The sequence below is a fragment of the Poecilia reticulata genome, chromosome 22 (genome assembly GCF_904066995.2).
Source record: "Poecilia reticulata chromosome 22, P_reticulata-male-v2, whole genome shotgun sequence".
NCBI lineage: Eukaryota > Metazoa > Chordata > Actinopteri > Cyprinodontiformes > Poeciliidae > Poecilia > Poecilia reticulata.
In genome coordinates, this window is record NC_088851.1 from 11,609,625 (window position 1) to 11,681,713 (window position 72,089).

Genomic DNA, 72,089 nt, shown 5'->3' on the forward strand with positions numbered 1-72,089 from the left:
TGTGCAACACAGGTTGATTGTAAAATCATCTATTAAAAAAAGAAAAAAAATTACAAGAAGCTACATCTGATCAACATACAAATGTTCGGATGTAAAAGGTGAAAATATGCCTTCAAAACATCAAAAGAACAAGGCTGACTTTCCGTGTTTTTTTTTTTGGCTGAATTTGTTTTGGACTTTTCCAACATGTTTTGGTGGTCTAAAGAAAGACCAGACTGACATTCCTCAAAATCCAACAAAAGGTGGTCAATAGACATTCAGTAGTTGAGAGGTGGTTTACTCCAGAAGGTAAAAATAATGTGCCGGTTTATCAATTAATATGAGAGAAGTAAATGCATTTTCCTTTATAGTGCATGCTTTTTTGTTGTTCTTAATTTGAATGCTTCCTCACAATCCATTCATTCTGGGTCAGTGGCAATAAATGATGTGCGTGAGTCCACATTATGATGGCCATAATGTGTTTTTGCCATAAATTCAGTGGCCAGCTGGTCATTCAGACAATTTGACTAACTATTACATAATATGACCATTACAGATCTGTGACTCCTTCACTTAGTGGCGCAGGTTAACATAGCAGCAGGTTAACTTTAATCTTTTTCAATTAAAGAATTATGACTTTAAATGCTTGAAGGTGATTTTGTAAAGTGATTTTTGAGGTGCTATTCAGAACTGTTGGTATCAAACTGGGGTTTTCAAAATTAAAAGATTGTTTCTCTTAAACTAGGAGCTGAGGCAAAATCAACTGTACTAAGAACTTTCCCAGCTCCTTTTTGCTAATGTTTACCCTTATGAATAAGTTTTTCAGATCTTCTACATGTCACATAAGGCCCGGTAAGGAACTTGGGTACAGCCGTGGGGTTGTGCCCAGTGCAGGGGATTCAAAGAGTAGGTATCTATCTCCTCACAGGGGACTTGGGAGATACTGAGCCCCGCTACCTTCCTTTTGAAACCTTTTCCTTCTGGTGACTGGCAGACCATACAACGCACAGAGCTTTGTAAGTGACTCCATTGTTGGGGGCAGATTGAGAGGAAAAAAGGGGACTAGCCCAAGGGATAGAAAAGCATGGTGAAACAAAAAGGTCTGGCTCTCTGGTCTGAAGAGGGCAGAAATGGATCAAAGGATTGGGTGCTGACCTGCGGCCTTTGTCCGTCAGACAGCCCTGGCTTCATTTAACCTCTCTCTGGAGGTCGGCAAAGCCCACTGGGATATCGAGCTACATAGAAGCCATGCCCTACAGGGACATCTCAGTCCTACCCCTGCAAGCCCTCCACCTGAGACAATACTGCAGGTGAAAGTGGATGGGAGGAGTTGGTCTGTGCATTGCCTCAACTTGTCAGGGATGGACGACAAAGGGAGCTGAGCCTTCTCTGCAGATGCCCAGCGGGCAAGTCTTACTTTACTATATGGCATTCACATGGCCCTCCTGCCTCCCTAACCCGGCTCCACTGGGAGTAACAGGATGGAGGAAATCAGAACAGAGAGGCGCTCTCAGTCGCTCACCTGGGGATGGTAAACCTCAGCTATGCGGCAAACAAAGGTGAACTTAGTGATTCTCCGCTGCATTGTTAAGATGTGGAAACCTAAATCTTCTTGCCTTAATAAACTTTTGAATAGGGTGGATTTTCTCCCGTTAAAAGGGCCATATCTGACTTTTGAGAACCTGTCCATCATGCTCTCTAGACACAAATCTAGCAAAAAATAACTCTCAAATTCTAACAATATACATGTCTACATGACGTCTGCACTCATGGGTTACTGATATGAGGTCTAAATGTCTTAAATATTTGTTGTTAGAATGATTGATGAGCCTTACTAAGCTGATCCAAAGCAGGACTAGGGTTAGGGCTCACAGAATTACCCAACCCGATGATGGAACCAGAGTTCAAGGTGTGGAGTGGTTGAAAAGGAGGAATGAAAATGAAGATGGGAGGCACATGGAAGTGGGAGTACCTGCACTGAAATGGGAATGGAGAGGTCTAACTATGTTGGGAACGAAAGCAGCCAAATTGTTCTGCTTTCATTAGTGCGCTGAGTGAAGCCTCTGCTCGGGCCTCGATTCCCAAGACTCTCAGATAACAAGTGGATTCCCACACTGAGGCTTTCTGTTTTGTTTCCTTCCCAATAAAACCAGCCACCGAGAGGGAACTATGTGGAGCAAGAGTGATAGAGAATCGAGGAAAGGGGAGAGGGGACCCCCTTGGTCTGCTGTTATCTGTCTCACTCAGTCATTTCGAAGGGAGGAGGTTTGGTTTATTTCCCCAAGCCCAATGAATGACTGCCGACAAGCCATTTCTGATGCCCATGATAAGATATCCCACCCCCGGTGTTCTACCTTACAGCCTTGACCAGACCTCCAGCTCCACTCTTTCAACTAACAAGGTTAAATGTGTCTCTAAGAGCTGGTAATGAAAGACAAAGTAAGGTGGCCTTGTGCTAAAACGCACAAATCCAGCAGGCTGGGTGAAAGCAGAAGGCAATGAGTGGAGTTCACGTCTGTGACCTCCCACACACAGTAATGTACATAGCAACACAAAAGCATTCCATAGGCAGCACCAGCCATCCTGTTGGTGATAGGCTCTAGATAGACCCAACAGAGCACTCTGCTCCATGGAGCTGGCAGCTGTATGTTTTTTTGTTTTAGACCACCAAGACAAGGATACAGGCATTTTGAATGCAGAACTCACGACTGTTGATTGATAAACCACTTGCCAATGAAGCGTAGACAGTTTAAAAGGAAATACAATATTTTGGGTGCTGTGATAGGCGATGGATCGTAGCTGATAGGCTCATAACTCAAATCCTGCTAACGAACCCATGCACTGGTCACTACTTCCAGAGCTCAAAAAATAACTTAGAAATTATGTTTCCCTCCATTCACACAGATTTCTAAACAAATGCTCATTCATTTATTCATTCATTCATTTGAAAGAGTTAGAGATTTGAGGGAGAGACGTGATGGTGTTTTATTGTACAATCACTTATATCAGCAGGGATAAGAAACTAAACAAAAATATCTAAATATTCACTAGTTTCCATGCGAGACTGGTTCTGTTAAATTAGGTTGGTATTTGCCAAGCAGAGATGATGTTATCCCCCTTTTCTTAAAATGGTGCTGTTAGCAGGATGCACATGGCGACAGAGATAAAACTCCCAGTGAGTTAGTCTTAGTACTTCCTGTAATATAATTAATTCTCTCCTAAATGCCCCGACCAGTTTGGAGCTTATATAGTTAACTTATTCACGAGTGTTTTGACAACATTCAAAACTGAGAAATCGTGACATAAGAGCCCATGTGCACAAAAGCCAAAAAATATGCAAACAAAAACACAGCTACGGCAAACGAAATCAATCTGACTCTAATTTAGAAGGTTCCTCTAACAGCACTAACACGTGCACTCCACCAACCAGATCAAATCAAACATCCCTGCTCCTCCTCTGTCTTCTTCACTCTAAAAAGAAAATAGTTGAACCAGCTTAATTGAATTGCTTCTGTAGGTAACAAGCAATTAAATTAATTTATCCAACTGAATTAAGTTTATCCAACTTAATTTATTAAGTTTAACCAATTCAATATATTATAATCACCCATTTCAATTTGTTAATTTGTTTTTAACAAATTTATTAAGTATGTGTAAGATAACAGATTTAAGTCAATCTTACTCAAATCATTTAGCTTACTTCAAAAATGGTAAATAAACTTAAATAGCGCTTTTCCAGTCATTTTGACCACTGAAAGCACTTTACACTAGAGTCACATTCACACATTTATTTAATGCGCAGATCAGTAGGCAACTTGGGGTTAAGTGCCTTTCCCACGGGGCACATTGACATGTGGCAGGAGGGAGCTGGAATGGACCTTACCAAGCTCCACCCAGAAACGCCCCTCGAAAGTCTCCGTGACTGCATGTCTCACAAACAAAGCCTTGAGGTGCTTAGTTTCTATGTGTAATTTCATTTCGACTGACTCTGCAGAGTATTTCTGAGTCGATTAGTGTAGCATTTCTGCTGGATTTTTAAAAAATATAAGCCACGACAATGGACAGGGGAACCAACAAGTTCATGCCATCTTTTTTGGACAACATCAAGGTGTTTGAGCCACACGATGCCTCCAAGATTGTGCGCGTCACAGCTAAATGCTACTGGTCGATGAGGAACACAGCAGATCCTCAGACCCTCAGCATAAATATAGCTGTGGACAAGATCACTGACGCCTATTGTTCTTGCAAGGCTGGGTAAGTCGGGCATTCATGGTTTTGAGGGTGATTTCTGTTGGCAAATGTTCGTATGTGCCTAGGCCTGATACACGGTACTCGGAGGCTAACACAATTAGCGTGGCTAACACAATTACAGTTTAGTAAAGCCTTTTTAGGTAAAATAAAATCTTTTATGCATGTCAGATGCGGTATACATTGCATATTGATCTGTTCAGCTAACGTAAGACTGTAACAGACAGGCTTCAAGGTGTAGAAGTTGTATCGGTACTGCCATTATGCTGTACTTGGCTAAAAGGTTTTTATAATGGATGTGTTTATTAATGACTTTCTTTTCTTCATTCACTAAACACAAAGAAAGCAAAGCAATAATACTTACACCAGCAGACACTCCTTTGTTCTTATTGATCCTACGACAGTTGAGATGCAAATGCGGTCGTGCACAAGCTTTGATCCAAGCAAGGCTTTCCGTTTCAGATTTTGGAAAATTGTGAATTTTAATTCCACAAATACGATCAGGATGCCTAACATCGCCTGTACAGATACCCCACTGACAGTGGAGAACCATTCTTTTTCGAGTCCTGACGCAAAAACTTTCTGCCGGTCTGCTAGTCCACAATGTACATTAGCATGTGTTTACTATTGTAGCTTGTGTTTGTGAGACGGTCACGCACGTGGTAGCTGCGCTTGACGTAAAATGGGCATTAGCCAATGAGACTTGGCCCCTGTGGTAAGGTCCATTGAACCTACAGCCTTCCGATCACAAGACGACTACTCTACCCACAGAGCCACGGTGGCTTACCGGGGAATCTGTCCCTGGTAAGCTTGAGTCATGGTGTCAGACGAGGGATACAAATATGGCATTGAACTTAATTATTTCAAGTAAAGTCAAAGTAAAAAGGTCATTTAAAGAAAAGATTTGTTTATTTAGAGGACACTATAAAAAGAGTATTAAAATTTAGTTTGGAACTACTTCAAAGTTTGAGTTGACTTTCTGTAGAATTAAGTCAAAAAGATTTTAAATGTTTATTAGAAGAAAATAAATGATTTGAGTAAGAGTGACTTAAATTTGTCATGTTAAACCCCCTTATGAATTAAGTTATACAAACTTAGCAAATTGAGTTGGAAGGACTTAATGAATTGAGTTGGATGATCATAATAAATTGAGTTGGTCAGACTAAGGATACGAAACTGGCATTGAACTCAATTGTTTTACGTAAAGTCAAAGTGAAAAGTTCCTTTAGGTTAAAGATTTGTAAGTTTTGAGTTAAATGAACACAAAAAAGTAAGTCGTCTTAGCAAAAGCAAAAAAAATTAAGTGAAATTAATGTAAATAAGTCCATAAGATGAACTGCAGCCCAAATACACTTTTTAGAGTGTTGTTCTTCTCAGACACGAACAAGAGGATGCTCAGCCAGCAAGCGGAATCATCAAGGAGAGGTAGAGGGAGGGATGGAGAGGAAAGCAAGAGGGGTGTCTTTGCTGCAGAGGAAGGGTGGCAGGAGTGATAAACTGTGACCTTCTCTTCATTCTGCAGCATGCCTAATGGCTGCTCTGAGTGCTCCAGCTCAAGGTGTCTGAGCCTCTAAATGGAGGGGTATTTTTATCCTCCTCCCACAGACCCACATCCACACATATATTAACAAACACAGTGAATAGGGGGTATAGTCACGGCTGATGTCCGGGTGCGCCACAGGGAGAGCGAGAACTGGCGAGTTGGCACGCAGCGCTGGCAGTACTCAAGTTCCTGATAGCTTTCAGGGGCCTTTGATGTTCCTTGCATCCCCCGGCCCCCTAACAGCTCCGTTCCCCTGGCCTCCCCCTCACAGGAAATTGCATTCTGTCCTCTGCCACAGCAGATAAATGAGGCAAGCGAGGGGCTGCACACTGTCACCAGCCGACCTGGTCTGTCTCACACAGCAACCTGTAGTGTGTTAGCCTGCATGTGCTTCTTTATCCAGCAGACACAGCTGGCTTTGGAGAAGGGGTCCATTAGCGCGCGCACACAAACATGAACTGACATGCACACACAAAAATCATACAAATTGTTGGCAGACATGTCATTGCACTGCACTCACATGCAGACTTTTTACCTTAGAAGATAACTTTTTGTGCCCCGCTTGATACTTTGTGAATAAACCTTTTCCCTTTTTCTGTCTGAAGATTAGCTTTATCATCAGAGGTTGAAAACGGCACTCTTTGCACGTGCTGTTAGCGTGTCACCATTGATTACATCATTGTCAGTTTCAAGTAATTTCTCCATAACAGCGTCTCGGTATGTCAAGAAACACCACAGCCAAGTAAAGTGTTCACGCAATGGGGATTCCAATGGAACTTATGGGCAAGGAGGCAAAGTCAATTTCATAGGACGTTGCTTGTAGGACGTTCATGTTTGTGTTCATGGTCTTTGTTCACTACACAGCGGTGCCTTAATTGCACGCGTGAACACAGATAAACCTCTGAGATCATTGGTCCATGTGTAAGCTAGCCTCAGCCAGCAAGAATGTCAGGAGAGTGTTTGACTCTACGCAAGAACCTCTGCTGTAATGAAAGTTACAGCTACAAAGTGATGTCAGTCCTACTGGAACCCTTTTCTAAAAGTCCCACCCTTGCATTAAAAGGATTTGGAACGTTTACAACAACCGACCAATTTGTCACAAAAGTTAAAAGTTAAACTTATGTCCCCCAATGTTTGCACATGAAACAATGTTCTGTACTTGCACAGACTCAAGCTGCCCCAGGCTGTATATACAGTAGGACAATGACAAAGACTTGGTATGTGTACAGTAATTGACCTTGGATTGATTTTTAAAAACACGTCTCAAATATGTTGTGCACATACCTTTGCTGGATAAGCTCATCTTGTTTTACAAGTCTGTCTTTACAAGTTTAAAAACTGAGGTCACCACTTACTGTAGCTGTGAAAGTGAAGGCCTCCCCTTTTCTTTTTTGATGAGTAATAGCTGTTGAACAGTTTGGGATCCTCTTTATCATATTTGTCATGTTATAGTGCACCAAATGTACTTATTGGTGACAGGTTTTCACTTTATATTTCCAGTATTGTGGCCTTCCAAAATACCCTGGTATTGTGGATGGCCAAAAATGTAAACACCTGTGTACCCAAATCACTAAAACCATTTTGATTGTTAATCCAAGGCTGTAGCTCACTAATTAGCAACAATTCTTATGAATACCACCAAGCACTTGCCCTAGCACTACAAAAAAAATAAAAAGTTTTACCCACCATTTGATATCCTGGACAAAATAATCGCCTTTTTCATTGACTTGTGGTCTGGCTATGAAAGACTAGGTCAACTCAGTGAATTCTAGAATGATGCCTTGACAGTATGCCACCTATGCAAAAACTGATGAAATTCCCTCCCTGATAAATATTCAACAGCAAACTGTTAGTAGAGTTATTTTGAAGTGGAAGTGATTGGGAATGACACAAGCCATGTAAACACAGAGCACAGTCAGCCAGTTGGTTCCAGTCAGAGGAACTCTTAATACATAAGCATGCCAAAAAGGTTTGAGACAATTTCATGGTCACAGCCTTGTGGGGACAGTTTGGAGACTTACCCTGTAACAAATTTTAGCAGAAATGCACAATTTTTTTATTTTCACATTAAACATCTCAAATGCAGTCTACTAAAAATAACTACTTAGATATGTTTGCCTATTTAAATGATTTGGAGTTTTAGATTGCAGCTCATTTTGTGTAGTTTATATAAACACTCAAATTGATAGCTTTTCAATGACCTTGTTAAAACTGGATTCATTTCAATTCTTTCCTAACTTTTTTTTTTACATTGTGTAAAAAGCGTACCCCTAGCACAGGTTTCTGCTCAAGTTAAATTTTGTTATTTTTTTTTGCAAAAAAAATGTATTCCGGGCACTGACGTTTTTATTTTATCTTATCAGGTTTTATCACAAATGTTTCCACCTGAGGTATTTTGAGACCTTTCAGATGTGGTGCCACATTCCAAAAGTAAGATATTTTTCCTTGCAACTATGGATTTTGTGTTAGATAGACTCATAATATTTCGTGTTATTTATTGTTCCTATCAAAACACATCCTCTTGTGTAATGCAGACTAGTTTTTTTGTCTTTCATCTAACAGCTTTTCTTGATACAAAGGTTTTTAATCATCAAAAGAAGCTTGTATTACTACATAGTCCCAGTCATATTAATTGAAACTGAGAGTAAAAAATGAGGCTTTAGTGAAAATGCTAAAACTACACTAGTGAATATCAACTTCTATCATCAAGTACATCTATGTGGGGCATAATATTTGTTTTTAATTCACAGAATTGAGAAAATATTATGCATTTTCAATACCAAAGGCAGCATATGTTTCTCAAGCATAATTTTCTCTTTCTTCACACAACCTGCGACATTCCTCTTTAAAGAAACGAGCCTGAATGTGGTGAGTGAGCAGAGCAAGGATCCCATGTGGTTCTCCACTGAGTAAGAAACACACCATGCACGTGCACATACACACATTTATGTTCACGCCAAAGCCCATTACCCACCTCCGCCACCTTCACAACTGCCCTTTATGACCCTTCATCTTCTCCTGAGCTGTTGCAGAGCCTCCTGCCCCATACACATCAGCAGCCCTCTGATTGACAGTCCGTGAAGATACACCAACATGGTCTCCATTTAGCTCAAGTACCACACTGCCATCACTTTGGACCACCCTTCCTCCTCCCCCTCCTTCCTGCAACCTGCCCAGCCGCCCACCCGTGCACCCTTAAAGCCCCTAGAGAAAACACACTTGAGCCAAAGTGTTGCAGAGCAGGATGTTTCCCTTGGAGAAAAGGTTTCGCTTTGGGTCAGTGTGCACTTCAGCCATGGAGGGTGCTTTTTCATGAGGGCGTGTGTGCGCGTGCATGTGTTTGCATGCGTGTGTGTGTGTGTGTGTTTGCGTGTGTGTGCGTGTGTGCGTGTGTGTGTGTGTGAATATTTGTGTGTGGTGCGGGATGTGTGGGGAGTCTGTAATAATAATGGTAAGAAGAAAAAGTGAAGATGATATTCTCTGTAAACCAATCATGCAAATGTGAGCAGTGACTCATGAAACCGGTCAGAAATGCAAGCTACGTGATGAGGCTGCAGAGTGTCTGTGTTTTGGAGAGCTTGGAGAGATTAGGAGATGGTGGGGGGGGGGGGAGGGGGGGTGGTGAGGGACTTTAGTCCTGAGAGGAAACATTAGCAAAGTGAGGAGGAAAAGCTGCCAAATTAACTTCTCGCCCTTTCAATCACACCCCTGAGAGTTTCTGCCCCAATTTACCTATGCTTATAAATGATTTTAAAAAATCTTTTCTTTTAATATTTACAGACATTTTTACTAATTGAATCATATAGAAAAACACACCTTCACACTAATCTCTACAGTGCTTACGATCTGCCTTCTAACAAGACTCACGTGGGTCTACAAAGGGATTTCAATAGTAGTCAAAATTAACAACTTTTTGTCCCTTTACAACCACAAACATTGGTGTCTTTTTCTAGGATTTTATGTGGTATAGCAGAACAAAATGAATAAATTTTTTGATGGGGGGGGGGGGGGAGGAGAAAATGATATGGAGTTGTAAAAATATAATTTTACAAAAAAAATAAAAAATCGGAAAATTATGATTTCTATTTAGTCACCTTTCACAGCAAACATGGAAGAAGGTGCTCTGTTCAGATGAGACCAACATTTTTTGTGCGTTTTGCTCACACACAATTGCACCTCACCTTGTGCACTGTTTCCCCGCAGTGAAACATAGTAGCGGCAGCATCATGTTTTCTTCAGCAGGAACCTAAAAGCCATACGCTCCAGGGCTTTCCTGGAGGAAGAGCCAATCAGAGGCTGCAAACGACCAAAAATCACCTGTGATATCCAGCCACGACTACGACCACAGTTATTGTAGACACAACGCTTTGCAACTTTACGTTTGTCACATAAATGCCAAATAAAATGCATGGAACTTAGTGGTTGTAATGTGAATAAAGAGCATGGGAAAAAGGTCAGAGTGTATGGATGCTTTTTAGAGCAAAGATGCTCGCTCTATATATAAATTATCTAAATTGAACTGAATCTAATTGTTTTTCAGCTTCACTTTTGCCTGTGTAACATGATGTTCAATAATAATACAGGTCAGATCTTTATCCCACTCTCATCCACTCAGACTCGCACACACACACACAAACCTTCTAATTCTAATTTCCATGTAATTGTGCTTTTTTTGGTAACCTTTCTGGTTTACCCTATTTTTTTCTCACTACCTTGATAACGTGCAGCTGACTGAATATTGCTTTCTTCTCCTTTGGTCCTTTCAATCTGAAATAGATGATTAGAGTCACTCTGCAAGACAAATGTAACTTTTCTGAATGCTCTAAATCTGTTTAGGCACATTTAATAGTGTCAATTATTGCAGGGCCAGACAGGGGACTTAGGCCTTTCTGTAGTCGTGGCCCTTAATAACATTGCTTACAATGAGAAGCAGATGCTGACCCGCTTGGTCCCTTTGAAAAAAGACATTTGAGCAGCCCTGCTTCTAATTTATGAGCCCCCTACACATCTGGAATTCTTTATAATTAAAACATAAACCCCAAAGTTCTACTTCCACCTGTCAAATGCTGAGAAGATGAACATTGTAATGGGCTTCTCCTGCATTGGTAGGAAGGATGGAAAGGCTGCTTTTGCTTGCTCTTTTTTTTTTTAAGACGGAAACTATAAAGGGGTGGAAAGAGAACCCTTCTTCTGTTATTGTTTTTGCTTTATGGAGGGGACCAGTGTGTGGCAGAGAGTTCCCACCAAGGCAAATTTTCACACAGGTTGCAACAAGTACATCAATAATGAACATTTTAATGAAAACAGCACGTCGGTTGTAGAAATGTATTGAGTCATATAAGCAGTTCTTTCATTACCATGATTGATTTTAGTCTCATTTCTCACATAGAGTATTGTTATATTTCTGAAAACTAAAATTTACTACATTTTCCCAGATGGAGATTTCTTAGATTATAAACTGTATTTCAAAGAACCTATGAATAGTGTAGAATAATCTGGTCATAGTTAACCTTCCCAACACTTGATTCAATCTAAAACTGTCCTAATGCTGAAAAAAATAATAGAAAACACATTTAATAATAATTGTATTACTCTATATGGTGTATCAACACTGTGAGATCACTGTAGATCCTTATAGAGCATTGAAATGTAATTCCTAAATAGTCTGTTGATTCTTAAACATAAAAAATAAAGAAAAAAAAAGACATCACAGCAAAACCTAATCTATCCAGTGCAGGTGCAGCAGAATACTGTGAATTTCACACCTATGATCCCTTTTCACAAGCTCCACTGGAAACAGGTACAGCACAAAAAAGCACACACATACTTTAAAGGCAGGATCTATACCTGGTTTACCAATGCAGGGTTGTCAGGTGGACTGGCACATAAATCGAGGGGCCATGGGGCAAGAGGCTGCACACACCCTCGAGAGATGTCCCGTAAATCACGGACCAACTGAAGTGGAAGCTGCTGTACCTAGGTAAAGGAGCACATGCAAACTGCACGGAGAAAGACCCCAAACTGGATTTTCACCCAGGACCTTCTTGTTGCAGCCCTAAGAACTTTGCACCTTAAGCAAGAGAAAATGGAAAGCAATCCAGATTTGTGGACGTAGATATCTACTATGTCCACAAATCCATGACTTTAGCCTCATTAGCTAATCATAGTGCATGGTAAAATCTTTGAGTGGTGCTTATGTAAACTGTGGGCAACCAAGGGAAAGCCAATCAACCATGAAATTAAATGTGTCCCACTCAACCAAGTTTTTCTGCTCTGGACACATAAATACTACTACATGACAATGCAAATTACTCAAATAACAAACAGGAAGAACAAAAGAATAAATTGCGGGATATGTTTTATGTTGTTTTTTTTGTGTGTTTTTTTTTTTTGTTTAAGCATTTGGTTCAAAGAAACTTGAGACAATAGCATTATGGCAAGACGGAAGCAAAGATTTCCGATCTCACACCAAAAATGAGCAGGAAGCATCACGTTCAAGCTTAATACATTTCCCTTTCAAGTATTAGCAAGAAAATAAAGCAAATAAATGGATTTGCCATGGCTGCTGAATAACATAATTGCCTTTAATAGGGTTTGTTCCAACAGATCAATAGGACCTACATGAGAGAGTGCCGACCGTGTGTGAATGTGTACGTGTCCACTGAAGGTGTGGGAGCTTAAGGCCTCTCGGGCTTCTGGCTCCCTTCATTAAATCGAATTAAGATCCTGCACTGGGCAGATTAATTTTCTTTGTCTTTTTTTTCCCCTTCTTCTTCTCTTTTCTTCCTTCCCTCCCTCCTCCTTATGCCCTTCTTCCTCCGGAGAGCAAAACAAAAGCAGCTGCAAAAGGGGGGAGCCATCCAGGCTCTGGAAGTTGAAGAGTGCAGCCCGTGCAGCTAATCCTGCTGCGAGGACGGCCATGAGGACAGCATTCCTTCCATTTTCTTCACCGCTGCCAGATCACCATAATTAAGTCCTCAGCGTTACAGAGGCAGCCAGGCCCAAGCAGAGCTCTGATCCATGCTTTTGCTTATATTAGAAAGGGGCAGATGAACAAGGTCATCTGAAACAGCAGAGGGGTGCACATCTTTTTATTCCTGAGGGGAAGGTCATCATCCTATGTTCGTCCACAAATCTTCTCCAGCACTCTCCTGAAGACAACTCACCTCTGTTGCTGCACTATTAATTCATACTGTCAGCTGTGATGGAGAGAGTCAACAATGTCTGCAGGTGTGAGGCAGTTAAAACCAGACCAAAGCACTTCCAATAACAGCATAAAACACGCAGCCTCAAAAGGAGGGGGAGGCGGGTGTTTTTGAAAGGAAGGAGGTTCCTCTGCTGTCCTGAGGAAATGAAATGAGCTCAGTGGGTGACAGGTTTGGGAAAAGAGCGGGCCAGCGGGGAGGAGAAAATGAGCTAAACAGGGTAAAATGAGAAAGACTGCAAGCTGTGCAGGAGGAGAAGAAAAAAAAGTGGGAGAGATGACAGGGGGATAGGTGGCAGAGAAATAGGGTGAGAGCAGGAGAGGAGAGCGAGCGAGAGGAGGGCCTCTTTGTGGATCATTGGCAGATAATGGGCTCATTAGGCCAAACGTAGCTTTAAAAGGCTCTGGCTCTCTAAACAAACAGAACAGGCGCTGAGGAGATGGACTTAAGGGCCCAACATGGAGAGAGATCTAATGAGGCTCTCCGCCCCTATCCCGCTGAGCAAAAGAAAGGCTACCAACTGGCTGCCCACTCAAATTCCCCAATGATCAGTCAACCTGCCTCAACCTCAGTTGCCCTCACCTCCCCAACAACAGTGCCGCTTTTGAACCCCTTTTCCACAGTTCTTTACGTTTCTTTGTTTTGCTTTGTTTTGTTTTTTTTCATTGTTTTGACATTTTTGGCACTATTTCGCTTTCTGTCAGAGGTGAGACATTCGCTGCTATTAGGAGCTGATGTAACAATTACAGAGTTTGGGTGGCATGTGCAGAAATAAAATTGTAGAAGCAATTTATTTTCTCTAATTCGTGCTCAGAAGCAAAAACTAGAATAAGAGGTTGAGTCCCATAAATTAAACTTTGCCCTGTTTATGGAACATATCCAAATATCTATCAGGAATATGCAGAACAGGCAGGTAATGTGCCAGAAGGAGGAAAAGATTAAGACTGTGAGAAAGTGATTCAGTCACACACAGTTTGACAGTAACACATGCGGTGCTTTGTAAAAGTATTAATACCTGTTTTGCTTTGAGCGTTTTAATGCTTTAACTCCACAACCTTCAATGCATTTTATGGATTTTATATTAGAGACTAACACAAACTAGCGCATAATTGTTCAGTGGTATTTCTAGTGACTCTGTACAGATACAAAGTGCAGTCGCTGTGATGAAATTATTAAGTTTTTCTTTTACTGAAAGTCATGCCATTCACTTCCACAATGGGGGCCTTTTTCTCTTGATTTCAGCCGCTGAGCAAGACCCTGAATAATGCTTTGGCAGAGGGAGGTGTTGGTGTTTAGTGTCTGTCGACGTAGCGACCGTGTTTTGGTCTCCGGGTCACCACAATGGAAATGCTCAAAAAAAATAAAAAATAAAAAATCAGCTGCTCTTGGGGTCCAAATAGCTTTTGAAATTTCAAGTTTTCCAAAGAAGTACATTCCTGAAAAAAAAGGAAAAACACAAAGGCATAAAAGTTATTGTTACATGTTGCATGGGACAACATTCTTCTCCCAAGTTGCCACATAATAAAATTTCAGCAGAAACTGTTTGCAACACATGTTTTACCAGAGAGATACTCCTTTAGTCCTATTTTTAGTAGACTGCAATTTCAAATTTTATCTTCAGATGTAGGGATAAAAAAAAAAGAGCTTACTGACTTTCACTCAACAAACTGAAGTATCAATTGTGACTTTCTATAGAGACGTCACCCATATTTATGTCATTATTCATAGGAGGTTGTGAAAATCAAACATATTGCCACAAAGTATGAAAAAACAACACCATTAAAAATATCAGTGTCTGTGACTCGTGCACAAACATAAGCTTAATACATTATCATTTGCATGTTTTGATATTTTGCAGAAAAATTGAAGCAACTTCATAGACAATAAACATTTCTCTGCACGAAAGGGTAAGAAAATTGAAGCAACACTGCTTCGGGTATAATGATGTAAATATTTGTTTGGAATGCTATTTGCAAATTTGTCACACTATTGAATCTGACATCTATGTTTAAAGATCTGTCCTAGGCAAAAAGAGTCTTGCTTTCTTACTGTTTCAATCACTGCTGCATTTTCAACAATGGCATTTACTGAAACAGAAATGTGGTTTCCAAAATGTAAAATCCCCCCCCCCAAAAAATGTAACAAAAACTGTCATGAATGACCATTACTCATTTACGATGTCACATTCAATAGTTTCTACGCATATTAAAACAAATGAACTAATAAAATGAGTGCAAGGAGATGGTTTTTTTTACTGTTTTCTGCAAAATAACAATTTTGATTGAATTTTAAAACACAATATTTTCTATAAGCCCACTAAATATTGTAAAAAGCTGCCAAATTTTAACAACCAGGCAAGAGGTGGGTTTTTTCCAGCCCAATGTTCAGAAGAACCTCAATTTAGTGGAAACTTGGCCAATCTGGCAACACTGACCAGTGAGATTCTTTATTTATTTTTTTCTCTTTACTGTAGCTTTATGAAGTTTATTAGCGGCTCAGGATGATTTTGAAGTAGTGGGGAAAATAGAAGGCTAAGACGTCAAGGCAAAGAGACATTAGAGGGGCTCTGGTGACTGGTTGCATATAACAAACCTGGAGGTGATTCTCAAATCAAATTCTGCCCAGGGTCCTGCGCCATCTTGGTTCAGAAAATTTCACAAGTTTTCAGCTGATGGGTTTCATAACCTAACAATCTCGCGGGGATAATTTGCGAAAAACTCATTTATTCACTCCACTTTTTCCACATGAAGCTCTTTTTCGAGTGCAAACATGTAAAGAGGAAATATTATATTACATTTTACCATTGTGCCTCATTGGGCAATTTTACGGTGCCTAAGCTGATTAAAGTGCACAAAAAAAGGAACATTTCCCAAACCCCTTGCTGAACCGGTTTCCACGCCATCACATCTTTGTCTGCTGAACTCAATACACTCAAACTCCTGCTTTACATTGGTTTCCCCTTTACAAAAACACCTGGCTTGAGTCACCGTATGAAATGCAACCAACACCATACTGTGTGTAGTCATGCTGTATTATTCACTCATTAGGCTTGGCAGTTCAGCACTGTCCCTCGTCCAACGTCTCCCCAAGGAGCAATAGTGCAAACTAAAACCCTCAAGTGCTTCAAATTTAATGTTACTGAGCGCTCTGTGGAAATGGGAGCCAAAGTGTTTAATGGTTGTGGTAAAAGAGTGTCGTTCCAACAAAGAAGTTTGTGGGGAAACTCAAATTCCTATTAAGCAATTTGGGATGCCTGTTGCCAGGAAGGGGCGGGGGGGGGGGGGACAAGCTTTGAGTTTTGCTTAATCTGATGTTGGTTATTGGAAAGAATCACCTCCGTTTAGCAGTTGCTTCAGAACAAATTCTTTTCAACTCTTAATTGATGCTGAGTTTTAAAAGATTTACTGATTGCAAAAACAATACAGCTGCTTGAAAATTCTCTGTAATCAACTTTGGGAAAACATTAACACAGGGCCTGGCTCTCAAGCCACTGAAACAGCCAAGAGATTTATTGTGAGAAGAAGCTAGAAGGCTGCTGCCTGGTTCTCAGGGAACCCAACATATCTTCCTCCACCATTAAAGAATGTTTGCCTTTGTTTGCCTTTATTAATACCAATATATTACGCTGAGAAAAACAGCGGAGCCAGGACGGAACCGGGGGATGAAAAATAGAGTTATTGTAAGGAGGCTCAGGCCGTTTCTGGTCATCCCCAGCTGCTACACTGCTCATCATGCTGAGAACTAACATGAAACACACTCACGCTAAGGCCTCCTCTCACATACATCTGACATCCATTAAGGATACCAGTGGAAGACCAAGCCTCGGAGGGGACTTTCAGTCCCATCTCTCGGCTCTTTACTAAAAGACAGGGGGGGGGGGGAAGGAAAATAAAAGATGAAAGAGATTAAAAGGAGGAGGTAATACTTATTACATAAAAAAGGGTTCAGATTTGGACTGTAGTGCATGTTTTTATCTCTTCAAGAGATAACATAAACATATGCACTCAATTTTTAAGCCAACACGCCACACCAATATGTGTACAACATGAACAGTACATGCAAACCTCATTAAGTAAAAATTCAATGCAAAAGCCAGTTTAAATTTTCCAAGTCTTTCTTAAAACAGCAAATTCCAAAATGCACAAATAGATCTCAGCCTAGTTGCCACATTCTGCACATTCTGGAGAATAACCGTATTTTAAGGGTTTCCCCAAAGCCAGACTGTAAAAACATTCCAGTGCTGTCTGTGGGATAAGTCTATTCCCTGGACACTGTTTCCCACTCAGATAAGTCAACCTTGACAGTGTGAAACATCATCGAAAAGCAGCCAGAACCGGCCAAACATGTGTAGGTCTCCGTGTAGATCTGAAGAGGTTCTGAGAGCAGAACACCTACCCTACAAGTGACTGCAAGAGAAAGCTACCAACGTGTGGAAGGTGTAGGCTTACGTAAGTGTGATAGGATAGACCTGAATAAAATCAGTCATGTATGCAGCAAGCCTTTTTCTGTGATTTCTGTAAATTTGCTAAATATTTCTAGAACGAAGAAGATCCTTTTCGTGTGGCTCTAAGCCCTTTTGATGGGTGGTTTTGATTTTTAAAAAAAATCAACAACTATATACACCATTAATGAAAGGAAACAACTTATCATAGTTGAATATAAAAAAAAAAAAACATACTACTCTATTGATGTTTTTTAAACTGTTAATAGTAAAATAATAAATAGTAAAATAATTCACTAACAACACATGTAATCAGCGAGCTTAAAACCGTTTCTGTTTGTGACTTTATATGTCTTTATGTAAAAAAGATACGATTTAATATTTACACCTGCAGGTCTGTATGTGTTACAGTATCATTGTGATGAAACATTAAGTAAACACCGTGTTTCCACAAATAGAAATAAAGGTTTCATGAATCCCAAACTGTGTTGTAAAGATGGTCCTCATATGTCAGCAAAATTCTTTCCAGTTTGTCTTTGACCAATTCAAGCTGTTTAAATTTTAGGCTGCAGCTGCTTAAATGCTTCTTTTAAAAAGAACCCATGAAACAGCTTAGCATCAAATGGGAATGTATGAATCAGACACCAAGCCAGAAATGTTCATGTCCGTCAGGCTTCCCAAATGCTATTAAAAAATCTTGGTTGCAAACATTTTGAGAGCCCCATTAAACTATTTTTGGTAGAATCTTTTGTAAACTGGGAAAAAAATCTAAAAATTCTTAGGGTCATAAAAATGAGAAATGTTTAAAAATTATACAACAGGTTGACATAAAAAAAACTGTGAAAAGTAAATTGAAATAAATCTTGAAAACTGGTGATGAACAACCATGTTACAACATTCATTCTCTTGGAAGAGGAAAACCCCATGTGCACTCATAAGTCATGTCATTTCTTTTTTACCAATAATTTATTCACTGAACATGTTTTCACTGTGTTTAGCTTTAGACAGATTTTCCAAGATTTTTGTGTGCGTTTTGTAATCCTAAGTGCTCAATATCAAAATGAGTTGAAAACAAATATTTAGTTTCTTCTAACTCAGTGGGTTTTTATGTTTTGTTTTGTTTTTTAACCCAACTCTCTTAAAACTGTAGAGTGACAGAACTTTAACTTTTTCAGTTCAAGTTGTGACATAAGCATAAAAAAAAGTTTTTTTTTTTTTATTGGCACTAAATAGTTGAATGAGAGATATGTGGTAATTATGTGTTAAGCATTTTAACAAAAAGTTTATATCTCCCAAGTTTTGAAGGCGTCAATGTAATCAGAAATGTTTCTGGCAATTGGAAACTGAAGGTTTCTCGCCAAACATTAAAATCCAACATGGCTACCTTACACATAAATACACAGTCACAGTGAAATATATTTGCATCCTGTTCATTTATATCCCATTACCTCTTACACATTACACTCTGACCCCAGGCATTGAATAATGTATGTTCCTAGAGTGTTTAAGAGAAATACATTGTTTTTAGATTTTATTCGAAATAGCACTTAGCCTCACTTCTGAACATGTTTCTTTGGGTTTCCAGATGTACAATAGATGTGACTATTAACCACTTCATGACCCCTAGTGTGTAGATTACTCTACTACAAGAGGGAAATGTTCTAGAAATAAGCTAAATAAGGTGAAGAAATCTCCTTGTTTAATGTGCGTAAATCCAAGTGAGTGGAACAGTAACTTGCTGTCTCTCCTCCATGTTTACTTCAACACGTTACCCCGTACCGCCGACCTAAGTGGATTCCTGCACAGTCTGACCCTCAGCTTGCACAGTCAAACACAGGGATAAAGAGAAGGATAGTGCTAGAGAGAGAAAAGGCACACCTCATTAATCTTCTCTATGGCAGTCTGTTTTACCACCAAGTTTACTTTCACGTGGAGGTGAAAGTGACAGATCCTCAAATAGATGCTTTTAAAATGCAATGAGAAATGTTCAACATCACCCACAAGTGATCACTTGCACACTTTTGTACCTTACCGGGGTTTACTTAACTAGTAAATGCTTACTGCTAGGCCTTTGGTCTCATCTGTAGTATGTTTGGACTGTCTTTATCCTCCAGGCTGGTCTGTTACGACATCCTGATGACAAGGCATCAAAACTTTTTCTGATCAGTTTCACTATTGAAACATTGTCTTGCAAGAAAATGTACTGACTTTAGTTTTTGATGAGAGTAGTTGAGCTATGTGTGTTTTTCTCCGATTTTGTGGTGACAGTAAAAGTGTTTATGTCTCTTGACGTTTTTCCCCATCTTTCCCATAATACAACCATAGTTTTGCTATGGTTGTATTAGTTTTTGGGTATGACGAACAAACAAAAACCGTTGCAAAATTCTGAAGTCCCGCCTAAGGTGACAGGGACAATAAAACTAACACTGCATATCGCCTTCAACACACAATCCTCATTGTGGTGGCAGCGGCATCATCCTGTGAGGATGCTATTCTTCAAAGTGGGTTGTGGATGGATCTAAATAATAATAATCCTAAAAGAGATTGTCTTTTTTTAGTGTGAAATGCTGTAAAAGTTTTGTTACTGGGGTATGGGTTAAACAGGGTAAAAATCCTAAATATATAGCCAGAACTACAAATGAATCCTTTAAATCAGATTCATTTGTTGGACCATAATGCCAGTGACTAGAGGTACAAAGACTACAGCTGTATTTACACCGAATGGTCAACTCTTGAGGTTAAGTTCATTTGCACGTCACACTTTTCAGATTTTTATTTGTATGAAAAGAAAATAGCTTAAAAAAATCCATGTATTATTTTTCTTCCACTTGAGAAAAATAAACTACTTTGTGTTGTTTGTTTACATGAAAACCTAAAAAAAAAAATATATATATATATATATATCGTGATTGTGATGTGGCATAATGTAAAAAATAAAAGTTCACAAGATTGTCAGGCACTCATCATAGTGATTAACACAAGACTTATTCTTCTTGTAATGCAGAACAAAATCCATTCTTTCAATAGTGAAACCATTGTGAAAGCAAATGTGCTAAATCCACTGAGGTTAAATCCACCGAGTGCTGCTATTCCTCAAGTCTTACCTGCTGGTATCCAGAGATTAGATCTGTTTTCTTGTTTTCCATGTCAGATAACAAAAGGAGACACAAGGCCCAACAAAAGCCTTGATTATTAAAAGCTCATTGCTGTTTGAGCACAGTGTAATTAAAATACCACGGCATGTAAAGATTTATTATTCTTGACAAGCTCACACACACTCACACAAACAAACAAACATGTTGATAGCAGTTAGGCAAGTCATTCACAGTCCAGGCACCAGCATGGAAGGATCTCAGACTTGTGAATTGTAGCGGTTGATCTGTATGACAACGGGTTGGCAAGCCCTGGAGGAGATCGTTAGAACAGCAGGGGTAGGTAGTGACTGCCATGTGCCGGGAGTCAATGGCCCCAATCTCCCACCTCAAACCTGCAGTCTAGACAGCCAGGGGGAGAGGTGGAGTCGCTGGTGAGATTTAGGTTCCTTTTCCCAGACGGTCAATCAGACGGTTGTGAGTACCGGTGACTTATACGCCGTTTTCAGTCATACCTACACCAAAAACGTTCCTTGTTCAACTTTTCAAGAGTCCTCCTTTTCCAGGGTCTTGTGGACAACTTCAGGGTCTCTTCCAACTGGCCTCCAGTTGAATCAACTCTGGTGCAATGGAGCGGAATGGAAGGTGGAGGGGAAAACCACACATTACATCATGTATTTACTTATCCAGGATAGCCGGTGAGTGACATGAAGAGTGGGACTGGGGGTGAAAGGTGAAGGATTCAGGAGTAAATGAGTCATGACCAAAACCAAAGGATTGGAATCTGGTGACAAGGTTGCCTAAAGACCAAAACTACACAGCACCTCCGAAAAGAAACTAAACATATTTGTGGTTGGACCAAAGAAATCTCAAAACTATTTTTGATTGCTGCAGACAAATTTCGAAACTAATCCCCAGAGCCTTGCCAGATGTCTTGAACAGAGCACCATAATGTTACCCAGAATACAAAGTAAGTACTTTGAGATTATTTGCTATTAATGACGACAATTAGGGGATCAGGCTTTTGGTAGCCTGCCAACTACTGTTTCAACATTTTCCCTCCTTGGAAGTGGAATTTGAGCTCAGTAAATTGCTTCCTTTTAGTAACAATGCCATAAACACCCTCCAATCCCCTCTCAACTATCTGTGCATGGTCAGCATCACCACAGTAACTGCTGGTGACATGTGCCGCTGATTGGCCTTGTTGTGCCTCCAGCTACCCCACCTTAATGTGGAGGTGCAAGTCACGGAGACCAAACAGACCCTGACAGGAAAATCGACAGATTGTTCCATTTACGGTGAGTGTGGGATTTCTGTATTTCATTCGAGGGTGTGTGTGTGTGTGTGCGCGTGTGTGTGCGTGTGTGTGTGTGTGTGTGTGGCGGGTGGGTGGATGGGTGAGTTTTTGGTTTAGGGTGGGGATTAATCTCTCTAAAATGGTGGCTAAGAGAGGGTGAAATAGAGGTAAGAAGACAGACGGGAAACAACAAATGTACAAAGGCAGGAGGTGCTCTGACACTACAAGTTGTTTCAAATGAACCAAAGTTTGACCATTAAAGCTTATTTTATTTGGGTAGAGTTGAAAGTATCTCTAAGTAGGAATTAGCAAAATCTTTTCAAATATAAACCTTTCTCAGAATGTACTTTTCAATAAGATTTCATATGACTGATGATTAACATTTCAGTTACTCATTCAGTTATGTTTCATATTAGCATAATACTTTTTTGGACAATAGCGTACCTTTAAATCACAATTTAAATTAAAGTTCAATCTACAATTATTATCCTTATGAACTTAAAACATCAATCATAGTTAGCTTAGACAGCTAGTTTTGCAACAGTAAATCATACAATTTACCATGCATTAGAAATGGGGTTCAGAATGTGACATGGATTTTGGTGCCAGATGGGTTGGTCTGAATACTTCAGAATGATGCACTTGGACTTTCTTGCACAACCATCAGTCTGGCTTACAGAGAAAGCTAAGAAGTAGAGAAAATATCCCGTGAGTGAAAGTTATGTAAATAAAAAGGCCTTGTTGATGTCAGAGATCAGACGAGAATGGGTAAAAGTGATGGAGATTATAGAAAGGTACTAGTTTATCAAACTGATGTTGCAAACAAAGTACCCAGAATCCCATCAATGGATTTTGTCCATCCCTCGGTTCAGACTGGTGGTGGTGGTTTAGTGGTACGTTGGAGGTTTACTTGGCCCTTTTTGGATCCTGACGTACCAGTTTAGCAATGTCTAAAATCACAAATCTAACATCACAAATTTTGAATTATGTCTGATTTCTTGATCATGACAATAAATTCATAGTACCTTACACTGTTTGGTAACGGGCACTTATAGGAGCAGTTTTTCATACATCTTGCTGGAGATTTATGTTGTCTTTTACCATGAGAAAAGCAGCTGATTGAAACTCCAACCAAAATATTCAGTTAGGATTGATTACTAATCCTGGAATTCATCTTTTACTGAACATCTAATTTACAAACTAATGCGCCTCATTTAAATATATCTAATTTTAGACGACAAATATTCTGTTTCTGCTCTGGCCGTCTACATTTTCACTCCTTTGTCTGCCATGTTCCAACATACCTTGCCAGCCTGCAAGGAGACATCAAGCACATTCCAAGAGCCAACCCAATTACGGGCAGATGAGGGGCAGTTCTCTTTGTTGAAGAACAAAGCCAGAAGTGACACAACTGCTCTTTAAAGGAAGTTCTTCCAGCCGTGGTTCCACAGAACAAGGGAAAGGGGGGGGGGGTGGGGGCAGTGGGCACGAGGGAGGCGGCCAGCTGGTTATAAATATCTATTTGGTCAGTTACTGGAAGGAAAATTTGCAGTTTGTTTGTCATCCACTCATCCAGGTGGTGGGCCTGGTGGTTGCAAAACATCACAGAGCACAAGAGAGCAATGAGGCCAACCTGTCTGAGTCAACTGCCAGAGAGAAGTTCATATATAAAAGCCACATGTCATCCTTTAGTGTACAAGGGGGCTGGGAGAAAGTTCTTGGCATAATCGGATCCATGTTTAACCTGTTGATGATCTCGGTTTCTTTACATTATGTACCACAGTGGTCCAAAAAGTATGTTGAGTTGGTTGTTGAGTTTAGCGTGTTAACTGTCTGGGAGAAATCTCTTGTGAACCATTGCAACAGTCAAGAGTCTCATTTAGATGCAGCTATGAGTGCCGCTTCTGCATGTTGGCTTTTGAAAAACTTAAACTCCTCCAGAAGCCAAGCATTTTCGTTTTTTCACAGCCACGGGTGGGGAGCGGTGGGGTGGGGGTAATGGTTGTGGGGTGCGAATTTGACACTAAAAAGACAGAGTTTGGGTGGAGTAGCGCTTTAATAACGCACATTGTGCAAGTAGTTGTTGATGGCCAGAAGCGCAGAGCACTGGGCCGCGGAGGGGTGGGACGAGCCCAAAGTTTAATTCCCACTCTGCAGTAAATTAGAGCACAGCGGGGTAATGTCTGTTTATTCCAAATACAGCTGCCTGGGCCTCTCTCTCTTTCTCTCTCTCTTCTTCTATCCTTCTCTCCATCTCTCCCCACAGGTCACACCATGGCCTCAGAATCACCTGGACCAGGATACACAAAAATGCATATTGTTTAAATACAAGCAATGTGTATAGATAAACAACAAGGAACAAATGCACATCCTCAGAGATGCAAACACCATCTCATAGTTATTTACAAAGATATGTACACATTTTTTAGCTCATGGACACTAATGCCTTGCTGACAGAAAACTAAGGAAATAAAAGTAAGTACTTTGACTTTGCTTTTTGTAGTGTTAATCTTAAAATAGATTTTCGTTACACGTTAACTGAATTGTCTTCTTTTTAGACATTTTATGTATTTGTTGCTGAGCATATTATTATTTATTTTGTTAGTTCAAGTGACTAAAATTACTTTTTTTTTGCAAAATAAATGTACTCCTTTGAATCATTAGTCTTCAGTTTAAAATAGACATTTGCTGACCTCTAGTGGTAAATTAAGTCTTTGTCATTCCTAGGTTTAAAAAGATTCAACATTATTGTACCAAGTATATCCAACAAAATTAAAGTATTCAAAAAGTAAGTTTGTATGTTTGTATAAAAACAAATTTTGTAGGGATGCCAAAAATGTTGTCCTTTTACGTCCTTATTTAGTTACATAAAAATCATTGGTATACAATGGTATACGATGCACTGCATTAATACCATTGTATTAACATGTATGTTTTGATTGTCAGAGAGTTTATTAAGTCCCTCCAATATTCATACTGATGGAGAAATCCAAAGTTAGATAGAAAATTGCTAAACTAAATATGATAAAATTACATTAAAATATCCTCTATTAATTCCAGGACGAATTTTATTATGTAACAATTAGCATACATTATCTTCAACAGAATACACTGTATTTTGGGAGATTTAAGATGTTATGTAGAAAATAAATATAAAAGTTACAAATTTAAAGCATTAATCAGTCAAAAAAAATCCTTTATTTTATTTATTTTTTAATCCTAATAGTGCTACAAAAATAAGTATTTGGCGTCCTCTAGTGTGGCGTGCGAACAGTGCCGTTTGGTTCATACGGGAGAACGAAAATACAACCGTTCTCGTCATAGTTGCTCAATTTCGACGTACGCGTTCACATAGTTTGGTGCGTCAGCTGGTACGTTGCGCGCGCGCGCTCGCGCTACAGTTCTGTTTCTATGAGAGATTTGTTTTCAAATGGAGGAGTCTTTGATATTCCGATGGGACCAGGAATACTCAAAGTACGGCGGCTGCAGCGATAAGCTGGGCCGAAGCGATTCGGTGTCATCTGCGAGGTTCGAATCAAGTTTACGCTGCTAGGGGTAAACAGAGACGCTACATTTTTTTGGTGTTTTATCGGCGCAGGGTAGTTTTCTAACCGGCTTCATTAGCTTGACGAGCTAGCATACATGCCAACAGCTGTGGGGCGCTAATGGAGATGCGTTGGAAGGTGTTGCAGAGGTGTTTTATTTAGGTTTGTTTGCACAGCTTAGTAACATGGACTCTAGTGGTAGTTGTAGTCTGGCAGCGTTAGCTTGTCTAAGATGAAGCTCCTGCTCAAATAGTTATGAGCAGTTTCAATCAAAACCTCCGCATAAGCTCGTCTTTCAGCGCAGACAGTAAGGGTCCAGCGGTCAGCGCTGACACCGGGAACAAGGACTGGGTTCTGGGAAGCGATGTGTTTTCCTGCTGTCACGAGATGAGCCTCGTGGACGACTCGATGCAGGCGGGGATGTCGTCGGTCCAACCGGGACTGGACGGTCACCTGCCGCTAATACGTGCCCAGAACCACGGCTCCCAGGATGGCATATTTTTCGAGCTGGGCTCCCCGGAAGACTACCTGGACAGCAGCCCGGTAGAGTACAGAGACAGCGATGGGAACGGCGTTGGCCCGTTATTCGAGAGGAGGAAGAGGTCTCGCTCCAACAGCTCCAGACACAGGTTTAACGAGGTGGTGACGGAGCTAGTCCCGGAGGAGGTTCGGTGGTTCTATAAAGAAGACAAGAAAACATGGAAGCCTTTTATCGGACACGACTCTCTTAAAATTGAGCTAATGTTTCGGAAATACTGCGAGCTGAACCCCGGTGCGATACGCTCCGGGGTCGGCGATGGAGAGGAGGAGACTGGCGGTAAATGTGTGGACAGCCCGGGGCAGAACGGCGCAGTGCCCGTGGACACTGGCACTAGCAGCGTGGACGAAGGCCGCGGCTCTCTTGACACATCCACTGTGTCCTTTGACGGGACCGACCCGGACTGCACTGAAATCGACGTAGAGCCTGTGTGTGTTCGGGGAGGCCTTTATGAGGTCGATATAAAAGAGAGAAAATGCTACCCTGTCTACTGGAAGCGTGAGTACATTTCCTCTCCTCCATCACTCACACAAAATCGATCAAGCTAATGTTTGGGTCCACTCTGAATTATATCGTATCATTCATCACCGATTTGTGTTGTGTACATTCATATCATATATAATTAATAGTCTGCAGTATAATGCCTGACAGGCAGCATACTGATTATTGGACCACAGTCAATGATCAGTTGCCATCAGGGGCGCCGTTTAGGGGACCTGGGGGGGAGTTAGGACAATTGTAATGGCCCCTGACCAATAGGAGGAGGGGGGCTGGGGGCACAAAAAACGAAAAAAATAAAATAAAAAAATATTATATATACTAAAGTATATACTAAGGTTAAATGCAAGCACTCCCAGATCAAAAAAGCTAACATCCATATTTACACCCGCCTGTATCTGCATAAGATGGTCTGTCCCTGCTTTTGCGCACTTGACAGTGACAGTGTTTAGTAGTCGGTGATAATAACTATGCTGCCAAGACTAAAGTCAGGTTTTTGAAAGGAGAAAAAGAAGACAGACAAAAGAGAAAGGCGTCAATTTGTAACCCAGTTTTTCCCCAAGAAAGGTCGGTAGACTACAGTGTGTGTTTTTCAGTCATTAGTTAGCTTAGCTACAGACTATCTAGTCTCCATTTCACCAGCATTTAATCAGGGAAGGGAAATATTTACCAAGATATTTATAAAGTTTAACTTGTCCCTGTACCTTTTACCGCACTTAACGACAGATGGTTCAGAGTCAGCAGCAGCCATAACTTCCCATACCAGCATAACTCCTCCTCCCTGTCCCAGTGAAGAAGGTGAGCAATACTGTTCAACGATATGATAGTTAGCATCAGTGCAGGGAATGTATGGGGATTTCTCTATCTCTCTTGCTCTTTTTACATTTACACAAACAAACTGAAATATTTATTACTGAGAGAATGTTAAGCCAGCGTTATAAAATGATCATAAAAAACAGCTTCCTGTCTGGGCTGGAGGCTAGGCCTCAAGAGAGGCTTTGCAGTATTGCTATGTTGTCAAGACTGGAATGGAATGGAAGCCTTTTATCGGACACAATGTTGTTAGTCATTTTAATCTTGCTTCAAATTCCTCCTTGCATATTGTCATATGTTTAATTTACTACCGGTAAATGTACTATTACCGGTATTGGACCAGTGGAAGCAAGTTCTTAAAGTTGGTTATCTAAAGCTTTTGATTGGTCAGATAGACTCAATAGATGGTGGAAGGAGCTGCTTGAGGGTTGGGAGTGTCACGTTCATATTTCGTCACGGTGCGCAAAATTCCTGGCGGCGCCCCTGGTTGCTATTCATTTTATTGCATTCACTCTGTTACAGTTTATGTTTGAAATTCATCTGTGACCATTGGTTGGTAGAAACAGTTGCTGGGCCATTTTTAAATTCCAAAAACCCACTTAGGTTTTCTGAACTGTAGAGTTACACCAATCAATTAGCCACAAATTGGAATCAGTCAATTGTCCCTTCATCAGCAGGTCAAAAATACAATTAGATATTTATTAGCCTATTCATTACCCTATAAGTACCCTATAAACGTGTCAGCCACTGATGTTCTTTTTTGTGTCATAAAAATTTGGTAAATCTTACACTTTTACGCATAAATTAGGATTATTGTTTAATTTCTTGATTCAAACCTACTACACCTTAAGGGGGAAAAAGTAATATGATTGTTGCCAATGTTGTCACACATAACATGGAACTTGAAGATTTTCGAAGTCTACATTTACAGTAATGTGTTGGATTCAAAACATTTTTCCAATTAATGTAATATAAGAAAGACAAGAGCTGTGGATACCAAAGATATCAAAACCTATAAAAAGTGAAAGAATATGACCTTCACAAGATCCAATTTTAATTAAATTCAGAAAAGTGCATACAAATACAATATGTTTATAGACTAAAAATGGGAATTCCTAGTTTTGATTAATTTTAATAAATGGGGGAAAAAATATGATTCTGTTTGGCATTTGACATGGGAACCAATCGATGGATAATGATCATTTCTGATCCCTGGTCTTTTTAGAATGAAATACAAATCATCTTTATTGTCCCACAGTAATATGTGTATCTCTAACAAGATTAAATCTAGTATTGATTGCTTACTGGAAAAAAATATTCTCTGAACTGGTACTGTGACACCAGGAGTACCTTGATCTGTGTCACAGTGTTTAGTTTGAAGAAAATTGTTTTTATTTAAACAGACAACAACGGGGACATTGTTCTCATACATGTTAGTTTTGTGGGCTATCTGCTGATGCAATGATGTTTAATAAACATCATTGCATCTATATCTTTAAAACAAGTTGCCCTAAGAAAAGATATAGGAGGCTGGTACTGGTTGTTTCCACACAAAGACTCCACCCATTTTTATCTTGTAAGTGAGGGAAAAGTGTAGTTGCCTTATTTCAGTCAGCTGACAGCCAGTAAGCAGCAACAGGAGAAGTAAGGGTGAATGAGCAAGCATTTATTGTATATTGGACTTTAATACACACGATGAACTAGTTGAGACATTAAAGTTTCTCTAAGCTCATCTTCTCTGAACTGTCACAAATGGACTCAACTGATGACCCAATGTTATCTCCTGAGCCTTTATCTCAGTGTGTGTTTGTGTTTGCTTTAGATTTAAGTAAGACATAAAAAAAGAGAAATACTGGTGTATTTCAGTATCATTGTTTTCATTTTGCATAAAAAGGTTCTGTCGTTTTTGGAGTGTCGCTAATACAGGCTCAGGTATTTCGCTCTAATTCTCCTCTTGGGAATCAAGTCAGAATGGTGTTCATAATTTGACTCTAGACTGTAATGAAACCTGGCCCCGCTCTGTTAAACACCGAGGCTTGGTCCTCCTGGATTTGACTGACTTATTTAATTAAATGGAAATTAGTTTGCCGTACGTCATCTAAGGTGCCAGGGGAAAATGAGTCAGTTCCTAGAAAAAGATTTATTGAAATATCATTAATTCACAACAGTCATGTCGAGGTAAGAGAAATGGATAGACAAATGGTTCCACTTCATACATAATTATATAGTATGTTGAATCCAACATAGTACACATTAATTTATTGCCTGTCAAATTAACACCCATTGCACACAGTCCAATTTAATTCAAATTATAATGCAGTATAATCAGTCATTTGAGCATTTAATGCTAATTGGTAAAAACTTTTATGATACAAATAGAAACTGTAAAAAAAAATAAAAAAATTCAAATGTATAACTATACAGATCATTTCTATTAAAGTCTATGTAACTAAATCAGAGGTGTGTTTACTTCAGAACAAGACCATATTCCTGTGATGAGAGGCCAGTGGTTCATTGATGGTAGCTGGCTGCCGCTGGAGGAAGAAGAGAGCGACCTCATTGAGCAGGAGCACCTGAGCCATTTCCGAGGCCAACATTTGCAGGACACCTTTGAGACGGATCTGGTGGTGAAGACCGTTGACAGCAAAGATGGTGAGTGCTGGGAAAGGGGATAACAGTCTACAAGTTTATCCTTCAAAGCATCAGACAGCACTTATTTGTTCATTCCTGTTGCTAATTTCTCTTTGTGAACCCAGTTAATAGCTTTGTAATGACAAAAAGTTGGGCTTTTACATTTTTGCAGTGTTTTGAACCAACGGTCAAGTTACTGATAATTAATGAAATATGTGTGAGAGTTAGAAATGAACTTGGCAGGTGCTCCGCAGGATCTCCATGTACATTTTGGTATGAAAACCTTTGATGAGCTGGCAAAAGCAAAATGTCACAAGCTGTAGCTGTGGATAGCAGTAAGAAAGAGGTTGTTTGATTCAGAGCTCTCCTTAAGGTGGCCAGATTGATGAATGTATGGTTGTGTGAACTGGATACTGAAATACTGCAAAAGAGTGAGATTGAGTATGTAGAAAAAGGAGAAAGTTGTTAGACAAAAGCTGTATTGTCTCCAGATATCCCAACAACACACCCTAACGTTATAAATAAAATATAACCCTGGTAAATCACTTCAAAAAATCTGAATGCCATTGCATAATAATTTATTCAGGGAATTTGGTTAAGAAAGTGAAACACTCAGAAAGTTACACTGAGTTATGATTTACAAGCAATTATTTCTAGTTATTTTGATCATTACATGCTACAGCTGACGAAAATAAATTTGAATATTATTTCCATAAGGCTCACAGCAGAACTTCCTGTTGGATGACTGCTCCCTTTTTTGGCATGTTTTCCTTTCACTTAAACTTCCCATTCATTTTTTAGGAACAGCACTCTGCGTAAAGCTAGATGCTTTAAAAGTCTTTTTTTTAAGTGGGTCAAAAAACGTTTTGCTGAAAACCTGTTAGGTCAGCAGTGTTTAGGCCACAAGGTGACATACCAGTGTTAAAATTCTGTTAGTATTTCTGTATTATTTATTTGCTATTTTCTGAGAAACATAATTTAAACTTTAGTCCATAAAGTTTAGAATATCACAGAAATATATTCCTATATATAATCAATCTTCATTTGAGATTTTTTTTAAAAATTGATTTGTTTAGACTTCAAAAAAACAAATTTTTTTCCTTGTAAACTTATGTCTTACTCTTACTCAGAGTAAACTGTTTGTATTTCACTAAAAATTAAAAGTTTTAAGTTGTGTTACAATTGCTGGTATTTTCAGACACTTTTTGAAAAGAAAAATTAATCAAAATCATTTAGAAAAAAATGTGTTGGGTTAATTTATGCATATATATATATATATGAGTCACTAAATAAATGCTGGACATATTCACGACACCAAGTTACAGAAGGATTACACCATAAGTGTAAACTGTGTGAAATTTAATATACAGACTTTTTATTTTGTTTTCTAACATGTGACAAAGTTTCACTCAAGAACACACACACAACACACAGTTTCAGTGTGTTGAATGGATGAGCTGAACTCCCGCAAAACAGAATAAGCCAAAGCAATACCTGCTCTTACTTTTCATGGTTCTACCTAATGGAAAACAGTATTGGTGACTGCAGACTACATCCCTCCCCACCTCCTCCTTTGTTTGTACCTCGTTTTCCACCTCTATATTTAGCTAAGCCTGAAAGCAAAGTGAACGATAGATCTTGTTAATTCACTATCCTTGAGCTAATGTTGCATTCTGCCTCTTGCGCAGAAGAATACTTTGCCCTGACACTAGTAATCTGTAGCACTCAGAGCCATATGGAGGCTGTTTTAAACTGCATTACATCTAATACAAGGATTTTATAAGCGCACTAATACCTTACAGATTTGCAGTACTGTATTTTGCAGTAGTTGGTTGAAACAGAAGACATGGCAGGCTTTGAACTGCATCCAGATCCAGAGAGTCTCAGTCCCGTTTTAAATGATGAACCTAAGATAAGTAATCCAAAATTTTAAATATCCCCAATAAGTGAGAATAGCACCTGGTCAGATTCTAGTTGCTGGTCTTTTTCAACATTATTTTTCACACTATTTGACTTGAATAAAGCTTAAATAGTGAATTTGTGATGTTTCGTGGTAAAGTTCCTTTGTTGTTTTCCACCCATTACCTTGGCTGTGCAGAGTACTAGGCAGGTTGTAGAGACAATAGGGTGTGGACTCATCTTTCAGGCTTGAAAGATGTCAGGGAAAATTACATCCAGCAGGCCAGCCATGTCCTCAGCTTTGTTTTCTGTATGTTTTTGATGAGGGCAAGACCCAGTAGTTTTTCCCATGTAACCTGCCTTCTTATTTCAGAAGTTTGTAAGCCTATGATTACGCATAATTATTGACAAAAAAAAGATACTTGAAAAAACTTAAAGGAAAGAAAATGCACGGGAGCACTTTGGATGACTTATTGGAAGTCATCCAAAAGATATCTAAATTGTTCTCCAACTGTCTACGTACCTCTTGGGCTTAATAAATATTAAAGCTACAAATCCACTTGCTACTTTGATAATTCTTCAGGAATCAAAAGACCCAAGGCCAGCTGCACATCATGATATGCCGCACAAATACACAACCTAGTAAGTTCATTTTGACCTTTTATAAGCCTTGATAGATATCCCAGGCATTACAGAGCACTTATTTTCAATAGCTCCATCAGTGCTGTACCGATCGCTTTTACAGCAATCACACTTACTGTGCGCCTCAGCACTTCTCCCCTCCTCCTCCTCATCCTCCGCCGTTCACCTCAGCTGAAACAACCACAGCCAATATTTGCAAGTCTGATTGCTTCGTTATCATGGATCGAATGAGCCAGTCAAATCTGAGATTGTGGACTTTGTTAACATTCAAAATATCTTTATGCTCTCTGTTTATGATATAATAAATGTAAATGTTCTGGTCTGTCTGATTTTCTTGTTTTTTCATTTTTTGGTATTTAAATAAAGATAAACATTTAGAATTCTTTTCCCTCTATAAGTGGATATAAACAGACAAAATACTGCAAAGCTAAACTCCTATATTAAAAAAAAAAAAAAAAAAAAAACTTGTTCGGAAGTCACAGAGTACAGCTGAACATTTTTAAGCAGTTTTCATTGGACTAGTAAGTTAACTTTAGTGTATTTTGATAAGTTGCCTTGTTTAGGATTGATGACTAATGAAGTCTTATGTGTCCTGAATCGGGCAATGAACACTACTCACTGTTTGTTGGTTGTTAGTTCTCTCCCACCTGCCCCCTTTCTATCTCCCGTTTCTGTTCAAATGGAGTGGATATCAGACGGGTGCTAAAACGGCAGGTCACAAGCGCAAACGCTGCCAAGGTACTGTGAAATCCTACGTTTTCTGTTGTGTTAGCTCCTTTAGCTTTTTACCCCTCATCCTTTTAGATGCTAGGCCTCTGTTGGACTAGTTTTTCCTTTCTTTTGTGGGTTAAACCTTTTGAAGCCTTCCATTTGGAGCTAGACCTAGGCTCAGTTAGACGTGGTTGTCATAAAACCGAATTTAGTCTGTTATCTTGGTTTACATTGCAGCTTTAACTGAGCCTAGTTGCTAGAACTCACTTTTTAGTGCTGTGGTCTAGAGTTTGGTTCTACTACTATTGCTGCTTTTTGGGGAATCCTGCGTGTTTCCTTGCTGGAATAGTTAGTACACAACATGGATCACTCAACTACAATTGCAAGACTCTTTAAGAACTGCATCAGAAATTAAAAATGACTACCAAAATGTCTCAACACAGTTTGTTTGTTTGTTTGTTTTTTAATTCCCAGCTTCTTTTTCTCAATTCCTACTGACACTGTTTCTATATTTTTGCTTGACCAGCAACACCAGCTCAATAAAGCCTTCTGAACAACGCTTTCTATTGAGAGTTGAGCACAACTCATAAGCTGGAACAAAGAGTCATTGTTGTAGTCTTTCTGTGATACAGCGCTAGCATGCGGTGTACGTTCATTCTGAAGTCTGCTAATGTCCTCTTTCTGGGTTCACAGAGGAGAGACGTCTCTGTGTTTGTTTCCTCGTCTCATAGGAGGATGAAATAGCCGTTGATCTGAAGCCCAGTGGGAAAGTCAGAAGCCCTAAAAGACACACGGTTTCTGAAGATGACGATCTCACTTTTAACATTGCAGTGCTATGAAGCCTTCTGGAAAGACATTAACTTCAATGTCACAATATATAGTGCAGGGCCAAATTTAATGATAGTTTTGGCAGGCTCTCTCTGCCTCTTGCTTTCACCTTTATCACTTCCCAACTTGGAGCTTACTTTATTTTATCTGGTTTTTATGTCACAAAATCTCTTTTCTCTTGTTGACTGCAAAGGTTATGGGGCCCCTTTCATCCTTTCTTACATTCCTGCTCTCCATTTTCTGTTTTATTTACAGGCACATCTCAGTAAATAAGAATATCATTGAAATGTTTTAAGTAGTTAATTTTTTTTTAAAGTAACAATTATAAATATTCATTACATGCACGCTAAGATATTTCAGACGTTTCTGTTCATTTTGATAATTAAATGACTCTTTTGATATTTAAATTTATTGAGATGCATCTCTGAAGTAACCTTCGACTCTCACCTTTGCTCGACCAAAACATAAGTGTCAACAAATTGACTATAAAGAGATCTTTTCGTCCTCCCAAGGCTGTTTACAAAGTAGAACGACCATTGCCACAGCAGATGCACAACAAAAGGCAATCACTAAACTCTTCTCTATGAAATACTAACAGCTACCCCTTACTGTTGCTGTCCCAAGAGTATTTGAGTGCTCCGCCATGTTGTGATAAATAGCGATTATGTTTATTTTGCCGTGGAGTGATTTCATTTGATTATCTACAAAGAGGAAGCTAAATGTGTGACAGAACAAAAATCCTGTTGCAGAAGTTGTAGTTTTGTAGGATTCAGTGTCAAAAAGTGATGGTCACTATATTTGTTTAACTTGTTCTCATCTTCATACAAGAGGAACTGACTGCTAATTTTTAGTTATAGAGTATAAAAATTCATGGTTCAGGACATTTATTGGGCAGACAACAAAGAATCATTAGCTGCATGGGACACGTGAAGGTTTTGCTTGTTTCATTAATTGATATGAAGGGGACAAATAGTGGAATTTCTTGATGGGGAACTTATTTGTCCTACAAATCTGTGCTTGACCAAAAGGAAACAACAGTTTTCCTCTGTGGGAAGGTTTTGTTCGGAATTTCCAGCAATAAAACTAATCCAGCACACCTCATTTTCCCAGGAACTTTACCCGCTTCTTAAGGATTTAAATTCCTTGTTTGTTTCAGAATAGCACAAAGAGTCCATGATTACGTTTTGGACAAATGCCAGCGTGTTCAACAATTTCACCCAAATGAACCTGACTGAACAGGAACATGCGGCGCAACTTTTACTCTCTTTAGTCCACTACTTTCATTTATTGGTCCTTTGCCTTTGTAGGTATCAACTGGTTTTTCTTAAGCCATAATTTTGCTCTTGTTTGCTTTAGTCACTGCATTTACCACTGAATAAAAACCAGAAAGAAAAACAATTGGAGGACAGACATTTATTTAAGTTTAGAAAATATCAATTTGCAATTGGAAGCTGCAAAGCAGGACGACAAGCAAGAGCTGAAGTATGCGATCATGCTGTGTGATTTTTCTTTTTTTCTTTCTTTTTTTTTTTTTTTTTTTAAGCAGATCAAAGCGACAAGACAGCTTTTGATTGAGCTGTTTGAAAAGAGTTTGTGGACTTTTGTGTCCTTGCTACTTAAAATAACAAACTTGGGTGTAAATCTTTGTTTTTTTACTTATATTTCTCAGAAGTATGTATGATTCCTAAACCCTAAAATGAAAACCTTTTTCTTTTTTATATTTAGCTTCGCTTGTTTTCTGTTTCTCTCATTTCTCTGTCAGAAAATGATCTAGACTACGTCTCAGTTCCTTCTGACTCTGCCTGACTTTTCTCTCACTGCTGCAGCCATCCACCATTTGAAGCTGAGCCGGACGCATGTAGATTGGCACAGCGTGGAAGAAGTCTACCTTTACAGCGACGCTACCACGTCAAAAATTGCTCGCACTGTTACCCAGAAACTGGGCTTCTCCAAAGGTCTGTATCACTTACGTCACTCTTTATCATATGAGATGGACATAGCAATGCAATGGTGTTTTATTTACAAACTGGTTAACGTAGAAGGTTGCTGGGGGGGGGAAAAAAGGAGCAAATTAAGTACAATTTTACATCTAACCTTCATCAGTGTATGTGAAGATGATCTGGTGCACAGTTCCATAACTCGGTGTTTCCCAACCCTGGTCCTCAAGGCACACTGTCCTACATATTTCAGAGGTTTCCCTGCTTTAATCTGCCTGATTCAGCTGATTGCAGTTCAACAAACGCCTGTTAATCAGTAATTGGTTGAAATCAGCTGGGCTGAAGGAAGGAAATACCTAAAACATGCAGGGCAGTGTGCCTTGAGGACCAGGTTTGGGAAACACTGCCATAACTCCATGATTCATTTTTCTCTCCACATTATTTTCTGGAGCTGTGACTGGTTACCTCAACGTTCCCTGGTTACCCAACGCTCTGCGAACTGATCTGTCTTTAGTGCGAGTTCACTGGCTCCTATCACGTTTCCGTTTAGCACACAACTTGATCAGATTATAGGTTTTAAGTAAAGACACACACTCTGACCTGCCAGTACTTTACACATGCTCCCACGTGGTCTGTGGCTACAGCAGGAGTCCATGTCTCGCCCACTGACCTCCTTGGAATCAATACAGCATGTTGGACTATTGATAGTCTTCCTTTTTTTGTTTCTGCCAGAGTTGTACACTCAATATCAAACTTAAGTTTCTTAATGGTTTGAGAAGTGACGATGAAAATCTGAATTTCCTGTTGCTGCAGCCTCAAGCAGCGGCACACGGCTCCATCGAGGTTATGTGGAGGAGGCCTCTCCAGAAGACCGGCCCCCTCAGACTACCCACGTTGTCTTTGTGGTGCACGGGATTGGCCAGAAGATGGACCAGGGCCGCATCATCAAAAACACTGGAATGTGAGTTGTCCGTTTTATTAAGGTTACTGTAATTTGAGATGTCCCCCAAAGCCTGCTTTTAGCTGCATTTTCATTTGTAAAATCTCAAGTCAAGCTTCAGTTTTAGATTTCTGTCCACCATACTTTTATGCAAGCACACTGTGAGGAGGAATGAAGCTTTTGTCTTGGCTCAAAGTGTTTTAAATTTTTCCTTTCTGTATCTATTTTAAGATGCCAGCTTTACTCACCTTCTTGCACTGGTCTAATTTTTTTTCTTTTTTTATCACATGCAGAAATGATGACATCATCTTCTGCCAAAGGGTTTTACACTGACTGCTGGCTTTATGTGATAATTGCCCGGCCTTTTGTGCAAACCTGTTAAACATGAGTTTTATGTTCTTCTTTTATTCAGAGATCAACCTGTTGGGCTGCTTTTTGCTCTTCTAGGAAATGTTTTGTTTTGTTTTTTTTGTTTGGTTTTTTTTACCTTTTGTTTATCTAGGAACATGCCATTAAGATAAAGAATCTGTTTTTCAAGAAAGAGAATAAATGTTTGTTATGATGGAATATAATGTTTCATGATCAGTGATCCATGTTTCATAAGGCTGTCTGGAAGATAAGGTAGAAATCCATCCTCTCTGGCTGTGATATCCTAAAGTTGAGTGCTCTTAAGAATTGTATTATATTATATTATATTATATTATATTATATTATATTATATTATATTATATTATATTATATTATATTATATTATATTATATTATATTAATCTGCTCACATAAGGGGATGTCCAGGCAAATAAAACATCCAAACAATCTAAAAATTGTTGGCATGTTCCAGAAATATCAATGTTTTCTATTTTTTCTATTTTTTTTTTATCAAAGGCCATTTGCAGTTTAAACAGTGATAGTGTTGCAGCTGCAGTCTGTGTTTTGTCCTCGTGCTTTCCCCACCCCTTTTTTTTTTTCCCCCCACATTCGTCTTCTGTTCTACACCTGGAAAGCTGACTTCATGCTTTGTTTTGGGAACATGCAAACTATGGTGGCCCAGAAAGTACAATGTACCCAAAATCTCCCAAAAATAACAAGTTATGTAGGACAAGTCAAAGAGTAATGCATTTTTTATGCCATTAGTCATGGATGGGTGTGAGATTGACACGGTGATTATGTAAAGTAAAGATGATGCAATATCCTGGCATTAACAAAATTATTTAAAACAAACATATTAACCTACTGCTACCTACTACTACTGTTGAAATTATTTAACACATTACAAGTATAAAAATTATGTTTATAATATGCAGCTATTCTTATTTGACCTCTGAACTAAAATAGAAATCTCATTTAGAATAAACCACTGATTTATTTAGTAGCATTTTTGTAAGTATTGCTCTAAAATCTGCTTATTGAGCAGAATCATATAACTTTATACCTTAATGTTGTCTTCATAGTTTATTTTCTGGTTAACTAGTTGGACTATCATCTGGTGCTGGTGTTTAAAACAGATTTACCCCAGTGATCCTGGTGGGTGGTGCCACTTCACAGCAATCAAGAAAAAATCTTAGTTTAGCAGTCTGGCTGGCAGTATGCAGAAACAAGCAGAGAAATGAAAGCTTCTATGTATTCATTTTGCTTACAAGAAAGACACATTTTCAAGCTTTTGGGCTTGTGTTTTCAAATCACATACCTCTATACCGGTACTCAACTACTGCCTTCATGTCGTATCTCATATTTAACCTAATCTTACATAAACATGACGCAACATTCCACGGTGTCTCAAAGTTTACACTTACACATTGATCCTGCTCACACCGTCTCAGTAACCGAAGTAGACCAAGTCAAGCTGCAGAGCATGTTGAGCTTGCCTCGTATCTTCCTGTGGATTACGTTACACACACCTTCCACTGCCAAAAGAAGAGATCTGCCAAAGCAGTGTTCTACTTTTGCTTTGACTCTTTATTACATTTTGTATCATTTCAGCACCATGCCTGATGGTTTCTTTGTCGTCAACTAAAGGGGAAACTGTAGAGTTTTTGACACTATTGTTTCTCAAAGTTTAAAAATGTTGCTACATCAACAAAGATTGTGGTATGCACACCACATTTAAATCGGTAATCTAGTTCCCTAAACTCGGATCATGCAAGTTCCCCCTGCAGACAGGCATGTGACATGTGGGTTCCTCACCATTTAAACTTCTTCACTCAGAAATGGGGAGAGATAAAATGGGGGTTCAGTGTCAGTCACCACTGACTTACCTTGGTGATATTTTCATGCACACAAACTGTTTTTCTTACGTCAGACTTCTGTCATTACAGCTGTTCAACGCTGTCGTTATTCACATTTTTTTTCCATTGTGTTCCAGGTTGAGGGAAGGCGTGAGGAAGATGGAGGAGAAGCACTTTTCTGAGCACAACGATGAACACGTAGAGTTTCTCCCTGTCGAATGGCGCTCTAAACTAGCGCTGGATGGAGGTATGTGAGGATTGCATTGTGGTTTCACTATCGATGACCTTGAGCGTGTTCTGGGTGATGCATACATGGCACGTTTCCATAGATACGGTTGACTCCATCACACCAGACAAAGTGCGAGGGCTGCGTGACCTTCTCAACAGCAGTGCCATGGACATCATGTACTACAACAGTCCTCTTTATCGCGACGAAGTGAGAATCATACAGTTACAGATTATAAAAGGCGTCTCTGGTAGCCTTTTTTTTTTTTTATCCTTAAGATAACTTCTTCCCTTCTGTTTTTTTCCCTAGATAACCAAGGGGCTCACAGAAGAGCTGAACAGACTGTACTCGCTCTTCTGCTCGCGGAACCCTGATTTTGAAGAACGGGGCGGAAAAGTGTCCATTGTGTCTCACTCCCTCGGCTGTGTCATCACCTATGACATTATGACAGGATGGGATCCTGTACGGTTCTGTCTGCAGGAGCACTGCGCAGTAGAGGAGGAGCAGGATTTCCGCTGGATGTCTTACGAAGAGAGGCAGCTTTTAGAGGAGCTGAGGCTCACAAAGAATAGGTGGGATATTAATTATACAGAGCAGTGACTCAAAGGGAGAGGATATGTTGCTGACTAAGGATGGGAAAAGGTCAGGGAATTGTATCTCTTTATTTCTGGTGTGGTGTGGTGCAAAATGTGTTTTATTTTTGCCAGGTTAAGAGTGTTGGAAAATCAACTGGTCAAACTGGAGGCCTCCAATCCTTCAGCTCCCCCAGCTCTTAAATTCAAGGTAAGATTTTTTTTTTGGACTACAATACATTGGTGCTACAATACATTTCAGGAAGCAAAACTGACACTCGAGTTAGATTTTATCTAACTGATCTAGGCTCCTTTGACATACAAGCCAAAATATGAACATATATCATAGTACTGATAGGATGATATCATTACACCCATGGAAAAATGAAAACCATAGATATAGATCCAACACATTTCTGATGATGACTGTGTGTAATGTCCGACAACATCGCTTAATTTGGTGAAATACCCCCACCCTCCCTTCCCCCCAAGCGTATGTCTTTTCAGAGCAAACAGGAATGACGTCTGCCCTGTGTAGAGGATGAAGTCTTATTTACCAATAGCCTTGGTAGCATCATTTGAAGTCAAAACATGTTTTTCTGTAGTTTATAACTCCTGAAACTCAAAGGACCGTCTTCCAGGTGCAGCATTTACGGCATGCCTGGTGTGGTTGTCGCATGTGTTCTTGCTAAATCAGCAATCATCCTGTAGAAACTGGTGGTTGAAACCTGGCTCAGGGTTTTGGCACATTGGTAGCCAGAAAGACAACAATGCTGTAAAACAAGAACAGCTTAATGTAAACTGAAACTGGCTGCAATTAAATAAGCAATGAAAAACATGTTAATGCATTAAGGAAAAAATTAACTCACCTCACATTGTTGTTTATAACAACTTCTGTTTATGTAAAATAAACAAATATATATATATATATATATATATATATATATATATATGTAGTATATTTAAAGAATGCCATATGAATAAATGGATCAATTGGGCTGGTTTCTCAGAAGACTAGCACTCGACTCATGAAGGAGACACGGAGTCTGAAGATTTGCAGTGTGCCAGTGTGTTATATTGATGGTGAAAGACAACAATACATATAAATCCAACAAGAAAAACAGACATTTAAAAGGCCATACAAAAACAAAACATGCGCAATACTAGGGAAGAAAACAAACAAACAAAACCAAAGTAAATTAATCCCCACAGTTGACCAAGCCCACACCCTTCAGTCCGTTGACCCCAAGCTGGGGTAATCAAATCCCAAGACAGGCTGACTCTGGGTAAGGTGCTTGCCTTGATGTGGTTTAGGTCCCAGGTGGGAAATCCGAAATCAAGATGAGACAGAAAAAGTTCTCAGGCTACAAGGAGCCTCCTACCATCCTGGCAGGAGAGCGGAAGTCTTCACACACGTAGTGCAATCTTTTTCTTATGGCTCTAGGCCTGGACATTTAGCTCGCCATCTTCTGGCCTGTACAAATAAACAGGACCAATAAACTTTGAAATCCAATTCAATCATTCTGATGTGTACACAAATCTATATTCAATAAATATCAAGTTCATTATCAATCCAATCAATATCCTATTTAGAGACATTAAAACTTCATTATTCAACCCAGTGTGGGTTCACTCAACCCCACACAACCAAGCATATTGCTAACCGCTACGTCAAACACTCACCAGATCCGCCGGTTGCTCTACATACAACTGACATCTCTCCTGGCTGGTCTGGTGGTAATCGGCTCCTATGGCGCCATTATAGTTAGACGATTTTTATATAGAATAAAATAAGGTGAAGAATATAAAGAATAACGCTCAACAAACCTGTAGCTCAGCTCTGCTCTGCTCAGCTCCCCCCAATGCATCCAGTGTTCAAACTTCCTGCTCAAATTAATATAGCCAGCCAATAGGCTGCAATACAACATGTGACCTTAGAAACTGGGCAGTGATTGGTTGCTTCATAGTCTCGTGAGAGCGACACTATTACCAGGATTATCACGTGATTTAATGACGAGTTTGAGAGACCGGTGAAAGCTAGAAATTTACACCCGGGCTACACCCTCCCCCCTTAAATCCATGCAACACCGATGCATGCTATACCACCTGGATATTAGAATATATGGGAGCAGATGCAGGTTCAATAAACATTTCATCATAAGCAGTTGCTATACTATGCAAAAGGGTTTTCACTACAGAAGCTAGTGGTTTGCCTAAAGCAGAATACTGCAGACGCTGGACTGGTTTTGGCTGTCGACTAGATCGACGAATTGGCTGTTCAGCTTCTAATTCTCCAGTAACCTCACGAGTGGCTATAGGTGATTCAGCGGAATGCGATGAGGATGTGGTTGAATTAAGTAACGTCTCTACCGGGCCATGAGACTCCAAATTTTCCTCAGGGGACTCAGCTCAGGTTCAAGTAGATCTTTAGGGTCCATCTGATCATCTCCTGAAGAAACGTTTTCCTGGTCCGATGGTGGGTCCATAGCATCCAACAGTAGAGACGACTCGCCATCAGGTGAAGGAATCCGCATCTCTGTTTCAGTTTCTGTAACCCTGCTCATGGGCTGGGTAGGGATTGTTCCCTCAACACTGACCTTCACAGGTGACAAAACTGAGAACCGAGGCACACTCCACTCATCTTCCTCATCCAGGCTCTCTTCCAGGTCCTCTGTTGGTTCCTGGAGACTGCGGGTATGAGGTCTACAAGTAGGTGTAGAAATTGGCTGATCAACTTCTTCAATCTGGGGAAGAAATCCACAAGGGAGAAGAAGGTCACGGTGCAGAGTTCGGGTCCCTCCAGTGGGATCCGCTTCTGGTCTTACAACATACACAGGAAGATCACCCATACTACCAACCACCACATAAACATTTGTCTCCCATTTATCCTCCAGTTTATGCTTGCCTCTGAACCTCACATTTCTCACTAATACCCGGTCACCTTCTTCAAGATGGGCTGGTTTCACTCTTTGATCAAAACGAATCTTGTTTCTTCTTGCCATCTTTTCTGCATTTTTGGAAACTAACTGGAAACTTTCCTTCAGCCGAGAACGCAGATTCTGCACATACTGAGAATGTGATTGAGCTGAGGGACTTTTGACAGGCAAGTTAAAGGCAATGTCAACAGGAAGTCTTGGGCAGCGACCGAACATCAACTCATATGGAGTAAAGCCTGTGACCTCATTTCGGGTGCAATTGTACGCATGCACAAGTGGTTTGACGTACTCTTTCCACCTAGTTTTCTGCTCTGGCTCCAATGTACCCAACATGCTGAGCAAAGTTCTATTGAACCGTTCAACAGGGTTCCCACGAGGATGGTATGGCGTGGTGTGCGACTTTTTAATGCCAGCAATGTTGCAGAGCTCTTTGATGAGGTGAGACTCAAAATCAGGCCCTTGGTCTGTGTGCAGGCGTTCTGGAAACCCATAATGCACAATAAAATTCTCCCACAGACATTTTGCGATAGTCTTTGCTTTTTGATTGGCTGTTGGAAAGGCCATAGCATACTTGGTGAAATGGTCTGTGAGGACAAGGATGTTTTTAGTGTTGCTTTTATCAGGTTCAACTGATAGAAAATCCATGCACAGGAGCTCAAGTGGCCGGCTGGTCTGGATGGTCACTAATGGTGCAGCTCGTTCTGGCAGGGCTTTCCGGCGAATGCAGCGATTGCAAGTTTTAATCTTGTTTTTAACATTTACAGACATGCGGGGCCAAAAAAATCGCGATCTTACAAGGTCAAGTGTTCTTTCAATCCCCATGTGGCCCATATCATCATGGAGACTTGAAAGGACAACAGGACGACATTCCTCTGGCAACACAAGCTGAAATGATAAAATCTCACCATCCTGTCTTCTTCTGTACAAGATGTCATCTCTTAATTCAAGACGATTCCATTCTCTCATCAGAAGAGGAAGGTCAGGAAGTTCAGCTCTAGCTGTTGGAGGGATCTTTTCTCCCGTTTCAAGCTGATGAATAACTTCTCTCAAAACAGGATCAGCTCTCTGTTTCTCCCTGATGTCATGAAGGGACAATGATGGAAGCACCGACAATCCTTGAAACTCATCAACATACAAATCAGGAAGGACTGTAGGAGTTATACTCATCGTTTCCACCAGAGTAATGTTTCTTTCCAAAGGACCATCAGGACTTTGGCTTCTCAGCAGACAGCTGTGGCAAATGGCTCCAACCACATCAGGGGTGAGTTCTGCAGTATCCTCTGGTTTATCCATATGTGCTGTGATGAACTGTTGCACCATAGCCCATTCTCTCTGTGGATCAGGTGTCTGGGGGTGTGGCCTCCTAGAGAGGGCATCAGCATCACTGTTTTGGCTGCCTGCACGATACTGCAATTTAAAATCATATGTAGACAGCGCAGCAAGCCATCGATGACTAGCAGCATCAAGTTTAGCAGAGGTCAAGACATACGTTAATGGATTGTTATCCGTAATGACAGTGAATCTGGAGCCATAAAGATAGTCATGGAATTTTTCAGTTACGCTCCATTTTAAAGCTAAAAATTCCAATTTATGGGCTGGATATCTGGCTTCACTGGCAGACAACCCACGACTGGCATATGCTATAACTCGTAGCTTTCCCTCTTGTTCTTGATAAAGAGCAGCTCCAAGCCCGATGGTGCTAGCATCTGTATGCAATATGTAAGGTTGACTTGGGTTGGCAAAACCGAGTACTGGGGCTGTCGTCAATCTGTCAATCAATATGTCAAAAGCAGATTGACACTGTGCAGTCCACCTTTCATTAAAAGGTTGCTTTACATCATAGCTTTTATCTAGAATGTTTGCTTTGCGGCCCTGTTTGCGGGTAGAGGGGTACCCTTTTGTCAGGTCATTCAAAGGTTTAGCAATAGCGGCGTAGCCATTAATGAACCTGCGGTAATAACCTGCGAAGCCAAGAAACGATCGTAGTTCTTTTAAAGTTTGCGGAACTGGCCAGGATTTTAAGGCACTAATCTTTTCCGGATCTGTTTCAACTCCATGTTCAGAAACTATATGACCCAAATAACGCACAGATGTTTGGAAAAACTTGCATTTCTGTGGTGATAATTTAAGACCATAATTTCTGAGTCGATGCAACACTTTTATCAACCTACTCTCATGCTCCTCTAGGGTGTCAGAGAAAATGATCAAATCATCCAAGAAGACCAAAACTTCTTTTAAGTGCAAATCACCCATGCACTTCTCCATAAGGCGTTGGAAAGTGCTAGGTGCATTCGTCACACCCTGGGGCATTCTATTGAATTCCCAGAACCCAAGTGGAGTCACAAATGCTGTTTTAGGCTTATCACTTTCCTCCATTTGTATCTGATAATATCCTGACTTCAAGTCAAGAACACTGAACCATCGTGAACCAGTGAGAGCCGAAAATGACTCTTCCAGATTTGGTAATGCATAAGCATCCTTTACCGTTTGGAGGTTCAACTTTCTATAATCTATACAAAGCCGAACATCCCCATTCTTCTTTCGAACGACTACGATCGGTGAAGAGAATGGAGATTCTGATTCTCTTATTACTCCCGTCTCCAGAAGATCTCGCAAATGATTGCGAACAGCCTCAATATCATTTGGATGGATAGGGCGAGCACGATGTTTAAATGGAGTCTCATCATGAAGATGGATGTGATGCTTCACCCGATCAGTACATCCAAAGTCGAGGTCATGATGGGAAAACACTTCTGGAATTTCTCTGAGTTTAGCAATCACTCGTTCTTTCCAATCAGGAGGAATTGGAGAATTTCCAAATTCAAATTGGAGATCAACTTTGTCAGTGTTCTTGAGCTGCGCACTACAGCAGGAAACCTCAGACAGAAGCTGTGGTGATACTGTGATTTCTGCAATAGAAGCAGATGGTGACAATGTTATGCTGTGGTTCGACTCATTTGTGATAACCACTGGAATCTTGGGAGGTGCATGTTTAGGCAATGACACCAAACAACTTTTCACACATAAACCTCCTGGCAAGGGGGTAGAAGGCTGTTCAACTAATGCCCAACTGCTAACTGGCAGCAAGCTGGTACAGGCATAGCCTTCTAGAACGATGGTATGGCCTGCTGGAAAAATAACAGATGACTCACTGCCTAGTCCTACATCACATACACTGGACTCTTGGGTTTGCTGGTGACGTAACTGAAGCAGCTGAAGAACTACTTTGTAGCCATACTTAGCTGGGCTAAAGCTAGCATTTTCATCTTTAAAATGCTCGTCATATAAGGAATCAAGGGTGTTCATTCCAATCAGAACTTGAGTCTGAGTTCCACTTTTAACATCTGGAACCACAAGCGCCAAAGTACAAACGTCCAAATCTGTACCAACAAACTCTTTAGGAAAAATGACTGACATTTCTATGTAACCCAAGTATGGGACAGCTTGGCCTGCGGCTCCTTCTATTTGCAACAACTCATTTAATGGTTTCACTGGTTGATGAGAAAAATACTGATTATAGAAAGAAACTGGTATTGTGGTCACTTGCGATCCAGTATCTAACAGGCATTGAACTAAGTGACCAGCTATTGTTACTTGACCAGTACATTTTGAGCCAATCAGCCCTTGTGGCAACTTTGTAGCCTCTGAGGTTACTTGAAACAGATTGGTGCATCTTATAGGTGTCTGCTTGGTGGGACTTTTCTGGTCCTCTGCAGTTCCCGTTTGTCCCTCAACAAGAACTGGGTTCAGTTTAACGGCAGAGCATTGTGAGGGTTCATTTTCTGCCATTTTTTCTGTTTTTCCACAAATTGCTTCTTCTTGGCAACAACAAGTGAAGGATTAGGAGGATTGTCACATTTTGGTCTTATATGTCCATCTTCTCCACAATTATAGCAGTAACCTGGCTTGGGTGGTAAAACTGCAGTTTTTGAGAAGATTGAGATGAACTTTTGCTAATCTGCGAAGGCTGCTTGAACTTGGAAACATGCACAGATTTCGGCAAAACGGACTGTTTCTGACCAGCCTGTGCTGTTGTAAGAGCAACCAACTGTTTCTGTACATCAGCTAACTGCTTAGCAAGTTGTTGGGTGATGCTAGTCAGGTTATCATAAGCACTCTTTTCTTCAGCTGATGTACAAACATGTGACTGCACGCTAACTCTGGGTTTACTGGAACCTAAATGCTGTTTCATGCGCTGGGCTTTAGCAGCTTCTCTGTCTTCTTCTGTTCGCAGCAACAGTAACAGCTCTGCAAAAGATGGTGGGTTTGCCTTACGCTGCTTAAGTTGGAGCTCAGAGATTAAAGAGTTATTCCAGCAACCACGACAGAATTGATTCAGTAAATGTTTTTCAAAATCAACAGCCAATACTCCACCCCTCCTTACAGCATGGTTCAAAGTCACTTGTAAGCGTTGAAGATAAACTGATGGCTTTTCACCTGCATCTTGAAACAACTCCATAAACTTTGCATACAGTTCGTCTCCATCTTGGACTGTTCCATAGGCAGAATCAAGAATTTTAAGATAACTTACAGGAGGTGCATCTGGTTGAAGGTGTTTAACCATGTCAGCAGCTGGTGGAAATAGACTGTCAAAAATCTTTCTGGAACGCTGCAGGTCTGATACAGCCGGGTCTCTTAACAAAAGGTCTACAACAGATCGCCAAGTTTCATAATCTGTTTCGTGTGAAGGTCTTGGGGTTCGACCAGAAAATGATCTCAATTTTAATGAGGACATATGTATTGCATTGTCTTCGCTTTCATGATGTGTTCAACCACATACCTTTGCACTCCAGGCGGGTTGAGGGCTGAGAAGGACATGGCTGGCAAAGCTCCAGAGGCTTGTGATGTGTTCCCCGTTACGGGTTCAGGATTGTCTTGTGGCAGCTCCCTGTCTGCAGTGACTTCTTCCAATTTGAGAAAATCAGTATCCTTCGTTGTCATCTGCGGTGTTGTACTGGGAGTAGCCATGACTGACTCCTCTTTATCCGGCAAAGACTTCAAAGAAGCTGGACCAAGTTCAGTAATTGACCGGCCCAGTAGAGACATTACACTCTGAAGAACATCTGTGTAATCCTGACCTGTGAGCTTAGCCAAATTTTTCATTTCATTCAAGTAAGCTTGAGTTTTTTCTTTGGTTTCTAACTCAGAACAAACCACTGAAAGTTCTTCAATTTCATAACTAATGTTTCCAGTTTGACACTTATACGAGTATGGCAAGATTTTACGCAACCTCTCTAATGCATTTCCTGACACAAACTCAAAAATATACAATCATGAAAATCTGAGTCAGAATCAGTTACAAATTTGAACTTTTCCATTGGTCCATAACCAGTCAAAAAGTCAGCTACTTCATTATCAGCTTCTGTGTTTGTTGCATATCTAATCAACACTGCATTAGGTATTTTAACCTCATATTTCATCAAAATGTCCATACTGGCAAAAAAACTGCAATTCTTCAGCTCTCTACTGCCTCCTCCTGGCTAGCTCGCCAGAAATAAATGTAGTATATTTAAAGAATGCCATATGAATAAATGGATCAATTGGGCTGGTTTCTCAGAAGACTAGCACTCGACTCATGAAGGAGACACGGAGTCTGAAGATTTGCAGTGTGCCAGTGTGTTATATTGATGGTGAAAGACAACAATACATATAAATCCAACAAGAAAAACAGACATTTAAAAGGCCATACAAAAACAAAACATGCGCAATACTAGGGAAGAAAACAAACAAACAAAACCAAAGTAAATTAATCCCCACAGTTGACCAAGCCCACACCCTTCAGTCCGTTGACCCCAAGCTGGGGTAATCAAATCCCAAGACAGGCTGACTCTGGGTAAGGTGCTTGCCTTGATGTGGTTTAGGTCCCAGGTGGGAAATCCGAAATCAAGATGAGACAGAAAAAGTTCTCAGGCTACAAGGAGCCTCCTACCATCCTGGCAGGAGAGCGGAAGTCTTCACACACGTAGTGCAATCTTTTCTTATGGCTCTAGGCCTGGACATTTAGCTCGCCATCTTCTGGCCTGTACAAATAAACAGGACCAATAAACTTTGAAATCCAATTCAATCATTCTGATGTGTACACAAATCTATATTCAATAAATATCAAGTTCATTATCAATCCAATCAATATCCTATTTAGAGACATTAAAACTTCATTATTCAACCCAGTGTGGGTTCACTCAACCCCACACAACCAAGCATATTGCTAACCGCTACGTCAAACACTCACCAGATCCGCCGGTTGCTCTACATACAACTGACATCTCTCCTGGCTGGTCTGGTGGTAATCGGCTCCTATGGCGCCATTATAGTTAGACGATTTTTATATAGAATAAAATAAGGTGAAGAATATAAAGAATAACGCTCAACAAACCTGTAGCTCAGCTCTGCTCTGCTCAGCTCCCCCAATGCATCCAGTGTTCAAACTTCCTGCTCAAATTAATATAGCCAGCCAATAGGCTGCAATACAACATGTGACCTTAGAAACTGGGCAGTGATTGGTTGCTTCATAGTCTCGTGAGAGCGACACTATTACCAGGATTATCACGTGATTTAATGACGAGTTTGAGAGACCGGTGAAAGCTAGAAATTTACACCCGGGCTACACATATATATATAAATGTGTTCACCTTTTGTCTCACAGGTAGAAAACTTTTTCTGCATGGGGTCTCCTCTGGCAGTTTTCTTGGCCCTGCGAGGGATTCGCCCAGGCACCGGCGGCCATCAGGACCACATCCTGCCCACCTCCATCTGCAGCCGGCTCTTCAATGTCTTCCATCCAACAGACCCTGTGGTCAGATATGCCTGATATATGCCTCTATATATATATATATATATATATATATATGAGAAGTGAAAATGATAAATGTTCATGCTCAGCATCTTTTCTTTTAAGGAGTTAACTGTTTTCTATTGTGTTTAGGCTTACAGACTGGAGCCTCTCATTCTTAAGCATTATAGTAATGTTGCACCTGTCCAGATACATTGGTAAAAGCTTAAGTTTTACACTTTTATTATTCTTTACTAGCACAAAGTGGTAACAAATGTATAAATTGTTTTCATCATCAGGTGTAGTGCCACTAACCCTTCATCCTATGAAGAGGTCCGGCCTACCTTCCTCAATCCAGTTAAAGATCCAGCTTCGGACACGGAGAGCATTCCCAGTCCGAGTACGTCTCCTGTCTTGGCCCGTAAACACTATGGAGAGTCCATCACCAGCCTGGGCAAGGCCAGCATACTAGGTAAATTTAGCATGGTTTTGTTGCTTGATTGATGTGTTCTTTACTTTGTTCCACTTAATATCATCAAATGGAACGGGTTAGTACAAATTTCACACACTGCTTCTAATTACACATACTTTATAATTTTCTAAAAATGTACAGTAATTGTCCTTTGAAAATATCAGACTGTATAAGTCAGCGGTTTCAATTTTCCTTCCCCCAACTTTGAGTCAGTGGTGCCATCATGTGGCCATAAAGGGCAACTACAGTTGCTCTGCTTTTTTATATATATATATATATATATATATATATATAAAATACTGTAAATGGTAAAGAAGTAGTCATATTCATAAACGTTATTTTATTTGACTGCTGAGTGACCAACAGGAAGAAAGATGTCATTTTGACGTATATGGAAAACGATGTGTTGTTTTCAAAAAACTTTCCTTCATGTCAACCTGCAGGTGCAGCAAGCATAGGAAAGGGTTTAGGAGGCATCCTCTTCTCACGGTTTTCCCGATCAAACAGCCAACCTTCAGTGTCCTTAGGAGTTGAGGGAGGAGTGAATGCTGAGGAAGAAGAGGAGAAGCGCACCGAAAGCCAGTCGTCTTATGGTCTTTCCACAATAACTCGACCAACATCTCCCACTGGTGACGCTTTATGTATGTTCTTTCTGGTACAAAGCATTAGCCAAAGTGTGTTTGTGTGTATCAGTGACGTGCGGAGAGGTTCATGGCTGGTGAGGGACTGACTTAATCAAAATCAGATTAACAGACAGAGACCCCCTGCATGTTATTGTATACATACAGAAATTTTGCGCATGCGGACAACGCTGGAGGGCAAAAAAACTGTTCTTTTACATGCCATTCATTGCATTGATATATAGAATTTGAAGACCCAGGGTGAAATAATTACAGGCTGCTGGAGAAACGGTGAAGTCTGTAACACCAGCTCATTAATGCCTATTGAGCTCACAAGTCAGCATCATTATTTTAAGACCAATCATCTTTGGTAGTACCGTATTTTCCGCGCTATAAGGCGCACCTAAAAACCTTCAATTTCCTCAAAAGCCGACACTGCTCCTTATAATCCGGTGCGCCTTATATATGGACCAATATTGAGCCACAACATGTCTAGCAACTACAGTAAGCAGCCGTCAACTTCATTTTCCCCCGTAGAAGAAGAAGTACGCGGTGCATGCTGGGATAGTTGTCAGAACGCTGGTTTGTTAATAAAGTTTGATAATACATTTAAAGCCAGGGGGGGCGGAGGGGCGGGGTAAGAGAGACAGAGACTGTGGCGACAGCGTGTCGGTTGGTCTGTGTTACCCAGAAAGCAGTTGAGCACAATATCACAACACCAACACCGTGAGTGAAACGATGACGGGGGCAGCCTACTATATAAAGTACTTGGGGACCGCTTCTTTACAAATGTAGATGTGTAATAATAGAGTACGGAACAAATTGGCAACCCAAACTGAAGTGTCTATTCTATGCGCCTTATATTGCGGTGCGCCTTATATATGAATAAAGTTTTAAAATAGGCCATTCATTGAAGGTGCGCCTTACAGTGTGGAAAATATGGTAATTGTTATTTTTCCTATGTTTACTTTTATATACAAAGAGTATTGTATTTTGTTTTGAAATCATTCATCAAAATATATTTTAGGAAGCTGAACAGAAAAGAAACAGTGTAATTTATAAGTTCACATAAAAGCTAATGACCTTTTAAGGAGGGCCAGCAGGGCATCTGTTGGCATGTTATGACTGTAATCCTGTGTTTCTCTCTTGCAGCGGAGCTGGAGAGACGCATCGACTTCGAGCTGAGGGAGGGTCTGGTAGAGAGCCGCTATTGGTCAGCTGTGACCTCACATACTGGCTACTGGTGCTCACATGACATTGCGCTCTTCTTGCTAACCTTCATATATAATAAGTCGACACCCTCTGCCTCAGCAGAAGAGACTCCGGAGCCAGACTGAGGCGTTTGTTCCAACACATACGCCCGAGGAGGTGTCCTGTAACTGCTGAAGCTTTTGTCGTTTCCTGACCAAACTCAGAACAGTGACTGTTTGACTGTCCCCTTGCAACCTTTCAAATACATGAACTATCAACCTGTCCTTTGTCTTGATTTATGATCCAGCTACATTTGAGAATCATTGGTTTAAAAAAAAAACAAACAAAAAAGAAAACTTCATTCCGAGATGTAGCCATTGATGGACCAGGAGCCCTTACAGAAGGAAAACTCTGTGCCAGTATGAACTCTAACGGTACCATGTAGGAAGAGGCAATTATCCTAAATCAGGGAGGTTCCTCGAGCATCAAAAAAGCGATTTTGTTTTCATCCCAGCATCGAGTCTGTTCAGCTTATTTGGTTGTCTACAAGTTTAATGTTTTATCAGCCCATCTACTCTGCAGACACTCACTCTGGAGCCTTCTGGTATATTTTTGGATTTATAAAAGGAATGATTGTTACAAAAAGGTTTTTTTCACAAAACGTTTAGCCAAAATGTGAAAAACCCACTGCTTACATGGGAATGAAATGCCTTTTGAAATCAGCCCAAAAATGTTACTAACATACTATTTTCACAAAAAAAAAAAACAACAAAAAAAAAAAACAATAGGGCATAAACCCTTTAATAATATTGGCAATATGAGTTTTATTCAGTTGTTTGCTTTCAACTTTTTAAGATCAGTAATATTTGAAAGGCGTAAACCAAATACAACCTCGGCATATTGTATATTTGTTGTCAAGTAGGACTTCTTGGTTTAGTTACACTAAAATAAAACACTTTTAAGTTTTTGGGGAAAATTTCTTTCAGCAGTTGCAGCTAAATATTTCCCTTTTGAATTCCATGTCACTTTCAGACGTGTACCTCTTGTATCACAACAGGCAGATTGGAAAGCATATAGTTATTTTCTTACGCTTTATGACAGTGGGCGGGTCTTGATGGTGTGATTTACACGAGTTCTCCTGAAAGCAGTCATCGTTGCTCAACTGAAATCAACGCTTCTTTATTATTTGTATTCATTTATGGAGATGCATCTGATCGTCCTTATCTTTGCCTATATGTTTTTATTGATGTCCAGATGAAACGAATGGTTCTATATGTATTTTTATTGGAAAACGGAAATATTTTCATAATGATTTTCAGGCGCTTGCGGATATAAACCTGAATCTCATCATGTGAAAAGTGGGATTCAGACATGTGGCCAAATAACATTTATGTCCAGTGTTGTTAGCTGCTGTAGTGAAGCTACTGCCTGTGGTCCATGGAAAAATGTCATTGACAAGGTGTGAAACTTAAAAGTACGTTCGTTTAGGCGTTTTCGAAGACAATGCATATGTTATCGTTTCTCCGCTTTTTGTTACCAATGTGCACTTTTTTTCCCCTTTGGCCAGATGTTATATTGGTGTTTATTCATGAAAATTTCCAGCTGCAGTCAAATAGTCAAACAAAGTCACTTAAAGTATAACTGCTTGTATGAAACCTAGATTTATTCCAAAAAGATAGAAAAAAAAACAGAGACAGGATATGTCAAGCAATTCTTTTCTAACAAAAAGAAAAAAATTATCTGTGGTTGTAGGTGCAAACGAGATCCCTCTTTCATTTCTAGCCCCAGCAATATTTCTGCAGAAACTAGAATGCTTTTGCACTTTGCATGGTCTCAGATAAATAGCTGATGAATGTCGGAACAATAAAAAACAGTGCTGTGTGCCAACACACATCCAAGAATTTTTAACACTGCAAAATGACTCATTTGAAACACGCAAGCAAAGGATGAAGAAACAAGCGGAGTTGCATTACAAAGTGTCAAATTTGATGTATCCATTTTTGTTGCATTATCATACAGGGTCATCTCATTAAGTTAGAATATCATCAAATAATTGATTTATTTCAGTAACACTTCTATAAGTGAAACTCTTACAATGTGTAGATTAATTGCACAGAGTGATTTATTGGTTATGGTTTATACAATGAAAATCTAAAACTTGGTTTCTATGAAAATTAGACTATCGCATAAGATCGTTTTTTTTTTTTTGTTTTTTTTTTTCACTTTATTTGGCTTCAGAACTCTGTGACCAGCCAGATATTTTAGCAATAACCTTTTTGTGGTCTGTCCTCTTCGGAGAGAGTGTCGATGATTACCGCCTGGAAAACCTTCAAGTCAGCAGAACCTGATCATGTAGATCATATTTACATTAAAAAAAAATAATCTTATACATGACTTAATATGTAAGTGTTCTTTGAAACTGAATTTTGGATTTTCACTAGTTCTAAGCCATAACGATCAAAACAGATATAATGTCTGAGGTATAGCACTCTGTCTGTAGGGATTTAACTTTTTGAATTGCATTACTGAAGCAAATTACTTATTGATTTTGTTATAACTTTGCGATGCATACGTAGTAATAAAGGAGCTCATTTGAATTTGGTGTACGCAGCTGAACTGCGCCACCTTAAGTCTGATTCTTTGTGCTCTGCTGCTGAGTGGAATCAGTTTATTATAAGTGTAAAATGACTGTTACATTTGCAAAGGCCAATTTGCTTAAACCATTCTGCCTTGAAAAGCTGACATGATGGCAAGATTGGCGCTTTACCTGGGGGCAAATAAGGCAGAGTAATCCGAGGTTGTTTATTGATTTGATCCGTTGGAAATCTTATAATCATCGCTAAGAATTGCACAGAATCTTTACTAAAAATTCCCGTTTGTTTGATTTATTTATTTATTTATTTATTTTTGCTTAGCGTGACGTAACATTGCAGAAACGCACGCGGGAAGCTAATTTCAACCCACAGAGATGCAGTTATAACCTGGCCTCGTCTCTCATTAATGCAGTGACAATTTCAATCTGTACTGTAATAGCAACAAAACCTCCACCGGGTGGCGCTGCAACTGTGTAGCTTGACAGTATTTCATTAAAATATGTGCAACTGGCACATTTTACAGTCTTTTAGTTCAACCCCAGACTTCTTCACTCTGCTTGCTTTAGAAGCTTGCGAGCTCACAGGAAAGCATTCGGGAGAGTTTTTGCGAAACCTACATTGTGACTGACTGCGTCCAGTTGATGTACAGCTTTTTTGACTGATGACAGTATATTTTTCGTAGTAAAGGCATTTGAGGAATTGTCCGCTGTTACGTGTTTGTAGAATTTCCACTTTGGGTTGGGTGTCAGATTGAAGCCATCGATTATGATCCAGCTCAAGATGTTTGTGGTTTTGTAAAACATAGCAGCTTCATGCATAAGTTGCGCATGCACTGCAAATCTTAAGTAAGAGGATAAGGGAAATAAACATTTGAATTAGGAGGAGGTGCAAATTAAATGTTATTCTTGTTTGAACTTTGAGCAGATGTCTTTTGGAGAAGGGGGGAAAAAAGTGTTTGTCTGTCCTTAGAGCTGTGCAATAACCCATGCCTGTAATGGATTCTAACTGCCATCCAAAGCACTGTATTTATTTCCTTTTATTAAATCATTTCCTTTTCTCATTTGGTCCTGTTTTGTACATTATTAAAGGGAGGAAAACACGGAACTGGTCCCTCTCCTGTGCAGGAGCATGTAGATGCCCTCCTCTCTCATTTTTAGACTCAATTCAGTAGACAATGGGTGTGTTTGTTCATCGGCGACGCAGACCGGATTCTTTCCTCAACACCCCCTGAACAGACTTTAACTCAGAGTTGATGAATAGGACACATTGTTACGCATTAGCATTGATGGCTTCCACATGAGCTCATGGTGTGTGTGTGTGTGTGTGTTTTTTCTATTTCATGCAACATGGTAACAAATGGGATCAGCTGGGTCATACATAACGAATGACGCCATGGTTTCTCTGACCAGCAGAGGTCAGTGTACCACTGGTAATGTTGAAACAAAGGCACAATGACCATCTGTTCAGTGCACAGGGTCTCATCCTGTGTCTGCTTAATGAGACATTTTAACAGATGTCCTCGTAACTGTAACTATCATTGATCGGTGACGCCTGGACACGTACGACAATAAGGCAACCTAGGAGTTTATGTGAATGATCAAACTTGTGCCTCTTTCAACTTTCTGCTTCTCCTTCGTGCACCTCACCCCCTCCCCTCCGACCTCGTCCACATCAGCAGCAGCTGAGCCAACTTCTTATCTGACTCTTCTGCTTTGCATCGGTCTGAACTGTTTACTCTGCAATTAAAACACAGCCTATAAAAGGCAATGGGGTCTGCCGCCAGATCCTGACGGGGGGGTGGGGGGAGTGGAGAGTGGGGAGTGGGGGGGTGTAGCAGCAGGGAGATGGGTAATAAATCGCTTTGATGCAGACCTGGGGTCTGAAGGCCCAGATTCCTTCGCTGGAGGACTGGAGGAGAGTGAGTTCACCAGGAGACCGCGCCAAGAACGCTCATGATTCATGAGATGTTGCCGCTGATCGTTTGGAGAGCGTGCGGCAGAGTGCGTATTGTGGTCCTGCTTCAGGGAGGCTCATGACGTTTTTGTTTCCCCCCCCCCCCTCCCAGCCCCCCGACGTGTGATTTGTGTAGTCGCTCATTGTTGCGTAAATTGTTATCTTTCATCTACAACAGTGAGACGAGGAGCCGCGCGGCCTGCAGACTGTGTTGTCATCTGCTTCTTGTGATCCAGACTGACTCTGTCATTATTTGAAAGAGCTACTTCAATCAAATGTATACTAAGAAAAGATACATATAAGTTATTCATACTTTTAAACATCTTTTCTCATTACAGGCACAAGCGTCAACGCATTTTATTGAGATGTAATGCATAATTGTGAGAAAGTTTGGAGGGATTCAAAGGTTTTTAAAATGTCGAAATCTGACCTTTATTTAAAAAAGCCACACGAAATCCCATTTGAATTTTGCCTCAAGCCATGTAAAGAACTAAGTAAGTGTGCAGAAGAATAGACCGATGGGACCATAATGGAAATTTTTAGTTATGACTGAAGTAAAACTATAACACACTGTCCTCATTAAAGGTGTAGGTATCATGCTGCAGGGAGGCTTTTTCATCTTTTGCAAGATGCCCAAAGGAGTTAGAAAAATAAAATAAAAAAAACTGCTGGAGTGCAAAAAACCGGGGGTGGAGATTTATTTTCCAGCAGGACAACATCCGTTGACCTAATGCCAGAGCTACACTAGAATGGTTTGTATTAGGATGGTCCAGTCAAAGTTCACATCTTAATCTAATTGAGAATCTCTCACTTAAAAATTTGCTGAGCTAGAGGTATTTTCAGAAAATGTCAACTCGTTGTGCAAAGCTGTTGCAGCTATGATTGTAATAAAAGGTGGTTCTGCACTGTATTGACTCGGTGAGACAGAATACGAAAGCAAGCCACATATTCCAGGCTGTTATTCACGCTTAAGTCTGAAAAACAAGTCCTTTTCTTTCCACTTTGCAATTCCACACTACTTTTGTAATTTAAAATTCCAGAAAATGCAATGTAGTTTGGCAGGTTTATAACAGAAATTTATGTGTAACTTGAATTCATGTGTAACTTGTAAAAGCAGCAAAGTGGCAGGAAGTGGAGGTATGTAGGGTCACATAAAGAAAATTATAAAAAAAAAATGTATATTTTTAAAATGAACAATAATATACTGTACAATAACGGCAAAATTACACTATAAAATAGTGTGCAGTAATCAAAAATGGCAGCCTCTGATCCAAGAAATGTGCAACTGAGTGGGGCAATGGAAAAGAAAATGTTCGAAAATATGTGTGCATATTTGTACATTTAAAATCAAAAGAATACACAGTTTGAACTTAAACTGTGCAAACAACAGGGAGAAGAAATGTTATCTAAAATGAGGAAAGCTGCTCAAATACCACCAGGAGAAATCTTGGGACTCATGTTAGATGTTCTTTCTGAGCTGCAGAGTTTATTCAATGACTCGTGTAGCAGAGGAAGATTTAAGACTTAAAAATCTTTTGATATTCTACAGAAAAAAAAAAAAAAGATTTTAAGATATGAAAGTGTTTTAAAATGAACTCTCCTGTCATTCTGTGTGGTTATTTAAATCAATGAACTCCTGGTCCCTGGCTACTGATGCAAGGCTCAGCTGCACTGTTGCCATATAAGGGCAGCTTGAAATCTTTCCTGTCTCTATTAACCCTGCAAGCTGCTGAATGTCCTGGAGGCTTTCAATTCAATTTAAATCTGATTCAAGATATTCAACATTGTTCTTTACCCATAGATTTACATTTAAGTGAGAGAAATTTTTTTTTTTTTTGTCTTTTGGGACAAAACAGTTTTATGTCAATAAGGATAAATGGATTGAATGACTGGTTATTTTACTATGCATGAAAGTAAATCTCCATCCATCCATCCATTTTCTTGCACCCTTTTTCCCTCAGTGGGGTCGGGAGGGGTGCTGGTATGAAAGTAAATCTTTCCTGTATAGTTAGGATTTACTTTACAGGACATATTTTTTTAAATGTCTGTTCATCCATGCATTTAAAAATGAAAGTTACATTTTAATTTTCTTTGTTCTGAATTCTAAATGCTGGGGACAACTGTGGATATTTTTTAAACAAACCTGGATTTCAATTTCCACCACAGCAACTTTCTTTGATGAAACTCCTAAAACTCTGATCTGGCTTTTTTGTTCTCACTTTTTGCCACCCCCCCCCCCCATCTGGACACTCCTTACAAAATCTTCTAGATGCGCCTTTGTAGATTAAGAAAAGCGGATGAACTGGGGGAAGATGCTCAGAATCCACCCAATAATAGTTAAGAGTCCAGCAGTGGACTCTCCTGGTTAGAAAGGAAAAGTGGGATTGGGGCGGTGACGTTATCCCTGCTGGAAAAGAGGGAGGGAGGAAAGAGGGAGGGAGGGCTGGACTCCATTAATGCGAAGCCTGCTGCCTGGAAAAGTGTTTGGGATACTTCACTTCTTCGGCAAGTTCTTCGTGGGATTTTTCTCTCTTTTTAGCACCCAGTCAAGAATATATACATGATTTAAAGAAGGGGGGCTTGTTCTGTGCCGTGTAGTCGACTCTTTTGGTGTGTTTTCCCCCGTCTTTTTGAAGGTGAGTGTGCACATTTAAATGCTCGACCTCAAAGCTCTCCTCGTTCGCCGCTCGGAAATATGAAAACCTCTTTTCACTTTGCTTACTTTTCACTAAAACCCTACTTTCTTTATTTCCCTGTGAGATTTAAGGGGTTGTTTTGTTTTCTTCTACACTTTAAGTTGAACTTATTTCTTCAGGGACCGACTGAGTGGTTTGTATGTTGCATGCAACAGCAGCCGGGGAGTTGCTGTGCTTACATAATTAACTCCTATTTGTAAGCCAGCCTTTACCGTTAGTTTTAACAGGTGAAACGACACATTGACGTAGATAACAGCTGCCAAAGGTCTGTATTGAAGCTGCTTTCGCGGGAAGATAGCCTTTGTTGTGCCGTGTTTTTATTGACTGGACGGCTGCTTTGAAAAGCCAGGCCACTCCAATAGAGAGCCTCAGATAATGGAGTGACATGTACAGAGACGGTGGCAACGTTTTGGCGGTCACTTTGTTCAACAGGGCATGTTTTATGAACGGGCACCATGAAATTCTAGTCATTCCTTCTATAATAAATTAATGCTTTAGAGTGAGTTATTGAGCACTGAGAGATGTTGAAAACCATGGCTGTGTAGCAGAGCTGGAGAAACTGGGCTACGCTATTGAAGTTGTAGGGAGAGATGCTAAAACATGACTCCTGCCACATTATTTATGGTTTTTATCAATAATAGGACATTTTCTGTATCTTTTTTTTTTCTTCTATAGGTTACATTATTTTCCAACATCATCTGATGTAAGGATAGGATGCTAAAGATGGTTAAAAACCTTTCAAATAAATTAGTCCTTCGCTGGAAACATTTAGAAAAATTCCGCCTTACATTTGAGATTAATTAGTGACAGAAAAAATATGTGTGATGTCTTAGAGAGAACAATTATTTGTACTTCTTAAAAACCTACAGTAAATGTTGAGTATTTCTTTTATTTGATAGTTGGGCTCATAATTTTACCTATATGCTTTTTCTGACTGGAAGTAATATTAACAGAAGGATTTGATTGCTCTAATGCTAATGAAGATTTTTCCAATGCTTGCCAAAAGGCATATAAACATTTTTTTTGGCATGAGATATTTCTCATAAAATGTGAATAAAACCAATACATTTCTTTGATGTTGTATTATGTTTTGAAAGTTTCCAGACCCACCAGAACTCAGTTTATTGATAGAATAAAAAAAATATTTTCAATCTAAATCTGCCTGGCGCATGAATAATTTTGTTCCAAGCTGTAGATTTCTTAAAGTTCATTAACATGTCCAATAACTTTCTAATCTAGCTTTCTAACATGACACAGAGACCAATTTTATGCGTCAGCTTTTCAAAATGAGAAAGATGAAACATTCAAGTCCATTAAGGCAGATATGTGTTGAACTTCACAAGTCAGGAGATTGTTGCTAAAAACTGGCTACCTTGTTAAGCTTGCCTATACCTACAGTAAGAGCAATTTAAGAATGTATTTAACTGGACTGTGACAAACAAGGCTGAACAAAGACCTATTTTAGCTTGCCATCGTATAGTGAGGTAATTATGCAATTTCCAAATCTGTCAATTGCAGCAAAGCTTGGCACCTTGAGGTCAACAAGTCTCTGTACACACATTAGGTGTGGTCAGCTTGTCAGTTAGTTTGGCAGTGATGCCAGCTTGCAAACATTTTTTTCTGTCCCACTATCACAGGCATAAACATAGAGTTTGGTAAACTCTTGGAAATTCAGCAGAAACTTTGTGCTTATAGAGCAAACAGCCCGGGGGCTGGAGGGTTTGGTTGAAAACCCACTATGACATCAGGGTTGTGTTTCCTATGTGCTCCAAAAGATTTCCAGAGCAACAGAAGACATGAGGAGAACAACAAAGCAGCAGCAAAGATTGCTGGTACGGTTGTAGTTGTGTTAATCCTTGATGAAAGATCAGATGCGATAAAAAAAAATGTAACAGACTTTTGGGGGGTGGGAAGGGTCTTTGAATTATCAAATCGGGGATTAAATTTTTTCCCCCCCCAAGACCTTAAATGTGTGTTGTATGTTTTGGCTGTGTTGTTTCACCACCTATTTTTGGTTCTTCTCCAGCAGGATGGCACTGGATGGGATCCGGATGCCCGATGGCTGCTATGCCGACGGGACATGGGAGCTGAAGATGCACGTCACCGACCTCCACAGGGACGTGTCTCTGAGAGTCACTGGGGAAATCCACATCGGTGGAGTTATGCTCAAACTTGTGGAGAAGCTAGGTACATGTACATTTTGTTATGTCTGCAGAAAACTGCACAATGCACACTGATAATTACCTGGCTGATTTTGACATGACTCGTACCACTACATCTTCAAATAGCAGTTTCATTCCATTTGTAATGGAGCAGCTACGAAAAACCTATTCCTTGTTCTGCCTTGCCGTGTGAGAGAGTTATGTGCGTTTCTGAAGCTGGCTTGTGTTATCTATTCACATTTGTTGGGCAGTAAAAGCCTCATTCGAAGTAGGCACCACTCTGAGAAACTAAATTCCATGAAGATTGCAAAAGTACAAAATGTTTCAGAAAACAAGTGTCAGCAGCTGACGTTTTGCATCACCCTGATGACTGGGAGCTTAAAAGAATCTGTTCTGTTGAGATCTGGAGAGGAAATTGTAAAAAGTCGATTGTATGTTTAGGGGTTTTTTGTGACCAAAAAAACCATTCTTTTCTTTTTGATTAAGAAAACTCAAAAACTCTATAGTTTTTCTCAGTCAGGTTTTCTATCAAATCAAAGTTCTGGGACTGTTTTGGTAAAGGTTTTAAATGACAGTAGTGCATATAGCACATCCAAGCTAGTGTCTCTGGAGCTCGGCGCAGCTGAATGTAACATACTGGTTAATGGACTGGAAATGCAGGTGAGCTTGTCTGGTACTATTCTAAACTGGTTCAGATCTTATTTGGCAGACCAGGACTGCTGTATATATAATTTGGGTCTCTCCAAGGCTCCATTTTTGGGGTACTTTTTTTTAATTCAGTATCTGTTGCCATGCATAACGCCCCTTCCCTCTCTTCAGCATGCACAATTCTGTAAGCAGCGATATGTTCTAGAGAAGTTCGGGTGCCCGTGAGCATAAGAGCCCTCTGTTCCACCCACTTGAACACTGGCTCATTTCATGCGGCCTGGAGAAAAGGTCAGCAGCGGTAGCAGCGCGATTTAGGAGTGACAGCTTGTTGTGTGTTGATGGTGCTCAGATGCTCAGAATTCCTCCAGCGCTCCAAGGTTTTTATTCCCTGCCTTTGGGTCCCGTTTTTAGCTCTCCTGTTGGAGCTCCACATAATTGAGGTCTTTGTTCTCTGTGGTCGTCTGTGTTGGGATGCATCTACGCTCAGTGAAGTGCAGTGTTGGATGCGATTCCTGTCATCCCACACACGACAAAGACCCGCCCTTATCCATTATTGTTGTGTTGATGTACTTGGAGCATTTTTTTCGTTGGATAGCCTCCCTCTGGTAAACCATGTGAAGCTCTTTTGTACTTTAGCTAGTCTTGACCTTGCCACATTTAGAAATGCATGATCTATTTGACAGGCGTGATTACAATTTTACTTTAAAAGGTAATGTAGCAGAATAAGTTTATGGATCTTTGCTTAGGCCGCTCATTCATTTCAGAGTTCCTGTATTTCCATTGGCATTGATAACCATTTTGTTGCTCTATAGTCATCTGTCTGAAGTATGATTGAATTCGAGAGACTCCTCTTTACTGAGTAGCAGAACGATGTGCTGCTGTTAAATTTCTCTCCAAGTTTTGGAGAATATTTGTGCAGCTGACACTTGAGTGGAAATATTTCTGCTACTCTGAGTCATAAGGTTGTCATGAATTGTAATCATTAATCCAGCTAAAATATGGATTTAACACAAGGTTGCACATTGCTGGTTAGAGTATACAGATCATGCAGCACATTTTATTCTTAAAACAAGGAGTAGATACGTGTATTTTTGACATTTATTAATCGTTACGAAGTTAGAAGGTTTTCTGTATGAAGACATACAGAAAAGCTGGCCAAATCGTAAGGCTCAGAAGTGGATATCCATAAATTTTGAATTTCTATGTAAAAGCTTGTCACACTAAAATGAAGTATAACCTGGGCTGCTGAGACTGGTATAAAGAGAATGGCAGACTAAATTTGACATTTTAGATTGAAGTTATTGTTTTTCTAGCTAGTGCATTCATGTTGATGTGCTTTTAGTGTTGACGTATTACCAAAAAGACAAGTCTGTTTTTAATATTTAGATCAGTTAATCATATATATTTTTTAGAATTTTCAGAATAAATTGTTTTCTTCCAATCTACTTTGGATGGTGGTTCTGGGTCATTTTGTTGCTCCAATCGCTAACATTTGCCTGTAACGCACCAGTTCCACGTTGTGGAGAAATTGCCTGCGTTCTAAACAACCATCCACAGCCATCGCTAAAACTACAGGCAGACTACAATTCTAAAACGGAGCAGAAAATCAATGTCATCGTTCACAACTTCTCCTGCTGTTCGCTGATTGACCTGGTCAAAAATTGACCAGAAATAAATCTGAGTCAAGGGGATTAAACTCAGACTATGCTGGAAGGGAGAATATTTTTTTCCAAGTGGAATTGCACAGGAAAGCAATAGCCCAGCTAAAATGTAACCTCATTTTAAGCCTAGCTACTTCAAAATTTTCCCATTAATGAGCTTGTACTTTATTAAAAGGCAAGTGTTTCAAGGAGTTATGTTGATGCATGTTTCTAAAAGCGCTCCAATCTAATTTAATTTGACTTTATCGCACATAATAGTCACTGGTAATGCCAGTCAACCTAAAAATGGTCAGTTTTCAGTTGTATCTGTCCTACAAACGGGAACCTTTTTAGCCTCTATTACATCTTTTAACGACTACTGGTTCCATCCAGATGCCAGCTCTGTAAGTTATGTCAGCACAGAGTATGGCATTATATATGTTTATATTTCTCTTTTACTAGAACCACCATTTCTGATTATTCAACTAATTAATGATGTTGGAGTGTAACACTTATGTCAGCTTGGCATAAGATCCTTGCATGACTTTCTGCATATCTCAGACTTATTTTCTGAGATATAGAAAATAACTTTTTATTAAGAACTTTCTTTCTTAAAAGTTTGTTCCTTTAAAAAATAAACTTTCCATTCAGGAATATTTCTGGTCATCAGCCATGTAGTTGGACAACCCCAGTGAGACCTGTTTAACACGAAACTCATCACGTCTTTTCCTGTTACTAGTAACCAGACTGTTCCTCTGAGGTCTCACTGGTCTTATTTATTGCACATCAGTCTCTAAACACTCGTTGGCATGTTAGCTGGGCTTCTATTATGCTATTGTACAGGCATGGGATGCTTTAGAATCCTTTGTTGAACAGTCTAACATAAAAGAACATCCTAGGTTTAATGATTAATGTCTTGTTTCACTCTGTTAAGATTTCTGGTTAATTTGTTTTTGGTGGTTGACATTTTGAGAATATGAACTTGTTTTGGGTACAGGTAAGAGCGGTATTCCCTTTCAGTGTGGTATATTTTTGGGATTATGAGATTTCATCTGTAGGCGTAGGGAACACGCATGTGTTCCCACACGTGAGTGTGGTCGTCTGGCTCGGTGGGCGTGTCTCCTCGACATGCATCCTCCTGCCATCATTCGACCCTTCTTGTGAGCTGCAGGCTCAGATGGCCTTTAATAATGGATTAAATAGACAAATGCCAGGAAGCCACTTAGGTATTGATCACAATGACGGACCCTGCTTCCACTTTCCCCCTGCAAACCTGCAGGAGAGCTGTATTTAAAAGGCAGCCGATTAACCGCCTCTCGGTCCTCGAGTCTGGTAATCCTTTCATCCGTTCGTTGCTTTCCATCATTGGAGCTTTCTTTCAATTTGTTCATGTTATCTAAACGTACAACAATCTGTTTATATGAAAGCTTTTCCATTTAGTAGGGAACATATTGTACAGATTGCTGTGAGCCGCATGAGATTGATTCTGTTTAAAGCAATTAGTTTTTTTGAGTTGGATGGTTTTTAGCTTTGATAATCTGGATAGCAGTGTGTGCTTCTCACATCCAAACTTAGACATGAGTGCTTTTGAAAAAAAAAAAAACTTGAGTCACACTTCCGTTTTTTTGAATCATCAAACAATCTTAATATCAGTGGTTTTATTTATTAAAAGATTATCCAAACCTAACTTGTTTGATGTGAATATAATTATGTCAATTCATGACTTGCATGCAATGAACACTTATTTTGGCTTCAGTTTCACTTACCAAAGAAAGAAAAGATAAAATCACTGCTGACCACAAACAGCTGAATTTATTTGTAGAAAACATCTTGATAACCTTTCACACTCGAAGTAGTTTGTAGATTTAGGAGACAAAAGTGTAACCTTTTTTGGCGGTAGCAAAGCAGTTCAGAAAAATAACATCATTCCAACAGTTAAATATGGTAGTAGTAGTGTGAAGGTTACATTGCTTCATCAAGGGGTTATGCAACAATTTAATTATCAAAGCATATCAGAAAATCCAGCCCTGAATGGCTAAAAAAAATAAAATAAAAAAAGTCAAACTGAACCAAACGTGCTCTCGACTTAAATCCAATTGAGATGCTGTGTCGTAAAACAGGCTGTGAATGCTTGAAAACCTTCCTATGTGGGTGAATTCAAATATCTTTGCAAAGGAGAGGACAAGCATTATTGCTGTGGTAAAACCAGTTACTGGTTATAAGGGACAAATATTTTCTTATAGGCCAAGACTAATTTTTTCCTCCTTCATGAATAAAATCCCCATTTAAGAACTTCAGTTTTCACTTAGGTTATCTTTTTCCCAATACTAGAATTTGTTTACCTTTTTGTCTTCGCTAATTGTAACGGATCAAAGACAGAAAAAAATCTGTAAATAGTCAAATACTTTTTTTCAAAGCACTGTCGCTAAAAAAAGAGAAAATAAAAAAAAGAGAGATGAGTGAGAAGAGAGTAGTGGGCCTGATCTTTCTTTCCTCTTGCCATCTCCCCTCAGTGTGACGTTAGCCATGCTACTACAATTCCATAAAAGTCTTCGATGAAGCAGGAAATGAGCTCCAGGGATTGGCATGTGGCTCTCTGGTGGCTGCCGTCATTGCTGGAGTCTCTGTAGCGCTCTTCATCCTCTTCCCACTTTCTTTGTAAACCCCTCCCTCTTTGCCTCTCTCCCCGTTTTCACCTTCTTTTCCAGTTGCCACTAAAATAGCTGTGTTTTTATGGAAGTATTTCAGACTTGTTTTATGACCAAGAATAACCTGACTTAAAATATAGCAAGATGCTGGTAGAAGATCAGCTGGAAACTCCAAACTAAGCTTTGTTCATTCTTTCATTGTTTCTGACCTGGGTTCATGTACGCTGACTATTCAGTGTTCCAGAAATAGAACTTGAGCAAACTAATTGGTCTGGTGTGTCTCTATAGCGCATGTGGTTGTTTCCAGTGCAAGGCATGCAGGTTTTGGCTGCCGTACCACCGGCCTGCCACATAGAACTTTTCCTACATGGAAAACATAATGTGTGTTTTGCATTTGCTGTGCCCTACATATTCGCTTTGCCAGAAATTAGCAAAATGTATTCATTCTGTACTTGTTTCAGTTTCTTCACAGGAGGTAAAGCTGCCGTACCATTTTGCCAGTATTGCCCTCAGTGTCTTTGCATTTATCCTCCATAGGGATATATTTTAAATGTAATAACGTTTAGAAAGCACATTAAGAAGACATTAAAGGGAATGTGTTTGATGTTTTGCCTTAAAATGCATCCACATGTGTACCTCCGATTAATTTAAATGTTGTGTGCCTCAGGACTTTCCCATACTTTTTACAAAGTAAACTTGGTGTGTGTGGGTGTGTGTAAACTTCTGAATTAGAAAGAAAAAGTAATAAAAATGTCTTCTTTTAGCCTCTATCAAATAAAATTATTCTGTGATTCCTAATTTACTGAAAACAGTAAAACTTTATTATGCTTTAATTGAGGGGAAAATGTCCATCTAAGCAAACAGAGTATTTATTTATTGTCTCATTTCTAGCCTCATGAATACTTCCTTTCTTATGCAATGATTGGCTTGGCTGCTTAGAGCATCCAATCAGATGAATGTATTTCATTTCTAGAAAGCATTTTGCATGTGTGTTTTTTTTTTTTTTTTTTTTTTTTAAAGAACTTTAACATTGCTGACTTTGTTTTGTAAAAGCCCTTTGTCTTCTCAGCCTCTAAAACTGCTAGATAATTTCTGCCCTTTTCCAATTTAACTGTCTGTCTCTCCCATCATTTGTTTGTAATTGAAAAGCTTCTCATAAAACTTCAACAAAAAGCTGCAGGTATGCTTGAGAGCAAGACCTTTTGGAAGCAACCTCACGGGTCAGTTTGAAGGTTGCATCGTTGAATGCAAGCTCATGCTTACCATTGTCCTCACAGACCGCCTCTCACAAAAAAACCCTTTCCAAACCTCTATCAGGTGGTTACATGTTGTTTCATTTGAGCCTGTTGCGTGCCATTTTTGTAAGATTGTCAGAGATGGTCTGGGTGTATTGAATGACACAAAATATTACGGAACCTTAAAAAGCCAAATACTTCAATTTGGGATATTTATGAAAAATATTCTCCCTCTAGATTCTTCTTCTGCTACTACATGTTGAACAGAAGTGAATCTGAAGCATCAGAGTGAAAGGCAGCCCCATACATGTTAATGCCAGAACTGGCATTAACAGGGCCTAAACTTAAACATGGCCATGGCTTCACATTAGTTCTGATTAAACAGTTAATATCTCTACTGAAAAAAAAAACATAATGTCTCTATTAAAAAGGTGATGGCAGAAGAGTCAATAGGAAAGTAAATTTAGCTTTGCGTTTAGCGTGGTTATTGTTTACAGAACATTTTGCTGTATTTCTTCTTTAGTCATATTCTACCATGGATACCCTTTGTGTATGTAAGTCTCACTGTTTTCCTCCTGTTTTTCTGAGCAACGCTTACACTGTGAATGGCAACTTTACCAAATATGCACTAGCTGAAATGACATGGAGCACCTTCGTTCAACAGGAGTTATGTCATTAGTTTTGATAACAGACATTAAGATTAGGGAGAATAGCCAAGGTTTAACGGATTTAATGGATCTCTTAAATCTGAAGGGGTAATGCTCAAAACTACTGTCAATGCACCAGTTACAATTTAACCAGCACATAGCTATAGTTATAGAAAGTAAATTTACAGAATAAGCTTGTTTAAATGCTTGTTTAAATGCATCTCTTTACCTAAACGGCTGTTTTATTGCAGTTTCCTTTTTGCAATGTCAGCCTAACTCTGCTACAGGTTGTGGTGACCACATGGAGATGGTTTTTCTTTGACAATAGATCCAGGTTTCATTAGGAAATGGTTACTGTTTAACACAGGATGCTCAACTTCCTCTTTTTTTTTAAATTTGCCTTCTACCTTCTGTCTAGCTTTCTTTCCCGCCTTCCTGCCCTCTTGCTATGTCAGACATTTTGTAAGGACCTTAGGGAAAGATCGGTCTGAGATATTGATAGTCATATCTTTCCTGAGGATGTAAAGACGCGTCTCATATTTTATTCCCTTTACTGCAGATGTGAACTGTGTTGAGTGGCTTTAGCATTCCTTTTTGTTCCACTAAAGCATGATACAGAGACGTATTCCTATGTATAGGAGTCTCATTGATTGTGACCGTCAAGCTGTTCTAAGTCTGTCGGTTCGAAGTGAGAAATGGTCTGCAAGCTCATGTAATCATCTTGCTGTTTAATCTTTCTGACAGGAAGTAGTTAGCCTAAGTGGTGGTCCTGCCCAGGCTAGAGCTTTCCTGTTTCGGATGCTACAGTGATTGTGCTACTCAGCATTCAGAGTAGATCTGTGGTTTCACGTAAACCATGACCCTGAAGAACTGGAAGCATATTCAGCGTTCCTATGTGAACACAGGTTGACAGAATCAAATCATTTGTTTTTAAGAGCCATTTAATATATTCATACACAACAAGCATACAGAAAGCTTAAGCTGAAGACTCTGTGGGAACTTACCAAGAAACAGGTTTCCTGCACAGTTCAGAAAAGTAGGGAATTCAATTTTAAATATTTTCCAGCCATGGACAAGATTGTAAGGAAGCAAAGCATGAAGGGAAAAATGAGTATTTCTTGGCTTTTTCTGTCCCATTGTCTGAAGTTGTCTTTCTTTCCTTCCAACTGTGCTTACGTCCTTGTCATCCCATCTCCTTCCTCACATTTGTACACGTATTTCCTTCCTCATTCTCCTCCTTGTTTTTTTTCTTACTTTCATTTTATTGTCCTTTATTCATTCTGTCCTTGTGTTATGTCCTTACTTCCATCACTCTGCCCTTCCATCTTGGAGTCCTTCCTTCTCTGGGTTCTTCCACTATTCTGTGAAGATAAAGTGAAAGTCCTAAGCACATTATTTGATGTTTTATTTAACATAAAATCAGACTCGTAACGAGTTTTGTATTTATTGCAACACACCATTAGGTCATTTTGAGGAGAAGGCTGGATGGACAGACATCAGCAGTAGTTTTCCGTTTCTGTTTTACTGAGTGGATTAAAAGCTTCTATTAAGGATTATTATTGTTTATCTTTGACACTTCTTGGTTTCATTGCAGAATCATTTTACTGTTCAATGCTTAATTATTCAAGGAACAGATAATAGTGTCATTATAAACAGTCATTGCTATAGAAATGTACTATTTATGAATCGGCTTCTGAAAAATGCGTAAAAATCTAATCTTTTTTTAATTATTATTTTGCTGTGGAATCAAAGACATTCAGGAATGCTTTGCTCCTCCTGTACATTCCTGTGTTTAAGGATAATTTAGTCAGACGTGGCATCTAAACCATGAACTGCAAAATCCTTTCGTTGGTTCCTTAAGGAATCCACTGCAAATAGCTTTGTCCCGTTCACCTTCCTCTAGTACAAATAGCACAGTAGATTTAGAGCAAGGAAACCTTAAACCTGCTCATTGTTGGTATAACACCACAAACCTTTGTGTCAATAGAGTAAAATGATCTGGAGGGGTTTGTGCAGCTTCCCGGCCCTCATTTCACTCATTTCTAAACCTACCATGGAGTTTGTTTTCACAACCAAGGCACTTGGCAATAATAGAGTGGAACCAGATGTTTTGTCGAATATTTAGGTGTACTAAGGTTTACTAAATCATTTTATTTAGAAGCAGCCGTCCTGAGCTGCATGACGTTTTCCCAGGTTTCCTTTTACCTCTTAGGCCCACCTTGGGGCTTCTTTAACTGTTGCAACAGTATCCTGTTGTCCGTTGCAAAGAGGCTTCAGTGGAGCAGCTCGTCAAAATCCTGAAGAGATATTTAACTGGGTTCCTGTATGGAAGAAAGAACAGATGAATATTGTATATCTTCTCCATTGATCTTATTCCCAGAGTTTCTTTGTAATCTCATTATTTCACCAGGACCCAGAATACTTAATTGTGTAAAGCTGTGCTGGGGTGGAGGACTACTATCCCCACTGCTTTGCTCTGTTGGGATTATGACACAAATGGATACAAAGTATCTGCATCTAAGGAGGCGCCCTGTAGCCCTCCGGCTTTTTGTCTGATTCATCAAAGCCAGAAATGTAGGATTCTAATTCTTTGGACAGGCTGGCCACTCCGACATGTCTGGTTTAGGTTTCAGATACTTTAAAGGACAATCCTTCCTGGCATTTATGCCATCTCAGGCTGAGCCTGTATTTTTATCTTCCATATACTTCTGCATTTGAACAAAATCTTTTCAGCTCTAATAAATGTATTTGATCTCCTCATCTGAGCCTAACTTCTACCATTTGCCAGTCTCTGATGGAAACCGTTAGTGCTTCCATGTTGTTACAGAGAATTTGTTTTAACAAGACGTCTGCAGTAACGCAGAAGTACTTGTATATCATGTTTAAACAGCCAAAGTTGCAAAGGAAACAAAAGTCGAGAAGAGGAGTTTACATCATATTTATCCATGTGCCTTTCAGACATTAGCTCTGCTCATGTTGCGTCATTATTTTTAAGAAACCACAAATAAAATGTAAAATGTAAACCTACAGCTGCAATGTCTCAAAATCCATGCTTTGCAAAATAAAAACAAAAGTTTAACCTTTTAAAACTGGAATAAAGAACATTAGTAGATTAACGTTTTACAATAGGCAAAACGGTGATTAACAAAAAGTTTTAATACTCCATTCATTGAATTTGGGTTGTTTGTGTAATGACAAAACCTTATGTCCTGAGAAAGACATTACCTTGATTTTGGCTGGTTTGTGGTTGCGTGTGAGACACAGAGGTAGCATTAGTAGTGGTAGCAGGAATAGGCGGGGTATCAAAGCACTACAATCAATAACATATGAGAATTTTCCCTGACTCCCTTTCAAGCTCTGTGTGCATTGCATATTTAATTTATGTGAGAAATGCTTAGTTTGATAGACTCTTGGCAGAGAACTGAGCTGTTATATAAGCAGAAGCCTGGAAACAAGTTCAGATATCCTCCTTCAGTTCAACCTTATCAATAAAAACCACTTCAGCATTACAGCATTGCCGGATTTAACTACTTGCTTTAAATTTATGTAGATTTATGGGATAAATTTAAGTAGAATTTTAAGATTCTGTATGCATTAACATTAAAAAAATATTTGGAGACATTTGTTGAAAGTATTCACAGGGCTTAAGTTTTTTATTTTTATTTTTTTCAAATTTTATGTCATGGCCTTATTCCAAATTGGATCAAATTCATCTCATTCCTCAAACATCTATGCACAAATACCCCATTATGACAAAATAGAAAGATGCTTGAGACTTTTGCAATTAAAAGAAAAAAACGAACAAACAAACAAACCAAGAAATAACATTTTGTAGTTTGTCGATCGACCTTTGGTAGCAATCACAGTCTGAAGCCTTTTTAAAGGCCAAGCTCGCCTGTTTTTAGGCAGTTTTACCCCTTCTTTGTTGCAGAACTTCTGAAGCTCCATGAAGTTGTATGGGAGACGTCTGTCTGGCCATTTTCAGATCTCTCCAGATATGGCTTATTGAATTCAAGCTTGGAATCTTGCCTGGCCACTTCAGGACATTTTGTTCTGCAAAAATTTTTGC

The 72,089-nt window shown here is 39.7% G+C and overlaps 2 protein-coding genes and 1 long non-coding RNA gene across 13 annotated transcripts in view; 2 read left to right on the forward strand and 1 right to left on the reverse strand.

The window, feature by feature from the left end:
- The first annotated feature begins 25,176 nt into the window (after positions 1 to 25,176).
- ddhd1a (DDHD domain containing 1a) lies at positions 25,177 to 52,079 on the forward strand. 7 transcript variants are annotated; one of them, XM_017302576.2, is made up of 15 exons: positions 25,177 to 26,386; positions 27,113 to 27,184; positions 29,675 to 29,851; positions 33,008 to 33,109; positions 35,737 to 35,865; positions 36,661 to 36,808; positions 39,149 to 39,258; positions 39,341 to 39,447; positions 39,547 to 39,809; positions 39,945 to 40,020; positions 49,389 to 49,538; positions 49,668 to 49,732; positions 49,814 to 49,986; positions 50,430 to 50,615; positions 51,759 to 52,079. In XM_017302576.2, exons 1-15 carry the CDS (start codon positions 25,606 to 25,608, stop codon positions 51,941 to 51,943), a joined length of 2,724 nt encoding a protein of 907 aa, XP_017158065.1. In that variant the 5' UTR covers positions 25,177 to 25,605; the 3' UTR covers positions 51,944 to 52,079. The 7 variants fall into 7 exon arrangements, with proteins under 7 accessions (XP_017158065.1, XP_081459341.1, XP_017158064.1 ...); XM_017302575.2 differs by having other exon boundaries at positions 25,179 to 26,386; positions 50,430 to 50,627; XM_081603215.1 differs by lacking the exon at positions 27,113 to 27,184 and having other exon boundaries at positions 25,178 to 26,386.
- On the reverse strand, positions 40,863 to 42,205 carry LOC145550029 (uncharacterized). The gene is made up of 2 exons (XR_014085869.1): positions 41,493 to 42,205; positions 40,863 to 41,283 (listed from the first exon to the last, which is right to left on the reverse strand). It is a non-coding gene; the product is annotated as an uncharacterized LOC145550029 (long non-coding RNA).
- Positions 52,080 to 58,767: 6,688 nt separating the features above from the next.
- fermt2 (FERM domain containing kindlin 2) overlaps positions 58,768 to 72,089 on the forward strand; it is a 42,234-nt gene continuing 28,912 nt past the window's right edge. For 2 of the 5 annotated variants that reach the window (XM_008399782.3, XM_008399783.3), the window contains exons 1-2: positions 58,768 to 58,980; positions 61,067 to 61,227. In XM_008399782.3, coding sequence (XP_008398004.1) covers positions 61,071 to 61,227 — 157 coding nt within the window. In that variant the 5' untranslated portion in view covers positions 58,768 to 58,980; positions 61,067 to 61,070. The remainder of the gene's footprint in view (positions 58,981 to 61,066; positions 61,228 to 72,089) is intronic. The other 3 variants (XM_008399784.2, XM_008399785.3, XM_017302510.2) reach the window with 2 other exon arrangements.

Bases quoted from the DNA above. Each gene is read 5' to 3' on its own strand.
- ddhd1a (XM_017302575.2), top strand. From the start codon at position 25,606: ATGAGCAGTTTCAATCAAAACCTCCGCATAAGCTCGTCTTTCAGCGCA. The intron at 33,110-35,736 runs GTACTGTGAAAT...TCACTGCTGCAG, and splicing joins CAAGCGCAAACGCTGCCAAG to CCATCCACCATTTGAAGCTG. The intron at 36,809-39,148 runs GTGAGTTGTCCG...ATTGTGTTCCAG, and splicing joins ATCATCAAAAACACTGGAAT to GTTGAGGGAAGGCGTGAGGA.